This window comes from Sander vitreus, chromosome 15 (assembly GCF_031162955.1).
Source record: "Sander vitreus isolate 19-12246 chromosome 15, sanVit1, whole genome shotgun sequence".
In the NCBI taxonomy this organism is placed as follows: domain Eukaryota; kingdom Metazoa; phylum Chordata; class Actinopteri; order Perciformes; family Percidae; genus Sander; species Sander vitreus.
Window position 1 is genome coordinate 4,321,049 of NC_135869.1, and position 72,089 is coordinate 4,393,137.

At 43.1% G+C, this 72,089-nt stretch overlaps 2 protein-coding genes across 4 annotated transcripts; both read right to left on the minus strand.

Annotated features, from left to right (window-relative positions):
* Positions 1–3,488: 3,488 nt before the first annotated feature.
* On the minus strand, positions 3,489–23,962 carry LOC144529919 (beta-1,4 N-acetylgalactosaminyltransferase 2-like). Of its 3 annotated transcripts, none has more exons than XM_078269291.1 (12): positions 23,797–23,962; positions 22,945–23,072; positions 20,576–20,719; positions 13,435–13,541; positions 12,882–12,919; positions 10,941–11,007; positions 8,974–9,087; positions 8,615–8,701; positions 7,152–7,333; positions 6,795–6,938; positions 4,233–4,461; positions 3,489–4,135 (listed from the first exon to the last, which is right to left on the minus strand). In XM_078269291.1, the coding sequence occupies exons 1-12, from the start codon at positions 23,797–23,799 to the stop codon at positions 3,939–3,941; spliced, it is 1,440 nt and encodes a 479-aa protein (XP_078125417.1). In that variant the 5' UTR covers positions 23,800–23,962; the 3' UTR covers positions 3,489–3,938. The 3 variants fall into 3 exon arrangements, with proteins under 3 accessions (XP_078125417.1, XP_078125416.1, XP_078125418.1); XM_078269290.1 differs by having other exon boundaries at positions 22,945–23,075; XM_078269292.1 differs by lacking the exon at positions 20,576–20,719 and having other exon boundaries at positions 22,945–23,075.
* A 4,646-nt stretch (positions 23,963–28,608) lies between these two features.
* On the minus strand, positions 28,609–38,961 carry nags (N-acetylglutamate synthase). The gene is made up of 8 exons (XM_078269732.1): positions 38,465–38,961; positions 37,494–37,774; positions 32,190–32,403; positions 31,137–31,317; positions 30,278–30,317; positions 30,021–30,152; positions 29,167–29,349; positions 28,609–28,852 (listed from the first exon to the last, which is right to left on the minus strand). Exons 1-8 carry the CDS (start codon positions 38,831–38,833, stop codon positions 28,690–28,692), a joined length of 1,563 nt encoding a protein of 520 aa, XP_078125858.1. The 5' UTR covers positions 38,834–38,961; the 3' UTR covers positions 28,609–28,689.
* Positions 38,962–72,089: the final 33,128 nt, after the last annotated feature.

Below are 72,089 nucleotides of genomic sequence, written 5' to 3' on the forward strand. Positions count from 1 at the left end.
CCGTGCGACCGATCTGCACGAAACTTGGTACGTAGCATCTCCAGACCGACCTGACAAAAAGTTATCAAAATAATTTTTAATCGGAGAAAAATTGCGCAAAATTACGCACGACCAAATTTGTGTAGCTAGCTACGAAAACACAAACATTGCCACATCTCGGCCAAAATTAATGCTATCAACCTGAAACTTAAGATTCTTGTTTGCCATCACCCTCTGGGGCTTCCCACCAAATTGGCCACTAGGGGGCGCTACAGGTCCCAAAAGTTTATATCTCATTAAAGGCTCATCCGATTTTTACAAAATTTTGAGGCTATCATCTAGGGCCACTCCTGAGGCCACGCCTACAGTGGGGTACTGATTCGTCAAAGTGGGCATGGCCTATGGGACCCAGGTTTGGATTCACCACTTGCACTAATGTGAGCAATTTTAAATTTACAGTGTAGATGTAGAATGGTTCATGGAACTCACATACCAAATATTACACAGATGGACCACTGAGTGGCGCTATAATAACGTCAAATGTGGTTTTTGCCTATAACTCCCACAATACACATCGCACATTAGAAAACCTTACATCCAAGTGTTCCTTGAATCAAGCTGAATCACAGCATATAGACCACGGCCATTTCCGCTAAGAGGTTTTTTCGCAATGTGCAAAACCAACTTTTTCGAACTCCTCTTAGGCCGTGCAACCGATCTCCACGAAACCTGGTACATAACACCTCCAGATGGACCTGACAAAAAGTTATCAAAAGAATTTTGCTACGTTAAAGTATGCGCAATTTACAACCAAACAAATTTCCGTAGCTTTCGCGGGCTCCGCTTTCGCGGGCTCCGTCAGGGGCGACGTGCGTCAGGGGCGAATCGCGCCGGGGAGGCTTGGACCCCGTCATAACTGCTTGTAGTTCTAGTTTGTTTTGATATCTTTGTATGTGTGGATTACTTGGGTTGTTACTGACATCTGGTGAAAATGTCATGCCGATAGTCCCATCAGAAATATCTTTACTGAAAAAAAGGTTGACGCGTTCAATACTTATTTTCCCCACTGTATGTAGATACACTCCCCTACAAAATCACACCAGTAGTCAAGAATGATTTATTATTTCCAAATAGAGCTATTCATGTCATCGTGTAAACATTTGTCTTTTTTCATATCGCAATACATAAAAAAAATATATAATATATATATATATATATATATATATATATATATATATGTATATATATATGTATGTGTATATATATATATATATATATACACACACACATACATATACATATATATGTATATTTATTTATTTATTTTTTTAACCATGTTCTTACTTATACCTCTTTCACATCACCTACCAGGGTTAGGCCAGGGTTGTCTGATCAGGGTTCAACCCTCCTTTTGGAAAGTCAAACCAAGCCAGTCTACATGGGTATATCCCTGGTAGGCCTGCACCATATTGGAAAAAATTTACATTGCGATATTTCTTTTCCTGTGAGAGATAGATAGATAGATAGATAGATAGATAGATAGATAGATAGATAGATAGATAGATATGTATGTAACAATAGGCTAATCTGTTCAAAATGATCACGTTTTTATGATATGGTCTCTCAGTAATAATTGGGTCTACTCTACAATCCTTAATAAATAATAAATTAAATATTTAAATTATGACATCAATACATGCATTCATTTATAAATCCATCCATCCACTACCTGGCTTTGTGTTGTTGGAGCTCCTTAGCTCGGCGTTTGGCCATCTTCTCATACTGATCCTTGGGGATGTGATCTTTGAGCAGCACTGAGCCGCCAGGACAGGTGCATGGAGCAGGTGGGGGAAGATGACCCTGGAGTGACAAGCTGGAAGTGTGGGGGGTAAGGGGGTAATATGGAAGTTCTGAAGGATCACAATTCTATTCTCTTCTTTCTCATGTTATCACTTAACGTGCTCATATTATGCTTTTTGGCTTTTTTCCCTTTCCTTTCTTGTGTTATACATCTTTTTTGTACATGTTATAGGTTTAAAAAGTGAAGAAGCCCAAAGTCCACCCCAAAGGGACTTACCATCTCCAACAGAAAACACAGTTCACAAACTGCTCCAAACAGCTCTGTTGTAGTCCAGCCTTTACTTCAGAGACAAACGTGGTCACTTTGTAACACACGTTATAATGCTCGCCTAGCTGCTAGCATGGCACTCCCTCATACTCTGCTTCTGACTGGCTAGTAGTCCTTACCTAGCTACTGCGCATGTGCGACTCCCAACAAAGATAGAACAGAAGTGAGATGTCTCACTCTGTAGCTAAAACAGAGAGCTCAACACACAGGGTGAAAAGAGGAGCTGCAGCAATGTGCAGTACAACAAAAACATGGTGTTTTTTTAAAATTAAACCACATAAACCTATTCTGGTACAACCTCTACATACAATTATGAACCTGAAAATATGCAAAATGAAAACTGAAGATATGAAATTAAAGTGCCCATAATATAAGCACTTTAACAACCACAATGTCCAACATTTTTTAGGGCAATGCACAGAATTACTGTAACGTAGACATAGTCCACGGATATTGTTAAAAAAGGTTTTTTTAATGCCTTTTGGCCTTTCGTTGGCACACAAGCGTTTCAGGTCACTGTAAACGCAGCTTTTGGAAACCTCCGGCTAGGGTGAAGATTTTTTTAACACACTGTTTGTGTGTTGTCGTCTAAACAGGGATTGTAATGTCAGAGTGTGCACCATTATCTCCTTTGTTATGTGTGGGCAACATGTCTTGCAATGGCAGACATGGCCAAAATAGTGCTGGTAGTCTTACCATCTTGTGTAGATGGCTATAAGTAATTGTAAATCATGAGAAATATATGCCATGATCACTACATGTTATACATGTGTTACTATAATGATATTGTGAATAGTGATCAGCAACCAAATATTGATAATGTGGAAGTTACTGCCTTTTGCCTTGGTGTGACAGCTCACTTTTTGCAGGCAGTACAAAGGCAGAGTGCAGTAACTTCAAAATAGAGGTCAAAAGTCAAAAAGTCTAGATTTTTTATGTAGATAAGTTTCATTACTAAAACATATAATTATATATATATATATATAAAAATAGTCCTAGTGTCCCACCTATTATTCAATTGGCTGGACAACTAAAAAACTTTAAAGTCATTTTTCTCAGTTCCACACTCTAGCGAGTTATGGTCTTTTGCCTTTGTAGGGCAGCCTAGAGCTAAAATTCAGTATACCGGTTTGGTCTAGTGTTAGGCTTGATATCCTTTCATCTCATTCATCTAAAATACATGTTTGATGCTTTCATATATCAACACTTTCACTAATGTTAGGTTGGAGAGCTAATTTACCTGTTGGCCCACAGACTAAAGATAAGGACACCACCCAAACTAGCAGTCAGGCCTAGTCATTAGAAACCAGATGTGGGCCAAAAGAAACTGGTGAGTCTGGGGCCACAAATGGCATAGAAAGAGTTTTAGTAGAGTAAGGTATACAATCTAGAATCTTTTATTAACATGAACAATGGGTTGTGTTGGGTTCAAACAAGCTGGGATTCAGACAAACTATACAAATAGCAATCCATGCAAACCTTATTAATATATCTTTATATGAGAGAACATTTTATAAAGCACCCAATGATAATACACACAATAAAGAAAAAGCTTAAACAAAGATATAAAATGAAATACATTTTGGAAGATAAAGAGAGGAAAAAAAAGATTTCTAATTAAAAACTTAACTTAAAATTGCATTCATACAGGCCCTGCATTTAACTTTAAGCAGCAATTCTCTGGTTTATTGGTATTAAAAGAGTCTCTCCCTATCCCAGAGGGGGCGACATTGTAAGGAGATTCATAAATAGGGTCAAAATCAGAACGGATCAAACTATGTATTTGAATAACTGGAGGGAAATATGTAACCCAATGTCCTTTTGTAGTCATCTATCCATATCTGACACACTTTAGGTGGTTTTTGAAAAAGTGAAGCTGCAGTTTGAACTCCACGTCACTGTTTCCAGGGTTTCTAAAACGGGAGTAGTGAGCATTGTCCTTGTTGTTGCCTGTTTTGGGCTGATGGTCAATGGACACATGGTCACACGTGGCGACCAGCAACGAGCCCAGGCCATCCATAAAGAACTCTAGAGTCAGAAACAGACATTTGGCCTTTAACACCTGCTTGTATCATGCCAACTAAAACTGAAAGTGTGTGGACAAACTGTCTGGGACTAGACCTACCTGAGTGCGCTACCCTTTGGAGCTTAGGGTCAAATCCCACCCTCTGGACGGCATCTGTGCGAGCCAGAAAGAAGTTGACCACCCCACTGGCCAGAAAGCATCGTGGGTAACCACGAAGTGATTGGAACTTCCCTTGAGACTTCCTGTACAGGCACCCGCCTTCCATTTCCTCTCCTTCCTCATAGAGAAGAGAGAAATAAAACTGGTTCCCTTGTACTGTCCCACCTAGCTGATGAGAACAAAGAGACAAGAGAACTGGTCATAAACTGGCTACCAGTCCATTGTGTACCTGTCTCTTGCCAAATACATGCTGGGAAAGTCTTCTGTTGACAGATGTAGTGGTTGTAAAAAAAAAAAAATAATGTGCATAGGAAGAGAAATAGTACATTTTATTATTATTTTAATCAAAAACAAGTCTAGAACTTGTCTTCCAGCTACTGGACTCTCTGCCCACACATGGACGTCGGATAGAGAGTCCTTATTCAGAAATATCAAGCACAATTGATCAAATCAACAAAGAAATGCAGAGAGGATTCATAAGTAAATTTGGCGATGAGCAGAAACCTCAAGCATGCAAAGTGAGTAAACTTAAAGGACAGGAAGTGTGTAAGATTTAGGGGGCTCGATTGGCAGAAGTCGAATATAATATTAAGAAGTATGTTTTATTTAGTGTGTAACACCTGAAACTAAGATTTGTTGAGTTTTTGTTACCCTAGAATGAGCAGTTTATATCTACATACGGTGCAGAGTCCGCCGTGTTGCACTGCCATGTTTCTACAGTAGCCCAGAATGGACAAACCAAACACTGGCCCAGATAGGGCAATTTGTATTTTTGCATCGGCCACCATAGTTGTAATACACACTTGAAGTTCCAGTTGGTTGCAATCCGCAACCTCAACGCTAGATGTAGGACCACTGACAGGTGGTACACCTTGTCAGTTACCCCAGTCCCTGGGTGCCCAAAAGGACCCTGTGACCGTTTAAAAATAATCTACGGGGGTGGTGTTTGGAGATGATCTTGTCCTGGGCACGAGCAAGACACACATCGGCCCTGGCTAGATGTCACTAAATCCTACACACTGAACCTTTAAAGCTATAGGAACTCCATTGAGTACTAGTTATCTGTGGACACAGAGCCAACCCACATCAGACCCAGGAAAAGGCAGCAAAGGCCCTGAGAAGGACCATTCACAGTGTTAGCCAGGACCGAACTGTATAAAGATAAACTATTATGACAAACTGTGAAGAGAGAATGCATATCCATCTACGAGAATCCACGGGACCTAAAAGGTTATCGCTCACTAAATAAAAACACAACATAAAACTACATCTTCAAGAGCATTTTCCTGTGGACTGGGCACATCCACCTGTCCTGTATGACAATGCCAGACCCAAACCCTGACAATATTAATATTCAAGACCTGGATGTCAAGTCAGAATATGCTGCATATGCTGCATACACACGAGCAGCCTGTGCAAAGCGCCAAATAGAGAATGCAAATGTTGAGAAAGCACGCAGAGAGGCCACATTCAATGCACCAACAGAAGAGTGTGAAGCTAAGGCAGCTGCAGAGGCAGCTGCAGATTTATGGCGTTTTTCCATTACATGATACCTGCTCGATTTGCCTCGACTCGACACAATGTGCGTCCGTTTTCCATTGCAGATTTTAGTACCGCCTCAGCGTGGCTATAAACATCAGGCCACTTGAGCTTGTTTTACAGTTCTGTGGAGGCTCCACGCAGAGCTTTCGCCGTATACTATGTAAGTGGCCTGATGTTTATACTTGTGCGCTGGTGCGTGCGTCGAGCCGGCCGTGTGTGTGTGTGTGTGTGTGTGTGTGTGTGTGTAGGCTACGGCGAAAGCTCTGCCTGGAGCCTCCGCAGAACTGTAAAACAAGCGGCGCCTCCAGGAAACTGCCGTGACCTAACGCGACACACAGAACGTGGAAGGTGTGTTGTTGTTGCCACAGCCAGAAGACACATTTAGTTTCAAATGAAGCTGGAGGCAGCAATAAAAAACACAGCTGGCTGAACTATTTTATTAAAAATAGCGGGTTTGTTCAGGACACCCCCGTCCGTCGCTTTCACGTCACCTTTTCGGCTCGCCTGAGCTCGCTTGGAACCTTAACTGAGGTGGTACTAAAAAAAGTACCTGTTAGCAGGTACCAGGTACTTTTTTTCGTAATGGAAAACCAAAAAAGGCGAGTAGAGTCAAGGCGAGTCGAGCAGGTACCATGTAATGGAAAAGCGACTTTAGAGAATTGTGACCTTGTGACTAAAGCCAGTCACACGCTATCATCACACCTGATTACACAGCATATTTAAAGACTGTGTTGCTGCCAATAGGTCTCTCTTTGGTCTTTACAACCTTATTTATACTTCCGTGACTTCAGTGCCAGGTGAAGTGGCAACACGCCAAACCAAATCTTGCTCACGGCCCCTGAAAGTACGGGGCTGGCCCTGTGTGCACACCTGACTACAGAAATAACAATGCACTTAAAACATTTTTACATGAAAATCATCAACACAAGCTGACCACTCAGACATCACTCTCATTCTTACCACGTCCAGTTCTGGGACCGCCTCCATCACCTCCACCAGCTTCTCTACCTTTGTGTTCCCCGTGAACAAAAAGTCATCGTCCACCCACAGGAAGTACTTGGTGGTTACCTGGGAGACGGCCAGATTCCTGCCAGCAAACCAGCCCTGAGGAAGAAAAAAACAACGTTCATCTTTGGAATCTTTTAAAATCTTTAAATGTTCATTTCAGGTGACAAGTACAATACAATGCAGAGCATTACAATGCTCATATTATGCTCATTTTCAGGTTCATAATTGTAATTTGAGATTGTATCAGAATAGGTTTACATGGTTTAATTTTCAAAAAACATATTTTTATTTGTCCGTGTGTGTGTGTACCTGTGCTGGAGGCATTAAGTACTGCCGGATGTGTTCTCCAGTAATGTGCTCTGGTTCAAAGCTGTCATCTGCAATGATGACTTCTATGTTGCTATAGAAACGCCGGATGCTACTCAACAACACCTTGAGTTGTGGGTAGCGCAGAAATGTCTTTGTGGCGATGGTGACATGAGAGCTGATATCTGACAGACAGAAGTAGGCAAAGAGTTAGTTCAAGAAAAGACACAAAGACATTATGATTAGAGTACATGAACTTGCTAGCTGCCTTCTTTTTTAACAGCAGATTAGCATGTGTTGGTATAGATTCATCAGTGAATAACAGATATAATACAGATCAGTGTTGTTTGATGATTATTTTTTTTTTAAATCCTCGATTTACAAATCAAATATTCATGTGCAGATACACTATAAAAAAAAAAGTCCAAAGCTGTTTACCACAGACTGTAAAAATAGTGGAAGTAGCACCGTGGCGTTCATTTTGAAGCCTCAAGTTTGGCAATTTGGCCACTGTCGCCATCTTGGTTTTTTAAAACCAAACATGTTGATTTTTTGAAGAGAGGGTGGAGCTGGGGAGGATGATATTTTAGTGATTGCCAGTGTTGTTTATGGTTACAATAGTGCTGCGCTAAGCTAAATGCTAAAGAGGGTAAGTTGCCAATTTTCAACCCTTCTGAAGCGAGTCATCCAGTGGACCTCCGGGTATTGGAGCCATTCATCTGCATGTACGGCAGTACACAGAAAAACAGCAAACTTTCCCTTAGGTCACCAGCTAATGTTAGCACTAGCTAGCTAGCTTGGTTGGCAGAACGCTGAACAAGGCATTTTTAGGCGACCAAGATGTTAAAATTAATGTTGATGAAATGATACACACAGTGAGAGGGTCTAAGTTTAGGATAAAAACATTGGCAACACCCATAAACAAGTTGACGGCTGTTTTAATGTACACAGTGCCATGGTTAGCATAGCTAAGTCTCTATCCTGATTGACAGGTCAGCTGGTAGCCCCGCCCCTAAAGCATCCCCTGCTTTATCGTCAATTTTAAAACAAATGGGACCCTCATTTACAAAAATGAACATGCTGTGTTGAAGAAGACTTGAAACTAGTGACTGAATTATGTTCATTTTGCCGTAAACTTTTTTACAAGCTGACTTCTTTTTGCAACCAGTGGAGTCGCCCCCTGCTGGAAATTTGATAAAATGCAGGTTTAAGGCACTTAAGCTATGCTGTTTACCCCAAAGCACGTCAGTTTCATCATTCTTCTTGCTGTATCTTTTATACAAAAGGTAGATTTTAAATTTGACTAGTCGTTTATCTCATGAAAATAACCTGCTGTGACATCAAACTGATTAATGCTTCATTGGCTCAACCCACAGAGCATAGAAGCAGCACTTTCCTGCTATTGATAATAATTAAATGTTAACTTAATTTTTATCCACCAGACTCCATGTTGAGTGCACTCCTACCTGTCCCCATGTCGTGCAGCACTGGCAGCTGAGGCTGTTTGATGGTAATGGGAAACACAGCTTCGTGGTTTTCAAACTGGAAGCATGCTAGGTACAGAAAAGGACAGCTAAGCAGTGTCTTACTCCTAACGTACTAGTTGTTGATATTTAGAAAACAACGTGGGCTTAAATTAAGCTGCATTTCACTAATTCTAGTAAACACACACAGAACCACACATTCATACCTGTACAACAATTGTTTTTGATTACATTAACCATATTAGGACTTGCGTTATTTTGTGCATTTCATTTCTGCAACGACAGCCATTTCACATCAAGATTCGGTTTTCTAGCTCAGTTCCTATTTCTTAGATGCATACCGAGGTCTCCAGTGTGTATATGGTAGACAGTGCTGGTGTAGATCACTTTAGCCAGCGCGTCGTTGAGGATCACCAGGCTGCTAGACTCCATAATAAGTCTGGTCCCACCACCACCTGTCAATTTTTTTTGCCAAAACATAAAAAAACAGATTTTAACAAGAATTACTGTGATACTTTGATTAGTTAATAAGTGCAATATAAAATGTAGTTTGTTTAAATACTCAAGTAGCTATACTTTGCTAGGGATGCACCGATACCCAAATGTAAGTACAAGTATTACATACCGATATTATATCGTTACAGTTCTAACAACATCTGACGCTGCGGCCCCCGCCAGCAATTTCGGCCACTCAAGACAATGCTTGCGATTTCCACCAACACATTGTAAAAGTGTTCCAAAAGCTGCTCTCAACTCTGCTCCACTACAAATATGAACCAGGTCTATTTCTGATGGAAACGTGGGGCGTTCAACAGGCCAGGCAGGGATTGGAAGGGCTAGCATCCAGTCAATTTTTTAATTAAACACCCTTTGCCACAAATCTTTGATCCGTGTCGTCCATAACCGGACTAAATGGAAGACACCATTTAACTATGTAGACTACTTACTTTTATGGTAGAAGCATAAATATCCAGGAAATATTACCAAAACAATGGAATCTGCGAGTTGGGCAGGCAAAACAATCTGTTTCTGAGACGCTCCCATGTGTTATGGTGCATGGTGGCTGACCGAACAAAACTATGACGTAGCCAGTGCGCGGCGTACCTGTGCCTGGTGAAATTTCAGGGTTGGCCTTTTTTGGAACAGTGAGAAGCATGAACCTTCTGCAGGTCCAGCATCACCAACTCTTTGGTGTCTGTAGCACTGATGTTTGAGAAAAAAAATATCTTTATACACCCTTTACCTAGAGTACAGTTGCCATGCAGTAGAGATTTGTCACTTGATGGCTGCAGTTTATGTTCTGTAAGAGCCAATTTGAGCTCAGGGGATAAATAGGAAGCAATATTTGGTTGGTCAGGTGTTCTTAGTCTGGGTCGACGGAAGTTCATTTCCAGAATAAACGCGCCAGATGTTCCAGCGAGGTGTGTTGCTGTTGTCTAACTCTGTTCGCTTTGGGAAACCACAACAAACTTCGAGCTAGCAACCTACATGCTGAAAATGTCAAGTTTGAAAGAAAATTTGGATCGTGCAACAAGGCAGGGACCGATTGGCGGGGATTTGCTACGGACAAAATGCACACGGCGATACACTGTTAAGAGCAAATTATGTTTAACCGTGCATCCAGCTAATTTATATAACTCATGTTACTGTATTATAACAGTTAACTTCATTCCATATTGTATGTGGCGTTTTCCTTTGCGGGGTGCAAATGTTCCACCAAAACAAGTTCCTTCCTGAGACCATTTTGCAGAGCCACCTTATCTGCTAGTGGAGCTTAGCACCGCCCAAACTGATTGTGATTGGTTTAAATAAATGCAAACAACCCAGAGTGTTTTTTTTTTTCTCCTATCCTGGAATGTTTGTGTGGTAGAGCCCGACCTAACTCTGCAGCGCTGTGGCGATAGGTCTAGCGATGTCAGACTTGGTGTTCTACTCGGAAGCACAGACAGACAGTTTTTTGACAACACCACTACAGACTGCACGAACACACATACCCATACACGCCATGCACATGTACGCCATATACATGTATGCCATATATAACTTCTTCTTCATCTAATTGACCTACAAGGTAAAAGGTGTGTCAACTGTTCAACCCATGGTACCTCAGGGACTTAAAGCTTGGGCTTAGCCTCTACAGGTTCCCTCATCTGTCAAAAGTTTCGAAAGCACGGTCACAGCAGGAATCACATCTGATTCAAATGTCTTTCAGGCAGGAGTAGGCTAAAGCTCATTTGCTTAAACAAATCAGACTTAGTCAAATCCAACTACAACCTATATGAAGTTAGTTCTGATATCGAAATCTCACCTTGGACCTTCACCCCTTCAGCTAGATTCTCCGTAGTCAGGACCCCTTTGGACACATTCAAGGACACCTAGAGTAGACACACCAGAGTAAATCTTCTATTATCTACATTAATTTCAAATAATGATTTAAATCATGTCCAGGAAAATTGTGACTTTGTACAAGGATCCTATCCTTCTGTCCTATCTTCCTCGGTTTTTGAGTGTAGTTGTCTTTAGGCTGGCTTGCTCACCAGCTACGGAAAATTCCTCTGGTTGCTAGAAGTCGCGTACAGTGGTCAGTCCATAGATCTGACCAGGATTCTCCAGCTTAGGTTCTTATGTTAATTTAAGGACCTTTAGCTTGAAGCTTGGTTGGTCTATAGCTAACTGCTGGCAAATTGTTGGAGGCTCCAGTTGCTTGGATTTCCTGGCTTTGCTTGCTAAAAACAAGTGGAATTAGCCTAAAATCGTGAAATGGTGTATCAAAAAGAAAATCTTCATATTTTACCATTTTATGAAATTTGTAAAGATTAAAAGAAAGTTCATGAAATCTATACTAAAGATAATTCTTGGAATGTAATATTTTTGTTTGCAAAAAAAAAACTATGCAAGTAACCTGAAGCAAGAAGTTCAGTTTGGGCACATAGATTGTAAAAATAATGGACGTAGCATTGGTGATGTCACCCATTGGTTTGTGGACTTCCGTTTTCAAGCTTCGAGTTTGCATTTTGGTCATCGCCATCTTGGTATTTTAGAGCCAGAAGTAACCATATTTGGACAAAAGGGCGGAGCTGGGGAGAATGACGCGAAGCCAGTGTTGTGTATGGTTTCAATGGCGCTGCGCTATGCTAAATGCTAAAGAGGGAGAGTTGACAATTTTCAACCCTTCTGAAGCGAGTCATCCTGGTGCCGTTCATATGTAAACCACTAAGAGCTGGTTGAAAATCGGCAGACTTTCTCTTAAGTTACTAGCTAGCTAGCTTTGGTTGGGAGAAAGCTGAACAAGACAGTTTTAGCCGACCAAAATGTTCCAATCAGCTTTGATGAAGTGAAAACTTACAGAGAGAGCATGGGCAACACCCAAAAACAAGTTCACGGCTATTTTAAATGTACACAGGGCCATGGTTAGCATTGCTAAGCCTCTGTCCTGATTGACAGGTTGTTTTGTAGCCACGCCCCTACAGGGTTACAGACTTCTTTTTGCAACCAGTGGAGTCGCCCCCCTGCTGGAAAGTTGATAAAATGCAGGCTTCCGCATTGGGTTCACTTTTTAGGCACGGAAGTTACCGCTTTTTTGGGCACCAGGCTTTTAGTATCATTCTTTTGTAATATATCATTACATTTTTATTTATTTCCCAAGATGGAAGAAGGCCAGTCCCACACCACAATCAGAGAATCAGAGAAAGCAAGGAGAGCGCTGTGCTGTCTGCGCACATCTAGCACAAGCTGCAAGAACAAGGTGAGCAGCTACACCACAGACCTCAACGCCAGGGCACATTGGTCAAGACATTTTGAAAGCCAAATGGTAATTGCGTCTCATTCACAGTCAAACTCTACCATAATATTCATCACCGTTTCCTTCTGGCTTTTCAGGGAAAGTGTTTTCCTGACATTATGACAAGAATACAAATATGGACAAAATAATATTTAGACTTTTTGGCGAAAAAAAAAGAATCAAGAGTCAAAATTCAAAATAAAACTGAATAAAAATCAGCTTTCAAAATCAAATACAAAAGCAATAATTGCAGCGGTTTCAGGACCTGTACCCCGTAGTTGCAGTGAAATTTATGCCCCCATTTCTAAGGTTAACAGCAAGATGGCTGCTGTACAATGATGTTAACTGATGTCATGCCATAGTAATATCAGCACCAAGCCAAGAAATTATTTCTATAAAAACAGATTGTATTGCGTGAGATTGACCAACCGATTTGTTGCATCACATGTGGGATGGGATCACACCAACCTTGTAGCTGCTTCTTTGTCCCGCATGCAGTGCTAAACCTGAAATCAAAATCACCTCATGCTTTCATACTTTAACAGGACACATCTCTGGCTTTGGAACGTCCTCCTCTTAAACTGCTAAAAAATCCCCAAGCAGCTGTTTGAGCTGTACTATGGTAACTCTGCCCTGGAAATAAACACACAGTGTGTCAGGATCAGGAACACACCTTTCATATTGCTAAGTCAACTCATTTGCTGTGGTATTGTTTGTTGGTTATTACTACTCTCAGTTACCATATGTTTTGTATTGGCTTACACCCATACGTTTTAAGATACACTATGACAGTTCATTTCACCAGATATTCCAGCCATGTTTCATTTATGGCTTGACTAAATCCCCTAAATTCTGGTTGCTTAGACACATTTTGGTCCCAACAGATTTAGCTCCCTGAGTGCATTATTTTTCACTGTATTTTTCCATGACCTACCCAAACCAACCCAACTTGCTATTGCTATAATTAGCTATAAGTAATTAATTGACTTCAAACCTTTGTGTAATTCATTGTGTAACAAACCTGGTATGGGACTGGTGGTCAAAGGCCGTACTGTAAAACCTTGGATAGGATACTGCAGAGGAGAGTTTGGCAAAGCAATCAGCAGTCTAGATAATACAGATGTAGTCCTGTGGAGGTGAGGGTGAAGAGGAGGTAAGGTCATAAAACAGCAGTGACCCATCAGAAACTGTGACCGCAGAGGCCGCTGCTGCACATCGTCTGCCCGTGCGTGGTAGACAATGGAGGGCGAAGAAGAGTGTCTACGCAAACGGCGTAAACATGAATACATTACATCCACGGATGCAAGCTGTATGATTATACGCAGTTTGTTATTGCTTCCTAAAGAGAAGAGAGTAAACCACTGGTGACCATATTAACCACAGGGCTCCAGACCGGACCCCCACAATCTTAGCCTCAAGCATAGAGTATGCTGTGACATGTTAAAGGTGCTCTAAGCGATGTCACGTGTTTTTTAGGCTACAACATTTTTTGTCACATACAGCAAACATCTCCTCACTATCCGCGAGCTGCCTGTCCCCTGATCACACCGTAAAAAAAACAGCTGTAGACAGCCCAGGCTCCACAAACGGCAACAAAAACAAACTGGCCAACCTGCACCCACGAAACATAACAAACAGCGTTCCAGCCAATAACCGACAAGAAGGATTTTGGGGGTGGGGGGGGTTGGGGGGGTTAGTGCAAGGAAGCACGGAAGGGAGGGGACGGGATGAGGAGGAGGGAGGGGCGAGCTAGCCTCAGTTTTGTTTGAAAATACTTTGAACGTGAGCCTGAATGAGTCAGTGGCAGTAATACATTACACTGACAGTATACAATACATGGGGAAAATATGAAAAATTGTGTTTGGGGTCGATTTAAGGTGTGCGCCCCCTAAATTTTCTGCTTGTGCCCCTAAACTTTTCAGTTAGGGGCTACAGTGCTCCCAGTAAAAAAACCTGAACCACCTGAAAGTAAATCAAATATATTAAACCTACATTGTGTCAAAAACCCCTTTGTGTTATGGGCAGCTCTCTCTCTCCGCCCTGTTTTGGGTGTTTTTGTTCTCTGTTTGTCTGTGTGTATCTGTGTTTTTCCACCTGGAGTGCTGGAGGTGTGTTCAGAGGAAAGTAGGTCAAGGGACGTGGCCGAATCAATACCGCACAGCTGTTCCTCACAGCTGCAGCTCATCTACAAGATTCATTGCAGCAATACTTAAACCCGGGCTGATCACCTCTTCGGCGCCAGTTCGTTATCTACACCCATGTGGTAACTTGGCTCTGAGTTCTCAGTTTACTCAAGTTGTGTCCGTGTTGTCTTGTGCACCCTAGCTTTTGTCTTTGTTCTCCTGAGCTCATACTTACCCCGTGTTTCTGTCCAGTGACCGCTCAGACCTGCTGCCTCCTCCACTGTGCCTACAGGCTTCCAGCCTCACCGTCCAGCCTCATCCTCCACCTGTGGAAACTTCTGTGAACTCTTCCCTGCCTGTCCGCCTCGAGTCTCGTACGACCTGGATCCTTCCCCCCCTGGCTCGCCTCGGTACTCGGACCAGCCGGGAGATTCCCCGCTCAGACAGAACCCACACTGTATCTCTGAGTACCATTTTGTTCATTAAAACCTTTACAAACTGCTTTCATGGTCTGTGTGTGAAATCTCTGCGTTCTGGGTCAGAACAAGCCCCTAACACTTTGTTCTTTCAGAAATATGTACTCATTCATGTGTAATTACTTCCACCAACTAATCAAAGTATTCTCATAAGCGTAGAATCATTCGGAATACATAGGAGCTACTCGCTCTAATGACGGCAGCCCTGTAGCGCCTCCATCTTTTAAAATACATTAGCCAAAGAGGGACATACCTCCGCATTTGGCCCTCTTACACCTATCGGCACCGTGACGAATGCCAGGGGGAGATTACTCGCCAGGGAAGCGAGAAAGAGAATTAAAACGACAACACGACAGGCAAAGCAACGATATTGGAGTGGCTAGAACAGCTGCGTGTAAACGATGGAGATACTAAGAGATCATTTTGGGTTCGGCCACCGTAGGAGGAAGGGCTAGAAAGTAATATTCAGTTGGTTGTCATATACAATTTCACCGCTAGATGGGAGAAATTCTTACACAATGTAGCTTTAAGGTACATTTCTCTGAAATGTTTCTAAACGTACTTCTTTGTGACTGCATGCACGAGTTACATTTGTAATAACCTACCTAAAACCTCACACTAGACCTACATTAAAATAATCATATTCTACTGTAAAGAAAAGAAATAACTAAATATGTAATGGACCAGCACATTGGGTAAGTTATATGTGACCCCACTGGAACTGCTTAATAAAGGAGTTCAACTTCAAAATATTGTTTGGGGTAGTTATCTCATCCCGGGAGTAGCAGTTACAGTGGGGTCACACATTCTGATGGCTGCTACTTGTCAGATATGGTGGCCTCTGTTGTACTGGCTCTGTGATGACTATAAATAAGAAAACGTGTCCAGATTAGTGTGAAGGGATGAGATAACTACCCCAAACAATATTTTGAAGGTTAACGCCTTTATTAAGCAGCTACAGTGGGGGTCACATATTCTGACAATTTACCCAATGTGCTGGTCCATTAAATATTTAGTTATTTCTTTTCTTTACAGTAGAATATGATTATTTTAAGTTTTAAATGTAGGTCTAGTGTGAGGTTTTAGGTAGGCTATTACAAATGTAACCTATCGTGCATGCAGTCACAAAGAAATACATGTTTAGAAACATTTCAGAGAAAATGTACTTTAATATATTTTATTTACTTTCAGATAAATATATGTTACTATGCCTGAGGTGGTTAATATGGTCACCAGTGGTTTACTCTCTTCTCCTTAGGAAGCAATAACAAACCGCGAATAATCATACAGCTGTAACCCCTGGATGTAATGTATTCATGTTTACGCCGTTTGCGTAGACGCTCTTCTTCGCCCTCTATTGTCTACCACACACGGGCAGACGATGTGCAGCAGCGGCCTCTGCGGTCACAGTTTCTGGGTAAAGCATCCGGGCTCTCAATATTCTGTTTAAATGCCTCTTGGTAATAACGATTCCTTGCAATACCAGGTTTTTTTAGAATGTCTTTGTAACTCATTCCCAGCCTAAAATGCAATTCAATCACAGCATCTTTAGCTTGCTCTGGGTTATCGCTGTCGTGAAAAAGTAGCATTTCGTGACCACAAATTTGTTTTTCGTGGCCACAATATATTTTTTTTTCCCGGATGTCACGTCTGGGGCTCCGTATGTTTGTGCCAACCCGTAATTGTCATGCTTTCTGCTAAATGTCACTTTTGTGGAAGCAAACTAATAAGCATGAAGAAACGGTTTTACCATGCAGCTCAACGATAACAACCTACTAAGGGGACAATATCTTGGTTACAACAAAGGAATACTGGGGTAATATGTTTCACTTACAAAAAGGTAATAACCTTGTAAAAAATAAAAAATATACAATAAAAATACAATACAAAAATAACGGGTATCACTGGGTATTCATTTCTGTTCTAGGGTATTCATGGGCAAAACCTGAGGGTATTAATGGGGAAAAACATCTCAAGGTGACAGAACATCTAAATAAGAACATGGTAAAAAAAAAGAAAATAATAATACGGTAACAATAGGCTACTTCTCCGGGAACCATCACCTTATCGTGGTGGAGAGGTTTGTGTGTCCCTATGAACCTGAGGGCTGTGTTGTCTGGAGCTTTGTGCTCCTGGTAGGGTCTCCCAAGGCAAAGTGGTCTCAGGTGAGGGGCCAGACAAAGAATGGTTCAAAAAATCCTATGAAAAATCGAGGAAGGGATGAAGTGACCCTGCCCGGAGGAAGCCCGGGGCCCCCGTCTGGAGCCAGGCCCAGATGGAGGGCTCGTCAGCGAGCGTCTGGTGGCCGGGTTTGCCACGGAGCCCGGTCGGGCACAGCCCGAAAAAGCTACGTGGCGGACATCCCTCCATCCCATGGGCCCACCACCTGTGGGAGGAACCGCTGGGGTCGGGTGCGCTGCCACATGGGTGGCAGTGAAGGTCAGGGGCCTCGACGGACCAGACCCGGGCAGCAGAGGCTGGCTCTGGGGACGTGGAATGTCACCTCTCTGTGGGTGAAGGAGCCGGAACTTGTGCGGGAGGTGGAGCGCTACCGGTTAGATCTGGTGGGGCTTACCTCTACGCACAGTCTTGGTTCTGGAACCATACTCCTGGATAGGGGTTGGACTCTTTTCTTCTCCGGAGTTGCCCAGGGTGTGAGGCGCCGGGCGGGTGTGGGGATACTCACAAGCCCCCGGCTGAGCGCCACTACGTTGGAGTTTAACCCGGTGGACGAGAGGGTCGCCTCCCTACGCCTGCGGGTTGTGGGGGGGAAAACTCTGACTGTTGTTTGTGCATATGCACCAAACAAGAGTTCAGAGTATTCGGCCTTCTTGGAGACCTTGAGTGGAGTCCTGCATGGGGCTCCAGTCGGGGACTCCATAGTTCTGCTGGGGGGACTTCAACGCGCACGTGGGTAATGATGGAGACACATGGAGAGGCGTGATTGGGAGGAACGGCCTCCCTGATCTAAACCAGAGTGGTTGTTTGTTGTTGGACTTCTGTGCTAGTCATGGATTGTCTATAACGAACACCATGTTCGAACATAGGGATGCTCATAAGTGTACTTGGTACCAGAGCACCCTAGGCCAAAGGTCAATGATCGATTTTATAATCGTTTCATCTGATCTGAGGCCATATGTTTTGGACACTCGGGTGAAGAGAGGGGCGGAGCTGTCAACCGATCACCATCTGGTGGTGAGTTGGGTCAGGGGTGGGGGAAGACTCTGGACAGACCTGGTAAGCCCAAACGGGTAGTGTGGGTAAATTGGGAACGTCTGGAGGAGGCCCCTGTCCGACAGACTTTCAACTCACACCTCCGGCGGAGCTTTTCGTGCATCCCTGTGGAGGCTGGGGGCATTGAACCTGAGTGGACAATGTTCAAAGTTTCCATTGCTGAAGCTGCGGTGAGGAGCTGTGGTCTTAGGGTCTTAGGGTGCCTCAAGGGGCGGTAACCCACGAACACCGTGGTGGACACCGGTGGTCAGGGAAGCCGTCCGATTGAAGAAGGAGTCTTTCCGGGATATGTTATCCCAGACGACTCCGGAGGCAGTTGCAAGGTACCGAAGGGCTCGAAGGGCTGCAGCCTCTGCCGTGAAAGAGGCAAAGCAGCGTGTGTGGGAGAAGTTCGGAGAAGACATGGAGAAGGACTTTCGGTCGGCACCAAGGTACTTCTGGAAAACCGTTCGCCACCTCAGGAGGGGGGAAGCGGGGAACCATCCAAGCTGTGTACAGTAAGGATGGGACGCTGTTGACCTCAACTGAGGAGGTAATAGGGCGGTGGAAGGAGCACTTTGAGGAACTCCTAAATCCGACTAATACGCCCTCTATGGTAGAGGCAGAGCTGGAGGATGAGGGGGGGATTGGCATCAATTTCCCTGGTGGAGGTTGCTGAGGTAGTTAAACAACTCCACAGTGGCAAAGCCCCAGGAATTGATGAGATCCGTCCAGAAATGCTTAAAGCTCTGGGTGTGGATGGGGTTGTCTTGGTTGACACGCTCTTCAACATTGCGTGGAAGTCTGGGACGGTGCCTAAGGAGTGGCAGACCGGGGTGGTGGTTCCCCTTTTTAAAAAAGGGGGGACCAGAGGGTGTGTGCCAATTACAGGGGTATCACACTTCTCAGCCTCCCGGTAAAGTCTACTCCAAGGTGCTGGAAAGGAGGGTTCGGTCGATAGTCGAATCTCAGGTTGAAGAGGAACAATGCGGATTCCGTCCCTGGTCGTGGAACAACGGACCAGATCTTTACTCTCGCAAGGATCCTGGAGGGAGCCTGGGAGTATGCCCAACCAGTCTACATGTGTTTTGTGGATCTGGAGAAGGCGTATGACCGGGTGCCCCGGGAGATACTGTGGGAGGTGCTGCGGGAGTACAGGGCGAGGGGGTCCCTTCTCAGGGCCATCCAATCTCTGTACGACCAAAGCGAGAGCTGTGTCCGGGTTCTCGGCAGTAAGTCGGACTCGCTTTCAGGTGAGAGTTGGCCTCCGCCAGGGCTGCGCTTGTCACCAATCCTGTTTGTAGTATTTATGGACAGGATATCGAGGCGTAGTCGGGGTGGAGAGGGGTTGCAGTTCGGTGGGCTGGGGATCTCATCGCTGCTTTTTGCAGATGATGTGGTCCTGATGGCATCATCGGCCTGCAGACCTTCAGCACTCACTGGATCGGTTCGCAGCCGAGTGTGAAGCAGCTGGGATGAGGATCAGCACCTCTAAATCGGAGGCCATGGTTCTCAGCAGGAAACCGATGGAGTGCCTTCTCCAGGTAGGGAATGAGTCCTTACCCCAAGTGAAGGAGTTCAAGTACCTTGGGGTCTTGTTCGCGAGTGAGGGGACAATGGAGTGGGAGATTGGTCGGAGAATCGGCACAGCAGGTGCGGTATTACATTCAATTTATCGCACCGTTAGACGAAAAGAGAGCTGAGCCAGAAGGCAAAGCTCTCAATCTACCGGTCAGTTTTTGTTCCTACCCTCACCTATGGTCATGAAGGCTGGGTCATGACCGAAAGAACAAGATCCAGGGTACAAGCGGCCGAAATGGGTTTCCTCAGGAGGGTAGCTGGCGTCTCCCTTAGAGATAGGGTGAGAAGCTCAGTTATCCGTGAGGAGCTCGGAGTAGAGCCGCTGCTCCTTTGCGTCGAAAGGAGCCAGTTGAGGTGGTTCGGGCATCTGGTAAGGATGCCCCCTGGGCGCCTCCCTAGGGAGGTGTTCCAGGCACGTCCAGCTGGGAGGAGGCCTCGGGGGAGACCCAGGACTAGGTGGAGGGATTATATCTCTAACCTGGCCTGGGAACGCCTCGGGATCCCCCAGTCGGAGCTGGTTAATGTGGCCCGGGAAAGGGAAGTTTGGGGTCCCCTGCTGGAGCTGCTACCCCCGCGACCCGACCCCGGATAAGCGGATGAAGATGGATGGATGGACAATAGGCTAATCTGCTCACAATGATCACATTTTTTATCCGGATATGGTCTCTCAGTAATGATTGGGGGTACTGTACAATCCTTAATAAATAATGAAATATTTAAATAATGACACCAATACATGCATTCATTTATAAATCCATCCATCCACTACCTGGCTTTGTGTTGTTGGAGCTCCTTAGCTCGGCGTTTGGCCATCTTCTCATACTGATCCTTGGGGATGTGATCTTTGAGCAGCACTGAGCCGCCAGGACAGGTGCATGGAGCAGGTGGGGGAATATGACCCTGGAGTGACAAGCTGGAAGTGTGTGTGTGTGTGTGTGTGGGGGGGGGGGGAGAAGAGTTCAGAAGGATCGCAATTCTGTTCTCTTCTTTGTCATGTTATCACTTAAGAACAAGCACAATGTTCAACATTGCTTCAGGGCAACGCACAGAATGACTGTATCTTAGGCTTAGTCCACACGTACACAAGTGTTGTTGTTTTTTGAAGCGTAGCTTTTTCTATGCGTTTTGGCCTTTTGTCGTCACACAAGTTTTTAGGTCACTGTAAACGGAGCTTTTGGAAAAATCCGGCTAGGGTGAAGATTTGTAGAAATACTGTTTTTGTGTTGTTGTGTAAACAGGGAAGACTGAGTTTTTGGCTTAACGTCAAGAGTGTGCACCGTTAACTCCTTTTGTGAGGCGTTTCAAATGGGGCGACATGTCTTGCAATGGCAGACCTGGCCAAAATAGTACTGGTAACTAGGGGGAGCGCTAAGTGGAACAGCTTGATTTTCACAGCAGAGACGTGTCTGTAAACTCGTGGTAATAAAAAGGCAGAGCGCTCTCTCCCCGTGGGGTTGAAAATCCAGCTGTTCCACTAGCTGCTCCCTCTAGAGGTCTGGAGAACTTCCGTTGTGTAATCTGGATGCAGCGGTTTTTTTGTTGCATTTGTTTTCGGGAATTGTGTGCTTTTCTTTTTGCATCGTTTCTGTTTTCGGAGTTTGTGTGGTTTCTTTTTGCATCATTTCTATATTTGCAGCGTGTTTGTGTATTTGGTTGTGTTGGGTGTATTTGCAGCGTGTTTGCTAAATGCTGCGCATGTGTTGTCAAATTAATGAAGAGGTTTTATTAATTTGTTTGTGTTTTGTCTATTTGCGTGTGTTCCATTAAGTTGCAGTGCGTTTGCCCCTGTCAGCCACCGTAGTTTTAGTCATGCAACAGAAAACTCAGACAGACAGACAGAGTCTGGAGTTTAGAGAGAGAACACAAAGGAAGCCCAAGGCAATGGATATCAAGCCTAAATAAGTGTAATCCGGCAGAATTTCAATCTCTGAAGTGGAACGTCAAGTATATAGACTAGATGGCCGCCTACCAAGAGCCATGTTCTATCTGAGTTTTCTGCCTGTTAAAAAAAGTTTCCTCACCGCTGTCGCACCAAATGCTTGCTCTTCAGGAGAATTGTTGTGTCTCTGTAAGTCATAGAGTGTGGTCTAGACCTACCCTATCTGTAAAGTGACCTGTTATGATTTGACACTATAATAAAAAATGTAATCGATTGTAAGTGTTCTATTTTACGTTAACGGGTGCATACATAAGTAATAAAACATGGTGAAAGTAGTTAAGTTTAGGCAACAAAAATACAAAGGGTTAGTAGAACATCAGGGATTGTCTTAAAATTAGGGCTGCACGATATTAGGGAAAATATCTAATTGAGATTATTTTCGACTGATATTGCGATTGGGATATGATTCTCGATATTGGAGATATCGGGGTTCAACCCGATCGTTAGACCAAAAGGGGGACTGTTGGATCCAAACAAATGTGCATAAACTGATCTTGTACAAAAGAAAACATGTGGCCAACCGGCACTCAGAGACAAAAGACTCAGAGACCACGTGGTCTTTCAAACAGAGAGGTTTCGACCTACATGTAAATTCCACATCCCGTGCTCCAAACTCCTAAATGAAGAAAAGGAGATAAGAAAATGGCCTTCTTATCAAAAAGAATTATTGAAGTGTGATTTTTTGCGAGGATCTGTACCAAACTCTGTACCAGATTTTTTCTTTAGTCTGTAGGATACATTTTGTAGGCTGGGACATCTCTGCAGCACCGCAATACTTTATTTTAGAATGGTTTGACACATATGCGCCCCTGCAATTTGGATACTGCACTAGTTCATATTGCGATTTCGATAAAATTGTGATTAATTGTGCAGCCCTACTTAAAATGAGTCACGTAAAACTACTAAAATAAGAACATAATGTGACTTCACAGACTCGCAGACAGTCAATGCCTCACTGACGAAGGTCTGTAAAACTTTGATTACTTTAACAATGACGGTTTGACGTTTAGTTCCACAAGGGACACCTATGAAAGTGCTTAGTGGAAGTCCTGTGTTTGTTTGCCTTCTTACGCACATTTTTGCTTTGGATATTGCTGTCAACACAGTTGCCGTTTTCTACAAATTAGGGAAACTAAAGGACAAACTACAAAAGCAGCGCACACACACACACACACACACACACACAGAGTGGGCTTTACCTCTTTTGTATAGTGGAAACCTCTTGTCTTAGCTCTCCAGAACAGTAATGGAATATAATGAAATAGAATATCGGCAGGATGATCGCACACACAACAGCAACCCTCTGTAGTATTTTGGTAATCACAGCCTGCTGAAGCGAAAGACACACACTTTTAGGTTTGGGCTCATAATTCCTGAAATGTAAGTAACCAAGCTAATTTAATCAAGCCTTTAGACTTAGACTTAGAAGACTTAGACTTGCCCGAGAGGCAACTTGTTGTACAGTACAGGCATATTAACACATAACCACAACACAAACATTGAACAAGACAACTACAGCACTATTTATCTAACACATACAGTACATACACACATGAATAAATAAATACAATAAAAAGGAGTATGTTGCGCTTCCCTAAAAGGCCTAATTTCATAAACTGCACAGTACTTCACCTACAGTATGTTCCTCTTCCAGTCATACCTCTCGCCACGTCGTATTTAACTCCTAACATGTAATTGTGTCAAACATGTTTTTGTTTCATTTCTTTGCTTGCCTAATTAATTCGTTGCCTAATTATTTCTACTCTGAATACAGTACAACATATAACATTTTGTTTACATTTAAAATGGATTACATGTTAACCGAAAATAGAGAAAGAAGAAGCAAAAACAGTAGGCTAGCATTACAGGATCAAATCAATGAAGAGTTGATGATGCCAGTACTATGCACACATTCTAAATCACTCTGGATGAGTATTAGAAAACCAGGAGCAGCAGTTATTATTAAGACCACGCAGAAATACAGAGAAAATGTCACCATGAGAACCAAAAACATTATAGTTTATGTTACAGAAAGATGAATGAGTATTTACCATGTTCTCTTCTTCAGGCTCTACTCTTAGCTATTGATCCAGGGCAATGGTGATTATGATAGATAACACGGAAAGTTTGACAAACCTGTTTGACTCGCTCTTAAACACAAGAAACTGCAGGCACTAACCATATGCAAACAATGTCCGCTCAACCTCACAGTCCCATCGCTACTAAGCAGGAAGAGCCACCCCCAACAGGTGATAGGCTGTGTGTGTGTGTGTGTGTGTGTGTGTGTGTGTGTGTGTGTGTGTGTGTGTGTGTGTGTGTGAAATGACGTTAACAAAAAATACATAAATTGTTGTGGTTAACGTAAAGTGTCCATGTTTATTATATGCAAGTTTTCTCCAAAATTATACCGGAGCATACAAGTGAAATTAACTACCTTCTTCTCTACCGCCCATCCCACAAAGGAGTACAAGCCTCTGCACAGAGCTCAGTCTCCCCATATACAATGTTCCGGCATTTCATATTTCTTCAGTTGTCAGCTCAGCCTGCCTGTGTAAACGTCGATCTGAAGGCTCCACCAGCAGGCCAAAACCTAAACTGAACTGACCTTCGCCTTCTGACCAGCAGATTATTAAAACTGCTGAATGGAAACTGGTCGGTAAGAAAATGACTCAAATATATACAGAAGAGGACCAAATGTGAGTTTAACGTCAGAATTCTGAGAAGAAAAAAAAAAAAAAGGTCAAGAGCGCTGACTTTAAACTCAGAATTTTGACTTTGAAAAAGAAAAAAAAAGAAAAAAAACTCACAATTCTGACTTTAAACTCAGAACTCAAACACATTTTTCACATGTGGCCCTGATCCTCTTCTGTACAAATATTACAGAGAATAGCCTGAACTGATGAACATATCCAGTATTATCTGACTCAAATAAAAAAAAAAATAAAGAAAACGCTAATAACCTTTCACCTAAAAACACACGGGCGCCCATATATAGGAAGATTACTCCTCGACACAGTCACTCCCCTTCTCTCTCTCCCCTTTCATGTCCTCAGCTGTCCTGTCTAATAAAGGTTGAAAATGACCCAAAAAAAATAAAATAGGACTAATTCATGAATTAAGTTAAAATAGAATAACGGAAATAGACTATCGATTAATCATTAATATCTTTATATTAAAATTCATTATTTATTTTACTTTTTATAAATTAAAAATGCAATGAAAATACAAAAATACAGCGGGTTTTTCCTCTTTGAGATCTTTATTACAAGAAGAACAACTTGTGGCAGTTAAACTGGACGTTCGGTTAGGCTAAACTTGAAGATATATGCGCTGCGGTGCGTTAAAGCAGCTGCGAGCCGGCGTTCTTAAACAGAGACCCTTGTTTGTTCCAAAATAATAAATAATTAAATAAAAAAAGAATGTTAAATAATAATACTTAGATCGGACAGGTTTTGTGTCGGTGTAAGAAATGCGAATGACACAAGCTCACCAGACTGAACCTGTATAGATATATGATGGGGGAATCAATAATCAGAAAAAATGCTGTATCTCAATAGGTGCGCATGAAACGCAGATAACAGGCAAGTATGCATGTAATTAGTTATATCATGTAAACTAAGATGAACCATCTCCGGGAACCATCACCTTATCGTGTTGGAGAGGTTTGTGTGTCCCTATGAACCTGAGGGCTGTGTTGTCTGGAGCTTTGTGCTCCTGGTAGGGTCTCCCAAGGCAAAGTGGTCTCAGGTGAGGGGCCAGACAAAGAATGGTTCAAAAATCCTATGAAACATCGAGGAAGGGATGAAGTGACCCTGCCCGGAGGAAGCCCGGGGCCCCCGTCTGGAGCCAGGCCCAGATGGAGGGCTCGTCAGCGAGCGTCTGGTGGCCGGGTTTGCCACGGAGCCCGGCCGGGCACAGCCCGAAAAAGCTACGTGGCGGACATCTCTCCATCCCATGGGCCCACCACCTGTGGGAGGAACAGCTGGGGTCGGGTGCGCTGCCACATGGGTGGCAGTGAAGGTCAGGGGCCTCGACGGACCAGACCCGGGCAGCAGAGGCTGGCTCTGGGGACGTGGAATGTCACCTCTCTGTGGGTGAAGGAGCCGGAACTTGTGCGGGAGGTGGAGCGCTACCGGTTAGATCTGGTGGGGCTTACCTCTACGCACAGTCTTGGTTCTGGAACCATACTCCTGGATAGGGGTTGGACTCTTTTCTTCTCCGGAGTTGCCCAGGGTGTGAGGCGCCGGGTGGGTGTGGGGATACTCACAAGCCCCCGGCTGAGCGCAGCTACGTTGGAGTTTAACCCGGTGGACGAGAGGGTCGCCTCCCTACGCCTGCGGGTTGTGGGGGGGGAAACTCTGACTGTTGTTCGTGCATATGCTCCAAACAAGAGTTCAGAGTATTCGGCCTTCTTGGAGACCTTGAGTGGAGTCCTGCATGGGGCTCCAGTCGGGGACTCCATAGTTCTGCTGGGGGACTTCAACGCACACGTGGGTAATGATGGAGACACATGGAGAGGCGTGATTGGGAGGAATGGCCTCCCTGATCTAAACCAGAGTGGTTGTTTGTTGTTGGACTTCTGTGCTAGTCATGGATTGTCTATAACGAACACCATGTTTGAACATAGGGATGCTCATAAGTGTACTTGGTACCAGAGCACCCTAGGCCAAAGGTCAATGATCGGTTTTATAATCGTTTCATCTGATCTGAGGCCGTATGTTTTGGACACTCGGGTGAAGAGAGGGGCGGAGCTGTCAACCGATCACCATCTGGTGGTGAGTTGGGTCAGGGGGTGGGGGAAGACTCTGGACAGACCTGGTAAGCCCAAACGGGTAGTGTGGGTAAATTGGGAACGTCTGGAGGAGGCCCCTGTCCGACAGACTTTCAACTCACACCTCCGGCGGAGCTTTTCGTGCATCCCTGTGGAGGCTGGGGGCATTGAACCCGAGTGGACAATGTTCAAAGTTTCCATTGCTGAAGCTGCGGTGAGGAGCTGTGGTCTTAGGGTCTTAGGTGCCTCAAGGGGCGGTAACCCACGAAAACCGTGGTGGACACCGGTGGTCAGGGAAGCCGTCCGACTGAAGAAGGAGTCTTTCCGGGATATGTTATCCCAGACGACTCTGGAGGTAGTTACAAGGTACCGAAGGGCCTGAAGGGCTGCAGCCTCTGCCGTGAAAGAGGCAACGCAGCGCATGTGGGAGAAGTTCGGAGAAGACATGGAGTTTTGGTCGGCACCAAGGTACTTCTGGAAAACCGTTCGCCACCTCAGGAGGGGGAAGCGGAGAACCATCCAAGCTGTGTACAGTAAGGATGGGACGCCGTTGACCTCAACTGAGGAGGTAATAGGGCGGTGGAAGGAGCACTTTGAGGAACTCCTAAATCCGACTAATACGCCCTCTATGGTAGAGGCAGAGCTGGAGGATGAGGGGGGATTGGCATCAATTTCCCTGGTGGAGGTTGCTGAGGTAGTTAAACAACTCCACAGTGGCAAAGCCCCAGGAATTGATGAGATCCGTCCAGAAATGCTTAAAGCTCTGGGTGTGGAGGGGTTGTCTTGGTTGACATGCCTCTTCAACATTGCGTGGAAGTCTGGGACGGTGCCTAAGGAGTGGCAGACCGGGGTGGTGGTTCCCCTTTTTAAAAAGGGGGACCAGAGGGTGTGTGCCAATTACAGGGGTATCACACTTCTCAGCCTCCCCGGTAAAGTCTACTCCAAGGTGCTGGAAAGGAGGGTTCGGTCGATAGTCGAATCTCAGGTTGAAGAGGAACAATGCGGATTCCGTCCTGGTTGTGGAACAATGGACCAGATCTTTACTCTCGCAAGGATCCTGGAGGGAGCCTGGGAGTATGCCCAACCAGTCTACATGTGTTTTGTGGATCTGGAGAAGGCGTATGGCCGGGTGATGTGGTCCTGATGGCCTGTGACCTTCAGCACTCACTGGATCGGTTCGCAGCCGAGTGTGAAGCGGCTGGGATCAGGATCAGCACCTCTAAATCGGAGGCCATGGTTCTCAGCAGGAAACCGATGGAGTGCCTTCTCCAGGTAGGGAATGAGTCCTTACCCCAAGTGAAGGAGTTCAAGGACTTACTTCTCTGGTTTCTGGCTTTGAGAGACGGACGCTTATGTCCAATGAGCAGGTGGTGTTCCCCTTTAAAAAGCTCTCTGCCGGGGCGCCCGGGTAGCTCACCAGGTTGAGCAGGCTGGCTGTACAAAGGCTCAGTCCTTACCGCACTGGCCGCGGGTTCGATTCCGACCTGCGGCCATTTGCTGCATGTCATTCCCCCTCTTTTTCCCCCCTTTCCTGCCTTCAGCTATCATATCAAATAAAGACCTAAAATGCCCCAAAACTAATCTTTCAAAATAATAATAACAATAATAACTCTACAGAGCCACAGAAAATACCAAACAACTGGTTGTTTTATTGAGTGCCCCTTTAATAACACCTGTATTAAACACTTAATTGGCATTCAAAATAACTGATCTCAAAAACAGGACCGACCTGTTTGTGAGGGCATACAGTACTTCTTCGTAATTGTATTTAAGCTTGGTTTCCCTGGTCCATAAGATTTGTCCGTTTCGGGTTAAAAACACTAGTTTTGTCTGGATAAAAAAAATTGCAAAAAGAGAGAGCAAATGTTGCCTTTTAAAAGAAACAAACCGTAGCGTGTCCATGGTGTGTGTTTCTTAGCAGCGTGAGATTGCCTCTGAAACCCTCCGCTCTAATCGCACTTTGAGCTAAAGATAGAGGGTGATTTATAGCTTGTCAAAAATCCTAACCCTATCCCCAACCCTGCATGTATGACAGTGTCACTGTAGCTTTGGTTTTCAAGTTTCAAGGTAAAAGGAAAGTCCAGTCATTGCAAAAAAAAAAAAAGTGTAAACAATATCCGTAGTCGAGGTGAAGGGCTACACAGGCGGCAGCAGCAGCCGGGAGGAGGGAGGTTCAGGATCCGGCGGAGGAGGTGGGAGAAGCGGGGGCGTGGAAAGAGTCCGGGAGGTCCTTGGCATACTCTACCAGCTCGTAGGAATCTCTAATGTCTGTCAGACCGAACCAGAAGACAGTCCACGCCCCATTCACAAAGCTGCCATCACAATGTTTAAAGTACCTGGACAGACAGAGAGAGAGAGAAAGATCACACGTCAAATGTCACTTTGTTTTGACTATTGTAACTAAGGGCCCTATTGTAATAGCAAAACAACAAATGCAAAGTAGGTAGGTCACACACACAGGCCCCCCCAAACACACGCACGCACACACACACACACCTGCTATCTTGTATGTGCAGCAACACAAGGCGGGGTGGGATTAACCGTTAACCAACAATAGGATTTTTGACCGATTAGCCAAATATTATCAGTTAAACCAATATTAATTAAAAAAAAAAGTTTTAGTTTTATTAAGTTTGCGTGCGTTTTTTACCAGGGGTTGATCCTATTGGTGGCTCTGGACCTCCAGAACAGTTTGCCCAGGTCCTGTCTGACACACTCCCACAGGATGTGGCTGGTGCCCTGGCCCTGCTTGCTGCTGCTCACCACAAACTTGTCAAGGTAGGGAGTGCCGCTGTTCACCGGCTCCATGGTGACGATGGCTGCCGCACTGTAGCTGGAGGGGACAGACGGATACAACGTGTTCAGGAGAATAGTTTGCATACTCACATACACACACAGGCCTTTTTTTTTTACTAAGGACGATGGGATGCAGATTATATTACTTAACTACTATTTGAACATAAAACATTTTTTTCAAATACCATATATATATATATATATATATATATATATATATATATATATATATAGTCAGGTCCATAAATATTGGGACATCGACACAATTCTAAACTTTTTGGCTCTATACACCACCACAATGGAGTTGAAATGAAACGAACAAGATGTGCTTTAACTGCAGACTTTCAGCTTTAATTTGAGGGTATTTACATCCAAATCAGGTGAACGGTGTAGGAATTACAACAGTTTGTATATGTGCCTCCCACTGTCTAAGGTGAAAAAGTTTAAGTTTCTTAAAAGGTGCAATATGTAATACTAACAGCTAGTGTTTAAAATAGTTACTGCAGTCCAAATTCAAATACATTTTAAATAAAGACCAAATATAACTGATTACTTGAGTCTTTGTTGTTATTTGATAACCACTAAATAAAAAAAAGTGGGGCCAGTAAAAACTGACTTGGGACAAGCAGAATGTTTTTATTTCACTTGCCCGGTCGGGCACGGAACCCTGCTAACACTGATCTGGTGGCCATTTTTATTTGCACACACCCTTCAGAGAGGTAGATGGAGTGCAGTCGTCCTTTCAGGGAGTCGATGTAGTCTTGCCTCAGAGATTTGTCAAACGACTTATTGATGAGAGCCAGCAGACGGTCTACATCAATCCCATCCAGAGAGCTGTAACTACACACACACACACACACAGTCAAATGCAGTATGTGTCGTTATACTTTTACGACTTTAGGGAATTTCGGGTTACGGGTCAGATTACTCGTTTTTGCTTGTGTGTATGTGTGTCAAGTGTTTACCGATGTATCGGGTCTCCGTTTTTAAAGAGTGTCCCCGACCCTGAGAATACAGACAGAAAGAACAAGCAGGTAAAGAAATGGTAGTTTGATATAAAGTCATGTTAATCATTGTTGGGTAGTCAAAACTACACTCCCTCCCTCCCTCTTGGGTTACAGCTCAAAATAGACAGCTCTCCATGCATGCGTGTCTAAATTTGGGGGAAAGTCAGTGAGTACGTTTACATGCACAACAATATTCCACTTTTATTCCAAATATCACAATATTCCTAATTTGATACAGGTCATGTAAACAGCATATTCCGAATAAGGCCTTTTTTTATTTATTTATTTTTTAGCATTTTCCAATTAAGACTAGTGGGATATGCCGGTATTTGGGGGTTTTACAGGTATTCTTTAGACTATGTATATAGTGCATTTGGAATACGCTTCTCAATCTGGATTTTTACAGGAGTTTACGACGCCTTGCCCGTTTACGGTTTACGGTCAGCTCTGTGCGTCGCTATGGTTGCTGTACACAAACCAACCAGCCAACAGTTGGCGAGGCTGCGGTAGCGATGCATGCCCAAAAGAAAAGAAGGAGAAACACAGCTACTTCTAAACATGAAAGACTTGGATATCAACAGGTTTGTGGATATCGCAAACATCGCAACGCCGACCTTGTCAAGACAGCACGGAATGAAAGAGGGAGGCTGTGTTCGCACGGTTAGAACAAGTCCACAACCGGTGGAAAAAAATAAATAAAAAATGTAATGTATGTAAAACAGCTTAGTCAGAATGTCGTCTTTTTCACAACAAGGGCAAAAAAACGGAATATTCTGTTCATGTAAACGTAGTCAAGTGAGTGAGTCGGCGGTCTCGCCTCTGTGGCTGAACAGCTCGGTCAGCAGCGTGTCCGCCGAGGTGATCACGGCGGACGACTCCGTCAGCAGCTGGTTGAGGAGTCTGGCTATGGCCGTCACTCTGCGCCGCTCCGCGGCGCTCAGCCACGCCGCCGTGGACAGACTGGGCAGGTCGCTAGGCAACGACACTGTGTCCAGCACCTGTGACACAAATGCAAAGTGTTCAGGAGAAGTTGTACGACACCTTTTATACACGGTATACGCACAACGTCTGACGAACCTGATACACACACTGTATCGGCAGACCCAAACAGAATCTGCAGTCGGTTTTTTTTTTTGTTTTAAGCAGTGATCCAGAATGAAAATCTGCGGAATTTAGCGGACCGTTTTTCGGCTTGGGTTGAACATGCGTTAACATTTGGAGTTTTTTTTCATTTTCTTTATTTTATTTGTTTAAAATCTGTGGAAAATGGTGCGTCTGCAGATTCCGTGTGGCCCTGTATATCGGGGATTCAAACACATGTATGGTGAAAAAGAGAGAGCTGCCCAAAGCGGGGGAAAAAACTAAATGTAACAATGTAATATAACCATGTGACGAAGGCCTTTGTTATGTGCTTAGATAAACAGAAGATTCTATTTATTAAATATATGGAACAGTACAACTTTGGCAAAAAGCAATTTGGTCATATTTTTATGGAGTTTTTGTTAAATGTACCTATATAGTAATGTACATATGCAATTATTAAAAGTAAAAAAAAGAACAAAGAATAATGTAGTTCTAATGCAATGTAAGTTTGCTGGTAAATAATACGTTGTTTTGTTTTTTCAAATAGACTTTAAAACAATTGCCTATGTTGAAATAAATGTATATATATTGATATGAGTTTAGCATAGAATAATTAAAAAATGCTGTATATTAAAAATCACTACTCTTTGGATCTGGACGATTCACACAAGTCGCCCAAATTGGCGTGGGAAAAGCAACATTCGCCGAAAAGCTTTGCTGTTGTTTGCATCCCTGTATCTTCTATGTCTATGGAAACAGAGTCAGAGCCAAACGCCTGCTGTCGTGCCTTGTTTTCTTGGCTGCGGAGACCTCCCGAGTTGTTCAGGAACATGACTTTGCGGGGTTTCAGAGCTCGGGCAATAGCTGCCGTCACTTCCGTTGGGTCCAACATTACCGAGCAACCTCGCCCGTCCCGCCCCACGGGACAGACCAATGGGATTGTCCCGCAGTTCAGACTCCACTGGAGGAGGCTGGTGTCCACTGCAATGGAGGGTGGAGCACTGCAGGGATATGAAAAGGGAAGAGGATGAAAACAGATGAAGTTAAAAATGATGGGAAAGGTGGTCAGGATGAAGAGAAACCATAAAAGGATGGGAACAAAGCCGTGAAGGGAATAGGGATGTAACCATGCATCGTGAACCGTCGATGTGTCAACATTACACCTGGTTGAGAAACACAGCAGGTAACGTTAGCCTACCGTTACCTAGTAGCTAGTCTCGCTTTGCCAGACCTTCCTCCACAGCGCTGCGGAGGAAGGTCTGGCTAGTCCACACAGTATCCTGGGATGGGAGAAAAACGTGCTCTGGTTTATTGGCATTTCTTTAAACCAATCACAATCGTCTTGGGCGGCGCTAAGTGCCGGACGGAGGAACGGTGCCTCTGCAAAATAGCCTCAGAAAGGAACTTGTTTTGGTGGAACGTGTACGTTCAAAGGTTGTTTTAGCCGTGCAACAGAAAACTCAGATTGGACAGATACTAGCTAGCTGTCTGGATTTACCCTGCAGAGATCTGAGGAGCAGTTAACCATAGTCCTCAGAAATCCACCGGAGGTTAGAACTTACAACACAAAGAATGCAGAAGGTGACGGACATACGGGCGAAAAGAGCGTAATCCGGCGGAATTTCCAGGTGGCACCGGAGCAATCCCGGATGTGGAACGTCGTGGATATAGACTACCTAGTAGCTGGCTTAAACATGGTTAAAATGTTGACAGCTAAACGGTCTAACATGTGACTGTATTTCACTGGAAAGGATTCCAACACCGGAACGTACAGCAGTCTAAAGACACACAGGAGACTAGCTGCACTTTGACACCGCTGGCCGTTGTCGGACGCAACAACGGAGACGGGACTTTATGGTACGTTCGAGTCCTGCTCTGTAAGCTTGTGTTGCATTCGTGAATCGTATCGTGAGTTGAGTGTATCGTCAACTCCCTGGAAGGAAAACAAGTGTCATGTTAAGGAAAGAACAGATGTGTCCGTCGAAACGGCAGTCTGTCCACTGTGATATAACTTTTGCCGACCTTTTAGGTTTTCCAATAACTTTCTAATAATACCAATAACAACAAGATAATAATGATGGGTTGTAAAACAGCTTTAATGGTGGTTTTTTTAGGCACATACACCACAACAAAAATGAGCTATGTCTTTATACAGCCAAACCATTAGGGCTTATTCACTCCCATTCAATTTGACAGAGCCAGGTACTAAATGACATCTCTAACAGACAAGTTTTGTTTTGTTCTCTCAAGCCATCAAAGTGTCAAGGGTTAAGGGAGAGGGTTAACCATAACCCCTACCCTAATGCTCATAATGTGACAGCTGATAAGTCTTCCATATAAATTGGTGGGGGGTGATGGTGATGATGTTTTAACCATCGATGATTAGCTGGATACATTCTAGGTTTTATGCTTATATACACACACTGTATTCTATGTGGGCTTATGTGATCATTTTAGCATATGTTTTGCAAATCTTCAACATATGTATCTTATTATTAAGCATGAAAGTCCATAAAGCCAACTCAAGGTCCACTTATTCCCCCCCCCCAGAGTTGTCAAGGGTGGATCTGTTGTATTGTTTGGTCATAGGTGAAGAACATTCATGGCAACAAAAACATTTAGTTCTTATACTACTGTTGGATTCTACTGCTAACTCTACAATGTTTGTGTCAGTTCCAATTTGGTATCTTTTAGCATATGTTTTGCAAATTTTCAACATATGTATCTTATTATTAAGCATAAAAGTCCATAAAGCCGACAACAAGGTCCACTTACAACCTTTACCAGAGTTGTCAAGGGTGGATCTGTTGACATGCATGACGGATTCACCAAACAGTGGTGATGAAGACCATGTGATAGGGCTCAAAGCTTTGTAAGAAGCTAGTAAGTGGACCTTGAGTTTGTATTGTACTGTATGTGCATTCTATGTTTCGCTTACCTGCAAGACAAATTTACCTTTGGGGACAATTAAGTTGAAGCTGAGGCAGATCAGGTTATGGTTTGGTCATAGGTGAAGAACATTAATGGCAACAAAAAGGAACATTTAGTTCTTATACTACTGCTGGATTCTACTGGCAACTCTACAATGTTTGCATCAGTTCCAATCACTGTTTTTTTTATATCTGTTAAAATTGATACAAATCTTGCAGTTGTTACCATATTATCAGCTCCTGTGCCGAGGAGCTCCTTACCAAAAAAACGATAAGAAAACAAACACATAAAGACACATAACACAGTGTGGCTGCACACCTACAGCAATCTCTTCTTCCCTGTGTAATGTTACCAAAGATTAAGGGAAAATAGCAAACCTCCAATCCTAATAAGAAACCTTGCGCACGTTCAGTCCCTACAAAACGTAACGAAATGTTTCATTTAATTGGAAACGATGCGTTGGACACCCTGTTGTGTTACGCAAGCGTTGCAACTGTGGCAGCTGAGAAGGTCATTCTTTGCATTCGGGTACCATCATTTTCCGAGCCTGAAGAAATTGGTTTACAGTAGGGGTGTCACGATTCTCCAAATCCTCGATTCAATTACATTTTTGATTCTACGGTCACAGGTTGCTATGCCATTTTTAGACTAGACTTTTATGCAATATAATATCTGACCTTTGTTCGCAATGTACCACGCTACATTGTCAAATTTAAAACACTTATTAACAACGTCATCTAACAATAACTTATATCTTCAGTCAATTGGAAACTTGACAAAAACGGCAGACGTTTGGTGTTTTAAGCCCCCAATGTCGTCTTCCAGGCAGCGTTGCCTGGAAGGCAATGGTTGTGGTTAGGTGCCTTGAAGACGACCGGTTGCAGCGCTGCCTTGAAGGCTTGGTTGGGAGCTTAAAACACCATTGAGCCAGCACAGCGGTCTCAGCAGCTGAGCAGACGGAGAAGGCGACTCGGCAGGGCGCTAACTTGTTGCTCTCTCTAATATAACCAATATAAGCTGCTCTGTTTAGGCTACAAGACGTTCACGGAGGCTGAAATTCAACCGTGCGGTTTTGTTGGGCTTAAGCTATAAGCAGAAGGAAACTCCGCTAGCTGCTAGGCTAATGTGCAATGGTAAAACACAGAATATGGTACATAGATACATAGCAGAGCTTGCAAACTGTGGCTTTTTTGTCGACAACGCGAACATTGTCAACATAACTCACTGGAAATCCAAAAGACTTCCACACCGGCGACTTCAGTGAAAGAGGAGGGGGCTCAAGTTCTGTCGATGGGTCTCCTGTATTTCTTCGCAGCACATATTTTAATCACATGATTAAAATTCTATTATTTTGCATTTCAGAACTGTTTTTAAGTACATATTAACAATGGAAAGCCATTCTTACCAGTGTATCCTGATTGGGAATCAAATGAATGCAAAGAAAGTTACTTTATGAACTTGATTTTAAGATTTGTAATTATTTATTTACTGTAAACAAAAGAAAAATGTCATGTCATTATTGCACAATTCCTCCAAGTACCTAACTAAAAAAGTAAAAATCCCTATCCTTACCAGAGTCAATATAGTGTTTAGTAACTCCTAAATAATGTTGATTCCTCACTGACGTCCAGTGATCACCGGTTAATGAGACAGCGTTTGCAGCACCTTGCAGCAGTTCCAGTTGGGCTGCTTTCTCCGTGTCGTACAGGCTGTGTGGGGCTGCTGTCCCCCTCGACGGCAATGAGACGGGTCAGAACATGCCAACCGTAGTACGTCTTTAAGACCCGAGTCCTCTACGATGCTGACAGGTCTGCAGTTAGTTGCCACCCGTTTCGCAAGAGCTGTAGTCATTTTTTGGGACTTGGTTTCATCAACAGGTCGGCGAGTAGCACTCTCCAAAATACTGCTGAGTGGGTAGCATGCTAGCGGCGAGCATCACGTTAACTGAACTATATGCTTATTTCGTAGGTGGTAGCTCAAGCTTGACGTGCTTCGGTGATATTTTAATTCGGCTTTACACAACGTGCATATGGCTTTCGACTTGTCTACGACCCGTCCGGGAGTTTTGGAAAATAAAAAGCTCCATTCAGAGTTGTGTTGCTGCTGTGTTTCTCCATCATGCCTGCAGCCTGCAGCAGCAGGAGGTGTTACGAGGAAGTGGCAGCTTGATGATAAGTAACGGTGCTGCAAAGGGTCAAAATAGTAGCCTGTTAGGCACGACGCGAAGCCGAGTGAAGTGTAAAATAAATTAATAAACACGTTATGCTCGGCCCTTAATCGCATTGCGATGAACGCGTTAATGGTGACAGCCCATGTTCAAAATTAAAGTCGGAAAGTTCTGGGAAACAGGAACACCCCTTGAATGCGTCTCATTAAAATCAGTCGTACACACTGTACTGACCAACTTCTATCTGTGGACACGTTGCTAAAGTGTTTGTATGTGCAAAATACCGCATAACATGTTATCAACTGGTATTGCTAACAGTGGCTAACCTGGCTGAAGCAAACCCCAATGTGAAATAACGGTTTTCCGACTTGTTGTACTGGAATGCGGTACAAGGCTGGTGTGACGTCTTTCCCAGCTCCAGCTTCCGTGGTAAATGGAACGCAGTAGGGCTGGGCGATATGGAGAAAATCAACATCGCACATCAAACATCGATGTCGATATTGCGGCGATAATGTAGGGTTGACCATTGGTGCTTTCGCAAAAAATAGTAACACAATGAGTTTTGATAAATAATCACCAATGATGTGGATGCAATGACTACGTGGGTAAAGGCAAATAATAAAACAGCTAGAACAGTCAGGTAAGTTCCGAAAATGACATCACTTTACTGTAATGCAGCCTTTAAAACCAGGACAACCAGTGTCATATCACGATATTACGATATCCAAAATGTAAGATGATATCTAGCCTCATATATTTAAGTCGATATAATATCGATATATTGCCCAGCCCTAGTACGCAGCATACGAACATGCTGCTGAATTGGTAACACTTCTGACACACCCAGCAAACAAGAGAAAACAAACCTCAAAACAAAACCTCAAATCCCATTGCGAACCGTCATGAGGAAACATATCGTAACCGGAAAACCATAGAAAAATTGCGCACACCGTTTTCAGATTGAACGTGCCCCTGGTACGTCTCAACACTCACCTGCTCCCACGTGGGGCTTCATGTAGTAGGAGGAAGGACTCAGCGGAGAAGAGTGGCAGGACGGTGGCAGAGTGCTGCTGCAGAGCCTCGGTCAGCTGCTGGCTTCGCTCCACCAGCCCTCGGGTGCAGTGAGACCCGGCCACCGGCTCGGTGGGCCCCGTCTGCTCGTACTCAGACCGACCCATCACCACCACAGGCTTCATATCCATCCGCTGCAGGAAGGAGAGCCCGAAGGCCAGACTCTGAACCATTTCCCTGCTGGCGAAAACTGAACTGTCCACCTTGGGAGAGAAGGAGACAGACAGGCGCACACAGACGGACAGACAAAGATGTTTAGTGTTAGCACCGTCTCAAACTAAGTAGTTCTCTAAAAGTTTTTTTAGTGTCACTCGGAACAACAGAACAGGTCGATCTGGCCAACACACAAGTCCTATTCTCCTATAGTTAACTCTCTTGTGTCACAGCATCTGTCACAGATTTGTGTGTGAAACCTGATTCATCTTTGGAGTTGTCAGCTTTCTTGTGTTTAATAAAGTTACCGTTACAGTTAGAGGTCCAATGTGGTGTTATTTACTTTGTTTCACCCTTTACAAAAGATAGGTTTTTGGGGGTTTAGGCTACTCTAATGCGATTCAGATACAAATACAGTACAATATTTTACCTCTGATACTTTTCATCACTGAATAAGTCCATTTTTATCACTTTCAAAAACATTGAAACAGAAGCACATGATTTATTTTTCCTCAAAATTAACATGAATTCGTAATATTTAGACTAGAAGGGCCCACTTTATCACTTTTAAGTAGCAAAAATGGGCTTCCATATCATACAACGGTTAGCCTACCAAACGTCAATGAGTAACTAGCTAGCATATTCATCCCAATAAACCCAAGTTCCCGGGATTTTATTTAAGACAGAAGTTTTGATAAGATCTTAATTAAGTTCACTTAGGCTAATACAAGCGTACTTACCTCCAGTACAGCGAAGGCAGTAGACTGAGCCGAAGTCGCCCTCTGGAACTGAGTCAGCCAATACCGAGCCTCCCGAGGGTTTCCACCAACTTCATTGAGGAAAGCCTTCACGTCCCGGTAAATCAGATTCCGGTTGGCCTGCAAACGTCTGTCTGTAGTGGAGAAATACCCCAGCTGCTCCTGCTGGGCCAAAGCCGCGGTTTTTCCTCCCGTGCCGGGCGCGTCAGCGCTCATCATTCGGCGCTGTGGATTGAACATCTCCCGCTGACGTTGGCCGGAATTCCGGCTCGTGGAAGACGAGCTCGACAGGTACTTTCCTGCCTTCACCATGGCACGACAACCGGAGGCACCGCTGTTCACTTTGGCCATGTTGTTTCCTGAAGGAGTTCTGAGTCCCTCGGGCTGACCGCGGGAGTTAAGGAGAACCGCATGAAGTCCCCGGCGGACGCTAGCAGCTCGTGGGCGAAGAGTGTTTCATTCAAAGCGCTGCTGCGTCGGCACATCTCAGATTTCAGCAGACCAGCGCGTTGGGTGGGGATGGGTGGAGGACGGTCCAGGTACCCGCTTTGGGGTATGGAACTTGTTCATACCTCATTTACTTATTTAAATACAATTTTAAAAAATGCCCGCATGTAACGTTATATGTTATGCTTTATGTTGTTTAACGTACAAATAAAAATAAAAAAAAAACAACAACAAAGAAGGACTGACACACCCTTCTTTAGTGGTTGTATAGGCCGTGTTTTTTTTTCTGCTCCCCTTTTATTTACTTCTGACAAAAAGAAGACATTTTATAATAATATATTTTTTTCTCTCTCAGTTTACACGCTTTATTTAGAAATTATACTACCATAACAAATCACATGATTACGTCAAACTCTCTATAGCCTAATAAATAGGCCTAATACACAATTATTGTAGGATACCAACTAAAATGATAATCGGGAAGTCCGAGGCAATTGTAAGAAGGGGCAGGGTATGGAATTAGATTTGTGCCAGTATAACAAAGAACAAAACGTCAGTAAAACGAAAATAAGAATTTGAGAGAGAAAAAATGTCTCAAAAGTAAAACTTCACTGGTTACCAGTCCAGTGTAGAATTCAATTTAAAATCCTGGTCCTTACTTTTAGAGCCCTGCACGGTCAAGTTCCTCCCTACATCTTTGATTTGATACAGCTTCATACTCCCACCCGTAGTCTGAGGTCATTAGGTCAGAGGCTATTAATGGTTCCAAACACTTAAAACTAGAGGGGATATCATTCCAAGCAGCGGCTCCTAGGCTGTGGAATGTCTTGCCTGCCTTTCTACGTTGTGTGCATTCTGTCGAATCGTTTAAAAAGCAATTGAAGACTCTGCAGGCTTTTAGTTAGTCAAGGGGTTTTTATGGTTGTTTGTTATGTTTTCTATTTGTATTTACATTTTCTTGTATTTTAATTTGTTGTATTGTATTACATTTTGTTGTGAAGCACTTTGTGATTTTTATCTGTGAAAGGTGCTATACAAATAGACTTTACTTACTTACTTACTTACAACCTTTGGGCTACATCCTCGGTACTTAAATTGCATCATCAGTTCTTGCACCTGCTTCTCTTCCTCATGTCTTAGTCCTTCCCACCAAGGAAGCATGGGAGAGACGTGAGGAAATCCTGCGAGGAAAGAGTAAAAGGAGGAAATGCTTTTTTAGAGGGATGAGACTAGGGCTGCGCGATATATAGTTTTTTTTATCGTTATCGCGATATCAACTGGCGCAATATACACTTTGCGAATAGCGGCGACATATCGCAAAAAACACTGAGGTTTTTCAATGAACCAAAACAAAAGCACCCACCAACAAATTCAAATAAATAAACAAAATCTCTAAACTAAAAATTAAATTAAAAATCTAATTCTCCCCACGATGTGGTATGCACTTGGTCCGTTCTGATTGGGCAATTCCTTTATTTAAGAGCTCAAGGGGCTGAATCTTTGGTCTGCCAAGATGTTGGCTCAGTGGGTAGAGCAGGCGCACATATCCTGAGAGGTTTATGCCTTGATGCAGTGGTCTAGGGTTCAAATCCGACCTCTGACGATTTCCTGCGTGTCTTCCCCTTTCTTACCCAGCTGTCCTGTCAAAAATTAAAGGCGGAAAAGCCCCAAAAAATAATCTAAGACAATTTGAACGACTTAAGGCAAACTTATCTAAAGACAAACTAAAATGTGACTGTACAGAAGGTCCCTAAATGTGCAAATAGAGCTCAACAGTGTGAAAATCCCATTCATTTTCTCCATAAGGATTTTGATTATCAGCCTGACTGACCATGAGCTCTGAGGTTGTAAAACAAAAGTTTCTGCTCCTGTAAAAGCCACAAGTCTGTATGAAATCTACCTTTTTTTGAGATTATTATTATTATTTGCGATCTTATGGAGAAATAATACACTGCCCACAATCCTTACCGTAACAGCGACGTCTCTGATTGGTGGAACTCATTGTTACAAATGGAAATGTTTACCGCACCCGCAAACCCACGAAAGAGCTGCTACCATTGAAGTCTATGATAGTTTCTGTACACAGTCTTGTACCTTTGCCTTGTTTCACATTTTTTAAATGTTATTTTGCACCAAATCAAATGTTTTATGGTCACCATTCATCTCGTAGTTGGTTGGCTTGGTTCCAGGCTTGAAACTCTTTATATAAGCATTTAATGAAACATCAATGGAGATATTGAATGGGAAAAAACACTTCCGGAACCAGAGTGGGTGGTCACTGTTGAGCTCTATAGAAACTAATGTACTGCCAACAATACTAAATAAATTGAGCATGATACATGAAACAAAAGTTTTATCTGTTTGCTGATGTATGTACAATGTGCATGAGGTCAAAAGGTCTACAAACTCAATGAGGAAATGTGAACTATGAAGACAGGTGTGTGCAGGAGGGTTTCTGACATTGAAAGAAGCTGTGGCAGCAGGTTCAGCCATCACAATGATGAACCTTACCGTAGTAATTTTAACCCAAACCATAATCTTTCTCGAAACTTAAAGGATAATTCCGGCGCAAAATGAACCTAGGGGTTAATAACTTATGTGTACCGAGTCAAACGTTCTCTGGGATCTGTTTTCATGCTAATCGAATGTGTCTGTAGCTTGAAACTAGCTACCGCAAACCAGTGTTTAGCTGCTAACGCTAGCTTTCGGGGGCAGAGGGTAAATTACTATTTCTACACCACTAACAAGGCTCAAAATAACACCACACTTAAACGGTAGCATCTTGGATAATAGTCATGAGCAGTCGAATCACAAACGCTGTGTTTGAGCTATGTTACTGGTTACTGGTTGCATGGCGTTCGTCGTTCGACTGGTCATGACTGTTATCCAAGATGGCGGCCGCATATAAACATTAACGCTACTGTCTTTATAATCTATCTTTGTAATAAACTGTCTGTACACTTACAAAGTTCTCAATGCTTCAGTTTACATGTAGGGACCCTCATTATGCTACCGTTTAAGTGTGGTGCTATTTTGAGCCTTGTTAGTGGTGTAGAAATAATGATTTACCCTGTGCCCCGAAAGCTAGCGTTAGCAGCTAATCCCCAGTTTGCGGTAGCTAGTTTCAAGCTACAGACACATTCGATTAGCATGAAAACAGATCCCAGAGAGCGTTCGACTCGGTACACATATGTTATTAACCCCTAGGTTCATTTTGCACTGGAATTGTCCTTTAACCAAACCTTAAGCGTTTTAACATAATGAAAACAGATTATTTTTCAACAGTGATTTAACGGTTTTGGCTCAGACAAATGATGACGTCTTGCTCTGGGACACTTCTATTATTCTGCATGTGTCGATGTGGATGTTGGCCACAGCTGTAACTTCAATTTCTACACAATACCACAGTAGCTCATATGAAAAAGCTCATATGATACACAGGGCCGTAGCCAGGGTTTTGAAATTAGTGACGTCCAGAATTGTTTCTTTTAATGGTGCTTATTTACTGCATTTCTGGATTAGCAAAATACATACCAAAATGATGTCTGTGTCTATGGAAAAAATGACACCTACAAACAATTTAAGCTATACACGGCACACAATATCATTATCTAATTATGAAACAAGGAACCGCATGTGCAGTACAACAGCGGGGGTTTGGCGAGGAGTTGCTACATCCATAGATGGCTCACTGATTGCGGTTCGCTGGCTCTGCTACAAACCCCGGTCTCCTGGGTTGAAGTCCTGTGTTGTTTGACCCATCCATTGGTCTTGATTCTGTCTCGGCCTGCTTTGGTCTTGGTCTTGACTCGGTTTCGATACACTCCGGTCTTGGTGATGACGTGGTCTCGACTAAAACACTGCTGTCTACCCTACATGCAAATGATGTAATAATCGTACACAAAACACAGCCCAGGCTCTTGGGCTCTCCAGCACATTATGTTGGCGCCGGTTGCGCACATTTCTCCGGCCGTTCTGCGGGCTGTAGCGGCTTCAAGTTTTTAATTAAATATATACAGAGGGACCTGTTGGCAAAAGTACTTTTATTAAAGCTGCACTAGTCTATATCCACGACATTCCACTTCCGGGATTGCTCCATTGCCACCGGAAATGAGAACTATGGTTAACTGCTCCTCAGATCTCTGCAGGGTAAATCCAGACAGCTAGCTAGACTATCTGTCCAATCTGAGTTTTCTGTCGCACGACTAGAACAACTTTTGAACGTACACACGTTCCACCAAAACAAGTTCCTTCCTGAGACTATTTTGCAGAGACGCCGTGGCTCTGCCTGGTGCTTAGCACCGTCCAAGACGATTGTGATTGGTTTAAAGAAATGCCAATAAACCACAGCACGTTTTTCTACCATCCCTGAATGCTGTGTGGACTAGCCAGACCCTCCTCCGCAGCGCTGTGGAGGAAGGTCTGGCAAAGTGAGACTAGAGCTGCACAATTTGTCACAATCAGTGATAGAAAGTAACTAAGTACATTTACTTGAGTAGCTACTGTATCAAAGCAGTGTTTATCCGCCAAGCCAAATGCTGCTGCTTGCATCTCCAGTTGCTATTCCTGATATGCATTTACTGCCTCGAAAAAAAAGTCCCCAATAACACCAAGACCATATAACACACAGACCAGAGCCCAATGACTTTACCAGCACGTCCATCTGTTTATTTCCCTAGTGTAAAAATGTGCTGACTCTTTTGGTCAGTTTATACGCTTTATGCACTTCAGCATGACTGCCAAACTTATTAATAACTCTTCTTGGTTGTCACTGTTTGATGACATCACGCTTCTGTCTCTGTTTCTTCCCTATCTCTGTCTGTGATCAGGCAGGACACAGAGGACTACATCTGCCCTGGCTGCCCTCAGGCAAGCGCGCACGCACGCACGCACGCACACACACACACACACACACACAAACACACTCAGTGAGGGCAGTGCGGAGGTGCACGTACTGTATAATCTTCAGGAAGTGATTAGGGTGTGTGAGATCAAAGGTTTTGTGCAACGGGAAAACATTCCTCCCTTCGTCCCCCCCCCCCCCCCGGGGCTAGAAGGACCAACAGCTTCCTCATGTTTAACTCATACAGCTTTTATGCCACCAAAAGCCCCTGATCAAAAAGTGGTACAATTATTTTAAGGGGCAATAAAGGCAAAAACAAAACTTTTGAATTTTTAGTTTTTGGGCTTTTTTGTTTCCATAACATGTCAGACTATTATATGTTTCAGACTATTTGGGGGGTGGGGGGGAAACATCCAAAATACACATTAAGGTGTTTATTTTACCACACTTTCAGAAAACTTGTAATACAAAAGATGATTTTTTTTTTTTTAATGTAACTAATCAACTGGGCAAGTGCAAGTTGTGATATCTGTTAGTTAAAATGTGTTACCCTTTTCACCTTTTTCTCACACTCTGAGCCAGAAATCTCCACTTAGGTAGCACTTACAAACACCAAACTTTTATTTCTTTCTATATTCTGAAGGTTTCTACAGAGGGGTTTGTTCATTTACCCTTCATAGCCTGATTTATATAACATTTTATACCTAAAAACATGGCGGAAATGGATTTTTTTTTTTATGGCTGTTGATAGAGTAGAGTGGTACAAACAGAGTTATCCAAAATCCTCTCTGTAAAGAACCTTTGACTCTAACATGTCAGCAACATGAAACAAGCATTATTGAACCTGGCTTTATCCAATGTTCACATTTGTGTTCTGGAAATGTATGCAAATGTGTGCATATTTAACAAGGTAATGCCTAATTTGCATATTTAAACATGACATTTCAGAAAACAAAGAAGCCTATATAAGGAGGTACAAGATGGGCCTGTTCAGGCTAAACAACAAGTTTGGAAATGAAAAAACACCTTAATGCTGGCAAACATTTCAAATATATAGAATCCATCGTCGATCATTTTAGGAATTATGCATACAAATTTTCCTATTGCTAGGGGTACTAGTGTCCTCATTTCAGAAACACTGTGTTAATGCATTTCATTGGTAAATATAATCCTACATTGTAAACTGTAATATTATACCCTTACAGGGGCTGCTCTTTTATCAGATAATTCTTTTGGCATTTTAGGCCTTTATTGGAACTGCTTAGAGATGAAAGGGGAGCGAGAGGGGGAATGACATGGTCGGAACCAAACCCGTGGCCACTGCGTTGAGGACTGAACCTCTGTACATAGTCAGGTGAGCTACCCAGGCGCCCACACTACTCTCTTACTTTTAATACTTCCAGTTTGTTTTGCTAACAACACTTAGAGAAGTATTACTACATATGTGAAAAGGTTGTGTAAATCCTTTTGTGACTCCAGAGGGAGCTGTGTGAAGTCTGATAAATGTCCTCAAGTGATGTCACTCGAGTCAGCGTCGGCTGGGTCTGAAAAGCACAACTTTGAAAATAACAAAATATCTGGAGCTGTGGAGATAGAATGAAAGTGAGCTCGGCGCCCCTTGTAGCTCACCTGGTAGAGCGTGCGCCCAATGTATCGAGGCTGAGTCCTTATACCGATACCGATCCTTATAGCGATACTCATGCCGCCTTCACACTGGCACTTGAGACGGACGGCGGAAGAGCTATGCTGTAGACGGACGGCAAGCTAAACGCGTACGTTTTCTTTCGTGTTTGTGTTCTCCCATTCACAATCTGCAGAGTAATCCTCACCAATACAAGCATGCAGAGTAATCCTCACCAACGCAATCATGTGTATGTATTGCCTATCTGTTTTAAATGAGTGATAAATAAAATTATCCTCAACCAGCTAGCTGCCGTGCTAACCAGCTCTTCCTGCTAACAGGACGAACCCGATGATGACCCAGGTAACTAGCTAACATCGGTTATTCATTGACCTAGCTACATATCCAAAAAAGAAAGCCGTTCCCTTGATCATTTAACTTAACACACATACAAAAAATATTGGTTAAATTAAAGATGACATTGCACGGAAACTAGCTTCAAAAAGGCAAAAAAAACGAGTTAATTGCGGGTCTGTGGAGCTCCTACCCCGGCTAGCTGACGAGCTAGCTGCAGCTAGCTTTGGACTGCTCGCTAGCTGCTGCCCATCGCGTCGTAATATCCACCGGTCAAATCTAAACATAGGTTACAGCAAATATAATCACAGATAAGAAGATGGCTAGATGTTACAATTATGTGTGGTTACTACTGATCATATACACTCCGTGATTTACTGCATGGATTAACGTGTGATAGATAATTAATGACTGCACTTCCCAGAGCTGGGATGCGTTCAGGCATCGATTAGGAAGTTGCATTGATAAACCCTAGATTGATGTCTTATTTTTGCCATTATGAGGTACCTCCCCCCGCCGTTAGCGTAGCATCGCGTACCTGTAACCCAGCCAGCTACAAAGAACTGGTAAGCATCCAGACTTTTAAAAGCTTTGAGATCAGCACCAGTATATGGGGATACCCCGTTTACCACATAGTGGTACAGATCGTGTGGACTGAAGTTGGGCAGACTCTGTGATTTAATGAGGTCCGTGAAAACGGAGGGAGGAAGAATCCAATCCTGCTATCTCCAACTTCTCCAAATACCGCTCTTTGTGAGCACCTACCAGATGCCCTACCTCGACCGATAATGGCACGACAACTTGTTGTTCAATAGAAAAAGCCATAAATACAGTTTATTTAGTGTTATGTATTTCAAACTGATTGAAACTATGAAACTTTCCGCTCGTCTACTACTGTTTAGCCTGTGCTTCCGCCGTCCGTCATGGCGTCGTCACGTGGTCGTTGTCACGTGTTTGCAAAGGGTCTATACCTGCCCATTGTACATACTGTATTTTTTTGCATTCTGCACTCAACCCATTTAGCCTCCTGTTTCTAATGCTAAACAGCTATTTTGTATATATTTGTTTCTGTATTTATTGAGTATGTCTTAGTTCTGTGTAATATGTTTGTTTGTGTATGTATGCACCATTCACCAAGGCAAATTCCACGTAGGTGTAACTTACTGTGGCAATAAACCAATAAATCATTTTCTGATTCGGTTTCACTTAAAAACAGTAGAGGGCAGTAGACACCAAGGACTGAAAGTGTGTGTGTGTGTGTGTGTGTGTGTGTGTGTGTGTGTGTGTGTGTGTGTGTGTGTGTGTGTGTGTGTGTGTGTGTGTGTTCTTGTTTAACTATATTCGTGGGGTAATACAGTATACTTGTGGGGTCCGGACAGCTTTGTGGGGCCAGAATGATGGACCCCACAACTTTAAAGGGCTGTTTGAGGGTTAAGACTTGGTTTTAGGATTAGGGTTAGAATTAGGTTATGGTGAGGGTGAGGGTAAGGGTTAAGGTTAGGCATTTAGTTGTGATGGTTAAGGTTAGGTTAGGGTAAGGGGCTAGGGGATGCATTATGTCAATGACGGGTCCCCACAAAGATAGTGAAATGCACTGTGTGTGTGTGTGTGTGTGTGTGTGTGTGTGTGTGTGTGTGTGTGTGTGTGTGTGTGTGTGTGTGTGTGAGAGAGAGAGAGAGAGAGAGACTCCCCTGGAATCTGTCCCAGCAGCCACTTGAACTGACAACAGCTTGCAGTTAACAAACTGAAAATATGATGACATGGTTCAGTGAATATTCAAGTCAAAAACAGCTTTCGGCACGACATGAACTTCAGATGTGGTTTCAACTCTCATTATGAGATGTGACATTTATTGTACAGTAACTCATGTCACATGCGATCTTGAAATCATTTCAAAGTCATTTTGATAAACACGCAGGACTACAGCTCATTTTTCCTGTGCAAAAATGTTAATTGTTCAGATTTTGAACAGTACACAAATGAACAACTTGCGGCTCGGGCAGCAGTTTAGCCCTCTCAGGGTAGTAGATAGAACAACACACATTTTGCGCAAATAAATATGTTTCCGATTCTTGTCAGAGCATGTATTGATATTTACATGTTTAAGGCAGGAGTCCTCTGTAAATATGACCCATTCCCTAAAACTACACCTCCAACGAGCGATCATGTCGTCACGTACAGTAATGTTAACCCCCGGGGTCTTCTTTCTTCAGGTTGTCATTTTTATGATAGCAATGCGAACTACAAATGTACTACAACTACACAGTTAAACCAACCGAAGTTAACTAACGCTGAAACCACTCAATTAGATGAAGTAATTGCTGCAATCTAGTGAGTTCAGAGATCTTTATTTTTACAGAATTCACATCAATTGTGTAACTGTATCTGATAAAATATCGAGCCCCGCGAATAGCCGTGGAGCGTAGATTTGTGCCTGATGGCGCGCCTGGCTGTTCATACTAGGGCTGCACGATATTAGGAAAATATCGAATTGTGATTATTTTGACTGATAATGCGATTGCGATATGATTCACGATATTGGAGGGAATGATCATTTTTGTATCATTTTTTTTTTTTTAAATGATGGATCTGTACCAAACAAAGATTTTTTTCTGTATTCAATTTGTAGGCCGGGACATCTCTGCAGCAACACAATACTTTATTTTAGAATGGTTTAACACATATTTTGCTTTTAACAAATATTGCGCCGCCACTGCGATTTGGATATTGCACTAGTTCATACTGCGATAAAATTGTGATTAATTGTGCAGCCCTAGTTCATACCAGACACGCAGTTCTCCACGCCGGTCACAAAGTGATTCTTCTCCTCTCCACTCTACAAAATGGCACTCTCTCTCTCCCAGTGTGTGTGTGTGTGTGTGTGTGTGTGTGTGTGTGTGTGTGTGTGTGTGTGTGAGAGAGAGTGTGTGAGTCCATCTGTCTGTCCGTCCCTCTCTCTGTGTGCCTAATCGTGTGTCTCGCTGTAGACACAGCTTATTGTAAGTTAAGAACCTGGGTGTTTTATTTTGAAATTGGTTTATTTTTTTATTTTAAGTATCCAGCTGCACTGTGGCCTTCCTGTATGTGATTATCTGCCTGGCTTGACACATTAAAATAGAGGAGACGCTGAAACGACCCGTTGCTGCAGCAGGCGGGCCGGCGTGGCCACTCTGCGCCTGGCGGCAACCGGTGTGGCCGGACAGATTGAATAACACGGGCACCGAAATGAAAATAGCTCGGCTTCAGGGCGCTTCTTGTCTATTCGCAGCGCTTCAGCATGCGGTGTGTTTCTGGCCTTAAGCCCCTGACACACCAACCAGACGGCTGGACCGTCGGCAGAAAAGGCAGTCGGACTGATCAGTCTGCTCCCCGAGGTCCAAAAAGTGCCTCGGAACACACCAAAGCGACGACGTCTTGAGCGTACGTTCTGCTCGTGCGCGAGACGTAATACAAAAAATGAAAACCGGTAATGACAACACGTCACGTGGGTCTGGCTTCTCCAGCCGATAGTAATGGCGGCTTGTTCGAAATACGATCTCGTATTTTACAAAAATAGTTCACTGAAACGTGTTTCTGAAAACATTTTAAGCGAGAAACGGGCCATGCTGTTGCTGAATCTGTCTTCATTTCAGATCAAAAAAGATTTTTTGAGTCCGACTGCCCGCCCTCCGACCCAGCAAGTCAGGTCGGCCAAAATGAAGGTCGACAGCTCAGACGACGGGACGGAACACACCGAACAGACTCGAGTCACCGACCTCGCCAGACTGTCCGACGGCCGATTATCGGGTTGGTGTGTCAGGGCCTTTAGACTCACACTGAGGACTCGGAAGTTGGATGAAGTTTCTGACTACTTTTATGTGTAATAGGTCATTCAAATGTGATATAAGATATTCAGTGTTTCCCACACATAGACTAATTTGTGGCGGTGCGTCACAGAATCAACACCGGCCGCCACATATCGCATTTCGTTATTATTATATTTTTTTTAACGCTATTTAAAACAGTATTAAATAGTATTCCTTTCCCTGCTCTCCCTCCGTCTCGCTGTCACTCACGCGTCTCTCACATAGGCTACACACACACAGCCCCTCCCCTCCGTGCCCACCGCGTCTGAGACGACAAGACGCCAAGACGGCTGGCGAAATTCACAAGTTCACGAAAGGTTGGTATCTCATGAACACCTTTACACAATCACACATTAAACAGTTCTATATATTCTGAATACATTCATGTTGTCAGTGTGTTAATGCTGGTGTCCCGACCCGACCCTTAGCAATCAAGCGATTGCGCCTTCTTGAGATTTTGCGGTAAAATGCAGTTGGGTTGTCGAGGTCAAAACATGTGCCAGCTGTGAATCAAATAAACGTATTATAAATAATGTAATGTCATTTTTTTTACTCTTACACTGAATGTTTGCTGCTTCAATCCAGATGAGTATTGAAAAGTATTTTCCGCGACTTAAAAAGGCACGTGTTGAGGATGAGGACCAGCCTGAACCGGAGGTATCAGTCTGAAACAGAGCTGAACAGTCCGACCAGTGGAATCAGTTATGTTATTAATTTGTCTACAATATTTTCAGGCTTCAACCAGTGAAAGACAGGGTCAGGGAGAGAAAGAGATAGATCTGTTAGGCATTGAAGAAAGAGTAGGAGAGGAGGACAGCATCCAACAGCGTGTGGAGGACGGTCTGACTAGTCCGGGAATGGTTGAAAAACGTGGTCTGGTTTATTGGCATTTCTTTAAACCAATCACAATCGTCTTGGGCGGTGCTCAGCACCGGGTAGAGCCATGGTGCCTCTGCTAAATAGCCTCGGGAAGGAACTTGTTTTGGTGGAACATGTGTACGTTCACACATCTAGCTAGCTGTCTGGATCTACCCTGCAGTTCTGAGGAGCAGTTGACCATAGTCCTCATAAATCAAACAGAGTTTAAAATTACAACACAAAGAGAGCGGAAGGTGTGACGGACATCCGGCCCAAAAAGAATGACATCCCGGAAGTGGAACGTCGTGGCTATAGACTACTTATTTAGTGACTCAGACTTGGACTGGGACTCAAACACTGGCGCTCGAGACTCAGGTAATGGTGACTCGACTCTTCTTTGGTGACTCGGACACTGGGGACTCGAGAACTGAATCGGACTGGACAGTTGTTGACTCGACTACAACATTGGCTGTAACAGCCCCGTATGCTAAACATTGTGTTCCCATACAACGGAACTGCAAGGCATGAAACAAATGCTGAAACGTTGTGATCAATTTCAGCATTTTTATTTTGGCAAGTGAACTTAATGGCAAATATAATCACGGTGCAACTGACAACATCATCACATTTGGTCTATGATGTTGTTCTAACCCTAAATTAAGTATTTTTTCTTGCCTAAACTTAACTAGTTCCCTTTCACAAGGTTAACTACGTGTTTAAAACAGAACAGAACAGCCATGTGATTTAAGCTGCCACCCGGTCACGTGTTTAAAGCGACCACCGTGCAGCCGTATCACGGCGTTGAATAGCACGCTCCTATATGTTGTTACTGGAGTCATCCGCAATTACACCTATTGTGTCGCAACGAAACAAAAAAGAGCCGCTGTAGCACGGGGAGAGCAGCAGCCAACCGGATCGCATGTATACAAAGTAAAGAAAATATGGTCCGGACCTTGGTTTCGGACTTTCAGGTGTGAAAAATTGATTTCAATATACTGTACGTATTATGGTGATTGAAGGTTAAACTTAGCCAGAAAGTTTGTTTGTTTCTATTCCATGTTGCAAACTGTCTGTTCTCCTCTCTGCCCACCTGCCTGCTCACTTTGTTTTCTACCTGTCAGCCTGTCTGTGTGTGTGTGTGTGTGTGTGTGTGTGTGTGTGTGTGTGTGTGTGTCTGTCTGTCTGTCTGTCTGTCTGTGTGGGTGGTCATTTAATCACAGACCGTATGTGGTCCTTCCTCCTTCTGAGGGCGAGAGGGCACATTGAATTAGAGCTTTGTAGCATCTCTGATTACACAGGCAGCAGCTTGTCTGTGTACACATCCATCAACAAGGGGTGTTAAAGTGATATTCCCCTCTGGTACAACAGCTTCATCTTTTTTTTCAAACACATGATATGACTCTGCTGGGCAGTAAACATGTGAGATTTGTTGGTGTATGTGGACATATGGTTTCAATGCTGATGTGTTGTTTTATCTAGTTCTAGTTTGAAACAGGGCAGAATATGTTTGTGAAAGCCTGCCTGTAGTACACTCACAACACACACACACAACACAAACACACACACACACACACACACACACACACACACAATAAATATTGTATTATTTTTAATATTTCAACTCAGCTTATTGGTAGAAATCTAAAGTGTATTTTATTGATAATATTGTTGTGGTATGGCAATATTGATGTGAGAAAACTGCTGGGGGAACAATAAGAGTCAAAATTAAGAAAAGTACCAAAATAAACCATAACAAGTTCTAGGAATAGTAATAAGGCACATGGCAGAAGTTTTTTTATTGTGAGAAGAGGAAGACATAAGTCAATATATGTCAGCTAAGAACAGACTTCATTTTTAGTGTAAGATTACTATAATACAGTTTTCAAACTACGAGTTTTTCGAACTATGAGTTATGAGGCTTTATAATTGTATTTTAAAGGGTAAATTTGCCTAAATTACATGTCAAAACCATATCTTCTCTCTTCCCTCTAGTGGCATCGCCATAAAGGTGGTTTTGGTTTTATTTGCCCAGGTAATAAAATATCTGAGATTTCCACCTACATACAAATATTTATATTAACGTGTGGCTCTCATAGCACTGAAAAATGACTTGCATTTGCAAATTGCATTGCTTCTGATATTGTATACTTTTCTGTGAAGAAATCCCACGAAAAGACCCAAACCAACAATGAATGTATTCTACTAGAATGTATTGTGTGTAGAAAATTAGAGAGCCATTGTTGTCCAAAAACTATTATAAACACATCACTGAACCACACTGTTGCGCTGGTTGACATGTTCTTTCATTTCCATAAACACTCACACTGTAGTTTATTTTGACCCAATCCCACATGTACACCATCCTGCAATTGTAAATACTCACTTGAGCACCAAATGTGTATTAATCTGCGGCTGAAAATAGCCCCCAACAAATGCACTATTTACAGTGGCCAGCTGTTTTAGGAAATAACCAAGCATTTAAAGAAAATCCCCAAAAACTACATATTTGTGACAGGCTTCAGTGGTGGGCTTGGGGCTGAGTGCCACAGACAGGGTGGGGGAAGTCAGAAAGTACTAGTAGTGCATGCTGGAAAGCATGATTCAAATATATGAATCACGATTATTTAAAAACTTCATTTAATGAGTTGAGTGAACTCTCAGCAGCTGGTACATTCAACTCATATTCTTAGGTCAAAAGACTTCACTTTAGAAGAATGTGTTAAGAAGTGGTCTGAAAACAAGACAAAGTTGAATTGACTTAGTACCTCGGAGCTCTGTGTTTTTTTTGTTTTTGGTTCCCTCCAAATCGTCCTCCTCTTTTGTCAAAGCACATAAGCACGTTCTTTCTTCTTAATACTGCTAAACAGAGAGGTAGTTATCGACATGTACACCGGCACACATGCACACCTCTTATTCACGCCGGCACAGTCACAAACTGAAGAGTGAAAGGGTTAAAAAACAACAGTAATCCCCAAAGTGCTCAGTCAGTAGAGGTGACAGTGTGTAAAATGCAGCATTTTTCTACCAAACAAAATGAGAGGCTGCTTTGAAGCCTGGCAGACAGCTTGTGGGCACATGCCCCCCCCCCCCTGGCAGCGTAGACACCCACAAATCCCCAGCGGTGCCACCCTGCCACCCTGGTGCCACACAGAGACTTGAAACGCTAAATTAGAGTCAGTTGCGATGATGGATTTGGATGCAGAGTCAGGGTGGGCTCATTGGTGTGGTTGGATATGTTGGCGAAATGCGGTTATGTGTGGGTATAAAGTATTTATTTTGGTGATAGCGAGCTGTGTGTGTGTGTGTGTGTGTGTGGTCAGTGTCTGTGTGTCCAACCATGTGATCTCCTGATTAAAATGTCTATATGCAGCAGATTGTGAACTAAACAGGCTGTCAGATCACGGTATATTTTACGAAAAGCCTAAACAAACTCCCATATCTACCCTCCCCCTTCCCCCCTGCTCTTTTTTTTTTTTTTACTTGTTGCATTTGAGTGAAATGTAGGGAAAATATGCATCGTAGATTTCACCTTTATATGTGTTCTGGTCTTCTTTTTAACATTTCTTTTGAGAATTAGTTTTTTGTGGCACAAATCATAAATCATCAACAACAAATAGTGGGGAAAAAACCTTTCCTCGTTTTCTGTCTTCAGTGTACAGGTACACCTGGTGTTCTTGTTATTTTGTCCATTGAAATATAAAGCACAATAGAAAGGCGATGTCCCTCACCTTCAGGGGGACCACCATGGGACCGTATTTTGGAAAACGAGTAGTGAACGGGGAGATACAAATCATTCTTTTTGATGCAGTTGGAATTAAGCCATGGATTACACACATTATGTCCAGATATGTAAAAGATCATTTTGCCAAGAAAGTGAAGCCAAAACATCTGGGTCTCCCCCTGGTGGCTGGCGGCAGTATTCAGTAAGTCATAAATCCCACCCCCTATATGTTAGCAGATGGGACATGGGTCAAACTGAAAAATCAAAGTACAATTTTAGGTAGTTATCACACCGATGTTAGTGTTCATTCATCTGGTAAGTTTTTTTTTATTATTATTTATTCGATGCTATGAAAATGGGGTGAAACGTCATGATTGACAGCTGTGATTGACTCGCGATAGGTCAGGTGGGTGAATGGGCGGGACTTCAAAACCGCGGCTCCACCGCCCAATCACTACTGCGCAGGCTCTGACTCTAAAATTCAGAGGCGGGGCTAGAAGGGGGGCACGCGTTGGAACCCCCCCCCCCCAAAATATGATTGGCCCTGTCAATCTGACAATTGTGATTTACATTGGTTCAGAGTACTGTCACTTGGCTGCCTGTTATGGCAATTTTCCCAGCCATTGTCACATGACCAAAATTGTAATACCATGGAACCAACACTGGATTTTTTTTTTTTTTTTTTTTTAAGTAGCAGACTGAGCCTATAGAAAATGCGTATTGTATTCGGATATACAATTTGTTGAAAATGAACACAAGTGAAGCTAAAAATGAATGTGATGTTTTATTTAGCAGAATTACAATATGCTGGGCGCCTCCCTAGGGAGGTGTTCCAGGCACGTCCAGCTGGGAGGAGGCCTCGGGGAAGACCCAGGACTAGGTGGAGGGATTATATCTCCAACCTGGCCTGGGAACGCCTCGGGATCCCCCAGTCGGCGCTGGTTAATGTGGCTCGGGAAAAGGAAGTTTGGGGTCCCCTGCTGGAGCTGCTGGAGTTGCTGGAGCCGCTGCCCCTGCGACCCGACCCCAGATAGGCGGACGGAGATGGATGGATGGACAATATGTTGTTCTATCCTAAGATGGCAGCTCCCGTATCCGGGATATTTTGCCTCCACTTTTGTACAGTGGGAGGAAGTGGAGACGCGTCGTCCATCTTTATATACAGTCTATGACACTCCCCCATAAACACTAGGGGAGCTTCTCGTGCTTGAGATGCTAGCCGTGCTACAACACAGTTACCCACGGACTTTCCTGTGAGTGTCTAATGGCGTTTTTCCACTACATGGTACCTGCTCGACTCGCCTCGACTCTACTCGCCTTTTTTTGGTTTTCCATTATGAAAAAAAGTCCCCGGTACCTGCCAACAGGTACGTTTTTTAGTATCACCTCCGTCGAGGTTCCAAGCGAGCTGAGGCGATACCAAAAGGTGACGTGAAAACCTGCAGACTACTGATTGGTCGGAGAGAATCGTCACTAATCACTGCGCCATCATTGCTAGCGACAGACGGGGGGGTGTCCTGAACAAACCCGCCATTTTAAAATAGTTTAGCCAGCGGTGGTTTTTTGTGCTGCCTCCAGCTTCTTTTGAAACTAAATGTCTCTTCTGGCTGTGGCGACAGCCACATGCCGAGAATCAAAAAACAACACACCTACCAAGTTCTGTGTGCGTTTCGCATTAGGTCACGGCAGTTTCCTGCGGCGTCACTATGACGCATACCTGCCAACACTCCCATTTTTCCCAGGTTTCTCCCGTTTGTTTTTAGCCCTATCTCCCAGACCCCTCCCGGTTTGTTATTTCTCTCGGGAAACTCCCGTAATTTGCATGGCCCAAACTCCTTTATAAATAATCTGACCAATATGTTTGTCAAATGTTGACCAGTTGCCAGATCTTGTATGAAAGGCATCCTATAGTCACACAATCCACACAGCATATACACTTTTCAACCCGTCTGTCACCTCAACCTGCCAACCTATAACCCAGGTGCCCAGATGATGATCTCTGCGCAAGCTTGGCGGAAAGTTCAGACCCGAAAGTGAACCGATTAAAAATGGCAGGTGAAGTCGGTGTTCCCGCAAAGAAATCGAAATATAGCTGTACATTTCAACAGTGTTGGGGCGCAACAATTTACATGCGTCTTACCTATAGTCATATCGACAACCTCCACGCTTCTTGTAAGGCGTGTCGCGTTGATTTTAATGTAGCGCACGGCGGGGAAAAATGACATTGCCCAGCACATTAAAACACAGCGGCACCATCGCACAGAAGAGGCACATAAGGACACACAGGCGATTTCATCCTTCGTCACGAAAGGACAGACAGAGGCAGAAAACGTGATGCAAGCTGAACTCGAGATGGCAATGTTGGTAGCACAGAAAAATGTCCCTTTTGCGTTTTGTGACGACTTCACTGCGAGCGTGGCAGGCACGTTCCCTGATATTAATAAATTAAGTTATGTTTTCATTTATATTGCAATGTAAATAATACACTTGACACTTACAGTACACTTAACAGTAACCCCCTCCCCCATTCTGCTGAAATCACATGGCTAAAATGTACCCTGGTCAATGCCAATGTCAATGTCCTTTGCTCAACATTGTCATATCTGAGGTAATATTTTGTGCACAGAATTTTGATCAGCCATCAGGCTATTTTATTTGTCACAAATGTAAAAATTAAAAAACTGTCAGACCACTGTTTGAATAGGTGATCTCTGGGATTTGAAGTGCCGAAACCCCACAGGACTGTCCGCTTATCACCAAAATGGTTGCCAAAATAGGAAAAGACGCGGAGCTTGAGGAACACCACTTTGAGCTGGATGCAATTATTCTTGAAAAATCATTTGTTTTCAGTTAGCGCTATATGTCTTTTGGTAGGAGCAGTGATTGCTCCAAAATAAATTGGTACCCATTTAATTCCCCTCACGACTTAACTTTGGATCCCAGGCAGCATAGCTATTAGAAAACACCTTTTTAGAGACACACACACGCACGCAAGCACAGACACACACACACACACACACACACACACACACAGACACACCATAAACAGTCACTGAAAACGCCCTCCTTGTATTTCATCCAAGTGTTTCTTTCTCTTTTTTTTTCTTACACTCAGAACACCCGTCTCTTTTGTTTTTGCCTAAACTCTGGTGAAATTCCAACACGAGGCGAACAGGGCAGGAGAAGGACGAAGGAAAAACATGTTGGAATTTTTTCTTCTCCTCTCAGATCTTCAGGGTTTCTCAGCAGCAATTACACAGAAGTGTTACCAGATGCTTCTCGCCATTGTCGGACCAAAAACCACGTATATCTGCACAGAGTCAGTCTGTCTTTCGGGATTGGGGGAAAAATACGGAAATGCTGTCTTTTTGTTATTATTTTTATTTCTTTTTCACAATGGACTTGATGACAAAATACCTCGGGGTTGATGAGGCTCACTTTGCGCACAACAGCAAATGATTCTGAGGGAAGAACAACACAGGAACTGCAGTTACGCGGTTATTTCTCGACAGCAGCGTTTGGTTTCTGCAATCTTATCTTATCCTTGAGCCTTGACTCCAAGCTCTCTCCAATTAGTTTAAGAAAAACACACTTACATGCATGCGCGCACGCACACACACACACACACACACACACACACACACACACACCACAGATGCTCTTCACACAGTTCTGCATGTGCATGAACACACATACACACATTTACGCATTGGACAAGTAGTACATTTTGCCGTTTTTATCTCGAGTGTACACACACATGCTTTAATATACAGTAAGTATGCAGAAGTATCTGCACTCCCACACATATACACTCTTACATAAAACCACATTTTTCACTAACACAACATCAATTAATCACTCGCAGTTTACTGTGTCATCAATTACACAGCTAAAGCAATACTGAGAGTAAACATTATTTTTCTCCCGGAATCTTATCTCTGTCAACACCATGTAGAGAATAAAATGTCTCAGGCATGTGACATGTGACCAGTGGTGAAAGAAGTATTCAGAACCATTTGCTTGATTGCAAATGATGCATGATTTAAAAAGACTCCACTTTAAGTAAAAGTTCTACATTCACAATCTTACTTAAGGTACAGTAAGTATTATTATGCCAGAAAAAGGCCCTTTTGGAGTGTAATACATATCATAGGATTGTGATCAGCGATGCATGCTGGATGTGATTCAAGTACTTTTATAAATTTTCATCTGCAAAAACCTCAGTCTTGTAAAGACATTTCTGTTACTTGAGTCATGAAAGCCTTACTGTGCAGTGCAATTAGGATAATTCAACCTGCTTAGACTTTACATTAACTAAGCAGGTCGTGGTTCATTTAACTAAAGACTAAATTGATATGCAATGAAAACAGGGTTGAAAATGTTTATCTTTTATTTTTTTTTACCTAAAAATTCAATTACCGATGAAAATGACTAGATAAGGATCATTTTTGCACTGAACAATGCATCATGTTTTATCAATCAATCAAATCATTTGTTATTTGTCACATGAAATCGTACAAGGTAAATGAATGTCGTGTGTGAATGAAATGTTATCCCTTCAGCTCCTTCCACTTGATTGATTGATGATTTCATCACAAAGCCGAATGGGGGACATTTGATCAGAATACAGCCTAGAAAATCAGCTTAGAAGTGTAGGGAATACTATTAGTAATAGTAATTAGTAATATTGAATAGAATAGAACAACACAATGTAATTCTGCTAAATAAAACATCACGTTCATTATTAATTTCAGTTGTTTTCATAAAAAGTAATTGTATATACAAAGTACTATAGGCTCAGTCTGGCACTTAAAAAAAAATAAAAAAAAATAAAAATATATATATATATATATATATTAGGGCTGTCAGCATTAACGCGTTAATCGCGATGCGATACATTTTTTTTAATCGTATCATGCTGCCATTTATTAATTTATTTTCACTTCACTCGGCTTTGCGTCGTGCCTAACAGGCTACTATTTTGCCGTACTTCCTCGTAACACATCCTGCTGCTGCAGGAATAACAACGCGGATTTCGGTGCCTCATTCCGGTGCCACTGATATGCCTGCACTGCTCTCTGATGCTCTGAAACAGACGTTACAGGAAACACAAACACTGCTGCATGTGATGCTAGTTAACACAATACTCGATAGCAGCTAACGTTAGCCTACCGCTAGCTAGTAGCTGGATTAAACACGGTTAAAATGCTGACAGCTAACGCTAAACGGTGTAAAGTTTGTCTGTATTTCACTGTGAAGGATTCCGACACCAGGATGTAACAATCTGCAGCTGCTGTTGTCGGAAAAAAAACAGACGGTGCATTCAATGAAACTGGTAAACTACAGCCTCGTGGTGCATTCAAAGTTGTTGTTAAATGCCCTTTTCCCATCTGGTGGTTGTTTTTGTCATTCAACAGCTATTTACTAGTGAAAAAAGTTATTGTTATAGTGATTACATTATTATTAAACATTTAATTTTGACCATATGGCCTTAGCAATAAACAAGCCGTTCTTTAATGTCACCAACTGTTTAGTACCCTTCTTTTCAGGCACCGTTAAGGCACCGGTACCGTTTTAAAAGTACCGCTTTAGCACCGGTATCCAAACCAAACAATACCCAACCCTAATATTGACTCTAGATTCAAATGTGTGATTAGATTAAATATATAATAAACAAATACAAATCTTAAAATCAAGTTCATGAAGCCATTTCCTTTGCATTCATTTGATTCCCAATCAAGATCTACTGGTAAGAATGGCTTTCCATTGTTAATATGTACTTAAAAACAGTTCTAAAATGCAAAATAATAGAATTTTAATCATGTGATAAAATATGCGATTAATCGCGATTAACTATAGAAATTCAGTGATTAATTGCGATTAAGAAAATGTAATCGTTTGACAGCCCTAACATAGGGCATATACAGTCATGTGAACAAATTAGGACACCCATGCTAAAGTTGACTAAAAAGAGGAATAAAAAAATCATCTTTAGGAAAGTGATCTTAATGCCTTAATTAAAAAAAAGGCATGGTTTTATTTCAGTTAGCCTAATAGCTGATTTGATTTGCATTGAGAGATGATTTTATGGAAAGTACCCCATGCCAGTCTCTAGGTATGGTGAAGGGGATGTGATGATGTGGGGGGGCTATTTTAATTCCAAAGACCAAGGGAACTTTATCAGGATCATAGTATCCTGGATCCATGAAATAACTGGCCTTTAAAAATAAACATCTGCCTGCCTCTATGGGGATTTAACATAGGGGTGTACTTACTTATGCCCCCTGTATTTTAAGGAAGAACATTTATTTATTTACGATACATTATTCATTCACAAAGAAAATTGGTGTCCTTAAAGATTGGATTTTTCCTAATTTTTTTAAATTAAGGCATTAAGATCAATTTCCAAAAGATGATTTTTTTATTCCTCTTTTTAGTCTACTTTAGCATGGGTGTCCTAATTTTTCACATGACTGTATATATATATATATATTCCAGTGCTGGTTCCATGGTATCAGAATTTTGGATAATGATCATAATCATCATCATGGAAACATTAATTGGTCATGTGACAATGGCTGGGAAAATTGGCAGAACAGGCAGCCAAGTGACAGTACTCTGGTCCAATGAAAATCACAATTGTCAGACTGACAGCACTCTAGCCCAATGGATTTTGGGGGGGCTCCTTCTAGCCCCACCCCTGCGTAGCCATAGGTCGTAGCTGATCTTGAGTCGTAGCTATCTTCACTGTTTCCTCTGTGTCTACTCTGATGTTTACATTACGTTACATTCACATACTTCACCGGAAGTATTTCAGAAGTTGAACATCTTTAGCTCTCTGTTCTTCCACAGCCACATTTTCAATATTGTTTACTTATAGATTTATCTTTAAAAGAATTGGTCTACAATTTGGGGAACACACTTATTAGCTTTAGTTAGATGGGAAGATTGATACCATTCAGTACGCAAAATATGAAGCTACCAACAGCAGCCGGCTAGCTTAGTCATAGACGGTTAAGAACCGAGACGCCCCAACTCGGAGTAGTTTCTTGTATCTGTGTCACGTGAGCGACGCAACTCTGCCACGCCTCTTTAGGAGACTGGCAGCAGGTCTGTGTGTATTGATTCCAATGGGAGAAGTGAACGTGAACACAGATTATGAGCGATTCTTTCGTCCCATAGTCACCAAAGTCAATATTGGACCCATTCTTCACAAGCCACATATCTCCAGAACGTTATGACACTAAAAATGTTCAGACGGACACATCAGGAGAAAATGAACTTTGTTTAAGACCTGTTTCTGTCTCTGGACCGAACTCTCGCGAGATCTGGCAACAAAGAGAAGCTAACGTCAGCTAACGTTCGTGAACGCCCTAACAAAACTAATCTCGGTGATGCTAAATGTGTCTTTTAGCTGTGTAAATATCTAACATTAGCAAAAGAACATATTAATAAATTATTCAAATATAACTTTTCACACGACATTCAATACACGTTCAAACAAGGCCACGCCCCTTTAGGAGACAGGAAGTGTGTACCGTTTCATACCACTGGCGTTGCTTGAAATGCCCTGTCTTTAGTATAAAGGATCTTTGGCTTAGTTTACCAGTAACTTCCTGGAGTCGCTGGTTGCTGGGGCAACTGGTCCGTACCAAGAAATAGTCTGCTGCATGAAAAAATAAAATTCACAAATAGTGAGCTTTAGAGGTGCTGGGAGGTGGTTTTTATTACCTTTGGTCAGCCGGAGGCTAGCGGTTTCCCCTTTCTAGTCTTTATGCTAAGCTAAGTTAACCTGCAGCTTCACATTTGACATACAGACTTGAGAGCGGTATCAATCAATATACAATTCACCTATACAAAACATGACTCTTGTTTTGTTTTTTGAAAGAGTAAAAGGAGCCAGAGTTCGGACAACAGCAGAACCAATCACTGATCACCTCGACGGGCAATTTAGCCAGAATCCACCAATCATGGGGCTTGCTTAGCCAAACAGGTCGGCCCAACCTACTGCACAAGGCTAAAGGAGGAAAGTGCAATGATGACAAATCAAATATTTTTGACACCAGTCGCTGTTTCACTGGCTTAACCTCCGAGTGCATTAGCTTTCAGTCTTCAAATAGCGTGGAGGTGGGGGCCGTTTGTTAAGGGGAAACTAAATACCTTATGTGGGCACACAGAGGGATTATGGGTATTTTTGGTTATGTGGGTGAACTCAATTTTCTGACATGGTCGCTTTGGGGTTTCGATTCAGAGCAGGAACACGTCTGATATGCACACACACATACGCACACACACACATACACACACACACACACACACACACACACACACACACACACACACACACATTTCATCCACACATCGCACCCCTCTCCACTCACTCTTACTCACTCATTCATACACATACAGAGAAGCTGCCTATGCTCTCAGTTTCTCCCAGTGTCTCATGGGAAAAGGTAATTGCTGCGGAAGCCGAGCTACTGAGCGCCAGCCGTCTGGTTGATAGGGATCAGTGGGCAAAGAAGTGTGGAGTCTACAGAGTCCAAAGAAGAACTCTTCACAACCTTAGAACACAACATACAACAGTTTTCCACCATTATTTTCTTGTACTTGTATTAGCCTGTGTAAGCAAGCTATCCCCTGACTTACTAGTTACAAGTATTGACTGCTTGCTAAAGGTGTGATAAGAAAGCAAAGCAAATTTTCGCCTTGAATCATTTGCACAAAATTGACCGCTGGCCTGCTTGTGCTTATTCACCCGAAACAGCCAATATAACAACTGTGTGTGTGTGTGTGTGTGTGTGTGTGTGTGTGTGTGTCTCATGCCATAAGCTAGCTAGCAACATACACACTGAGCGAGTCTGTGGAAGTGTCCCTCTGTGTTTCAGTTTAGCTCAGCCTCTGACTAATCTCAGAACTCACCCAAAACTGTGGTTCTCTTTTATTTCCCTCTTGACTCTCTTCCTTTTTCTCTAATCGCATGCACGCCACTGCACTGCAAAGTTAATGAGCTTCACAGGGTCAGCCCTATGTTACCACAGCCCAATGGTCCCACAGCCCTATTTTCCCACACCCAATGGCCCCACCACCCTATGTTCCCACATTTCTTAGAATTTATTTTCACTGAAAATTAGGCCCTGTGTTCCCACAGCCCTATGTTCCCACATTTCTAAGATTTTTCTTAAAATTAGGCCTTATGTTCCCTTATTTATAGGACATTTTCCCTACATTTCCCTTCAAGGGTTAAGGTTAGGGTTATGGTAGGTTTCCACGCAGCGAAACACCTCGCGAATTTCGGCCAGCGAAATTTTGCCTTGGGGGGGTGGTCGCGAAAAACAACACGCAAGACCGCAACAGCACACCGGCTGCTAGGCAGCTAGCAGAGAGGGTTGAAGCTAGGTAGCATAGGTAGCTAGCAGGTAGTTTGCTAGCAAGCTATCGTAGCTAGGGCGGTAAAAATGCACAGCAGCAAACCATCGGTAAAATGTTAGCTCATAAATGCTCTGGTAACCTGGCAATGTAGCCTAGCTGCCTTGCTATGCTTACAATGAAATGCAATGTCTGAACACGTCAGCTAGCTGAAAAGTTTGAGTGTTTAAACTAACATATACAGTGGTCTATTTAGTGATGTATGTGCCCTGAATAAGTTACATATAAATCACAATTTGTGTTGATACAAGTACCAATGTTCATGTAGAAACATTTTAATCACATAAAAATGTTCATGATACAGCTCTGATAACCTCCGCCATCTTGGTCAGACTTTTTTTGTAATTCCCACCTCCAAACACAAACACGCGGACCTGATTGGTTCTCGAGTGGTCCTCATTTGAATAAAGTTAAACTTTCGCCAACTTTGTTTTGCTTGCCTCGGCGATTCACTCTCATTTCGTCCAATCAGGGCGAATTTCATCTCCATTCAACCTCAATGAGAGCGAAGCGAAATTTCGCTGTGTGGAAACCTACCGTTAGGGTGGGTTAGGGGTTGAGCAAACATAGGGCTTAATTTTGAAAAAATCTTAGAAATGTGGGAACATAGGGCTGTGGGAACATAGGCACGCTCCCACATTCTCAGCCTCAGCTTTACCTTTTGTTTAGCGCTAATTAGCAAACGTTAGCATGCTAACAGGCTAGGCTAAGATGGTGAACACAGTAACATTGAGTATCATTTACCTCGGAACTCGAAAGCCGGAGCTGGGTATGATGTCACACCTGAGTCAAATGCGTTCCATTTACAAGTCCAATTTTTCATTGTGGGGGTAGCTCTAGCCAGGTTAGCCATTGTTAGCAATAGGCTACCAGTTGATAACAACACATTATGCTGTTTTTTTGTGCATACAAAACATGTCCAGAGACAGAAGTTGGACAGCACTGCGTGTACGACTGATTTAGTGAGACACAAATAAGACAGAAGTGCTAATAACTGTATGTTACTGCAGCTTTCACAACTGTTGATGCACGGAGCAGCCATGTTGGATTTTGAGCTCGGGGTACTGTGAGGTTGTCCAACTTCCGAGGTCAGGGGGCGTGTTTCCGACTTTGACTTAGGAAAATCTGACTCCAAGTACAAATGGAACACACTATAAAGCTGCCAAACATTAGCAAATTACCATTGTTACTGTGATACTGCATGCTAGCATGTTGATGTAAGCATGTTGTTCACAGCATCACTGTGCCACAAAACGGCCTCTCAGAGCTGCTAGCATGGCTGGTGAACATGGTCAACCTGCCAAACATCAGCATATTAACATTGTTACTGTGAGCATGTTAGCATTTTGTTGTTATCATGTTGTTTACAGCACCACTGTGCCAATAAACAGCCTCTCAGAGCTGCTAGCAAAGTTTCACTGCCTCCATCCAGCAGCCATCTGCTCAGCTCATCTTCAGCGTCCTGCACGGGTGAATTTAGATTACGTGTTCCCTGTTTGACACAGTCAGGGTGTAAGTGCATCGATGTGCTTCAAAGATTCAAGTTGGGACCCCATAACCTTTAGATCCTTCAAATACCAACTGTAAATTTGCCACTGAATTAGTCATTTCACCGTCCCCAGAGAGGAGCCAGGGGGAATTTGTTTAACAGGATTTCTCAAGATGCAAATATTGATTTACTACAATTGAAATCTGCCTTGAACCGTGGTAGAATTTGTACATCTCTGATTGTTAGGAGTAATTAATGAAATGCTAAAAAAACAAAGACTGAGATCAAGGAAAGAGATGTAAAACGACTGTTTAAAAAAAGTGAGTCCCCCACTGTATTTGAAACCACTGAACTATACAACTTCAGTCTAGCACCATGTTGGTGGAACACAAACACAAGTGATGATGATACAACTGGCTGTTGATTCACATCTACAACCAAGCGTGATTGTTTTAGCTTAGTCATGACTAACTAAGCTGAAGAAAGTCCAAGAGAGAAAAAAGAAGAGAGAGTGCTAAATCATGAACAAACTTGTCCACTGATACTAAAGTGAAACTAGTGACTCAGCTCCAGAGCCTCGTGGGAATTTATTCATGCTACTGATTCTGGTATTCTAGGGAGTTTTGTGTGAGTGTGTTTGTTTAGGTATTTTCCGTTGTTTGTTTTGTTTTTGTTTTGTTTATGTAATATTTTTTTCCATTCATTTAAATTTTGGCAAGGGATAGTTTTAGGTGAAGATGAACTACGATGAACAACCACCATGGCTAAGGTTGGGAATTATCGTTCTGCAAAGATGCCTGTACATGTCTCTGTGCATTTCTATTATTTTTTTGTACGTTGTACAATACGTGTTAACTCACACTACATCTTTGAATCAGGCTTTTATTATTAATATATTAATTTAAACTGTTGTCCATTACTAAATCCAATAAAGTTTATGAGGCAATTACATAATGCAACTAAAACTCGATACATCTTTGCTTTTTGACATTTTAACCAGTAACTGACGAACTGAAGTGCTTCTTCTTCATGTTGTCATGCTCCTCGGTCAAACTGGAGGACATTTGTCTTTTCATCCACACACACTGCCTTACTGTAACTTACTGTACAGCATCTGGGTGGTTTTTGAGAGGGCGCGGCATAAACAACGCTTCAGAGGGATTCGGTCTTGATTTGATTCCCCTCCGCATTTGGGAGGACGGCTTGCTGCACAAAGGGGTGGAGAGCGTGTTTTGAGTTTTGAGGCCAAATTGAAGAGAGGTTTAGCAGAAGCCGCACTAACAACAGAGCAACTGAGAGACACTAACATTTATGCAGAGAAACCACACACACACATGGATGCACATGTTCTTCGTTACACTGCATAAGAGAAATGGTTACAATTACACGCACGAGCCAGATACACACATCCACAAGAAGATATGGAGTGGTGTACATTTTCAACACAGGAAAGGAAAGATGCCAACATTTACGCAGGGAAAAAAAATGAATGCAGACACACACACACACACACACACACGCACACACACACACGCACAGGCAGCAGGGCAGACCCCCTAGTCTGTCCACATATGGCTGCAATTGACCGGTAGGGTGGGTGGATAAATGGCAGCCGACCAACCGGTGGTATAATTATCTGACCAGCCTCTTTATGTAGCCTTAAATAGCAGTCTTGTTTGCACTAAAAATAAACTGTCATTTCAGCCTGCTAACATTTGACCCCCGACACCCCGGGCCTAGAAAGGACAAAGGTCGGCCATCTTTGGACTTGGCGCTAAAAATAGCAGGCGGACCCCTCTTCACCCTTGAACCTGAATTTTAAAAAAAAAAAGAAGCTGTTTTGCATTTCTTTTTTTTATCATAAAAAAAGCAATCTACCATTACTGGTATTTTTGTTTACACCGTCTTATTCTCTTCTGACTATGGGTCATGCTAACTTTGCACCCGCTACTCCCGCGCTAACTCTGGCAAAACAACGTATCGGAGCAAGCAGCGCAATTCAACCTAAAGCTTTTCAACTTAACTTCAGTTTTACATAAATTATTTCATACATTTGTCACTGAATCCAACCAAAAGTAAATACACAAATGCGCCCCCCTACTAGCTATTGTAGCTAATAGGGCTATTGTGGCTTAATGCGTAGTTCTACTTCCTGTTTGTTTAGAAGAGATTAGACAGATAATGAGCTAAATCAAAGAACAAAGAATGGAGGCAGAGGAAAGCATGAGGGCGTCCTACTTTGATGAAATACAATCATGCTACATGGTGTAGATAATATGTAATAAATGTTATTACTGAAGATGAATAGGCTGCTAACTTGTTTAGCTGGTAGTTGTCTTGGAAGTAGATCCCTATACAGTTAGCTACAAAAGCTAATCCAGAACTTTGGTATTTACAGTACTTTCGGGCAAACTCACTCGTTTGAAACAATTTATGTAAAATTTGGAATACACTCCTAACTATTTATTTACTATTTGAAAAGGGGAATTGTCAGTGGCGAGATCAAGTGTACCTCACCATTCTCCATCTTAGTAGAGCCCTTTTTTAGGCAGAGCAAGTTGTACTCTGTTTTTATTTCTCTCAGACTCTTTTCTACTCTCTCCTTCTGTCTTTGAACACCAGATCACCACCTGTTCACCCTCAACCCCCTTCTCTGAGTCTCTCTCTCACACACACACACACACACACACACACACACACACACACACACACACACACACAGAAAAGAGTTAATGACCCTGACCTGTGATTATGATGCCTATGGCGTTCACCTGCAGCTCTGCTCCAGACACACACACACACACACCCACACACCCACACACACGCACACACACACACACACACACACACACACACACACACACACTGGCAGCAGAGACCCAGCAGACCCCTGACCTCTGCAATAACACACCGGGCCAGATGTGGTGGTTAAACTCTCTCTCATGCGCACACACGCATCCTGTACACACACACACACACACACACACACACAATACAAACACAATGCGTTTGGATGGAGAACGTGAGTATCATTCAGACCTTAATCTAAAAAAGAAGGTCATGTGAAACTGGAACACTGATTTTATTGTTCTCTCAGCAGGTAGGAAAACTGGCTGACAGGTAGATGTTATCGTCATGTTTAGTTGTTTGACAATGCAAACCAAAAATATGGAGAAAAAAAAACTAAACAAAAGGTAAAGTAGGTAAAGCCACATCAAAAGTTTCACCAGCTGAGATTAAGCAGAGTAATAGGACTGGATTTGTCTCAGTCCTGACCAGAGTGGTGTACCACGGCAACGCTTCGTATGACATTGTACGAAAACACAATAATTCTTCTAATATTTCCTTCGAAATTATGATGTGATGATGTGATGACCGGTCACATGACGACCACATGAGAGTTAAGTTTAGCGGTCTTTACAGTAAAATTTAGCCAAGAAAATTTTACTGTGAGAGAACTGTGGGGTTGCAGTTTAACTGGTCTATATCCACGACGTTCCACTTCCGGGATTGGTGCCGCTGGATGTCTTTTATTTCAGCCGGATGTCCGTCCCCTTCCTCTTTCTTTGTGTTGGCGTTCTAAACTCCGGTGGATTTCTGAGGACTATGGTTAACTGCTCCTCAGATCTCTGCAGGGTAAATCCAGACAGCTAGCTAGACTATCTGTCCAAACTGAGTTTTCTGTTGCACGAGTAAAACTACTTTTGCACGTACACATTCCACCAAAACAAGTTCCTTCCCGAGGCTATTTTGCAGCGGCACCGTGGCTCCGTGCAGCACTTAGCACCGCCCAAGACGATTGTGATTGGTTTAAAGAAATGCCAATAAACCATCAACCGTCGCATAGGGGCAGCGCCTCTACTCCAAGCTGCTCCCCTCTGGATGTCTGAGCTCCATACTCTATCTCTAATGGTACGTGTCCACTGGCAAGGCGTCATTTCAATGATGAATACTTTATTAATTCCACAAGGGGAAATTACAAGATTAAATGTGTAATTGTCTAGGTGAGCCGCAGGGCAATGCATTCTGGTAGCGTCGCCGCAACTTTCGGGTGATGGGGCGTTGCCCGCTCCTCATTTGCACAAAGTTGAGGTCCAGGATATTTGAATGTAAATCAGGGACGTCCAGCTAGATTCGCCGCGTTTTGAAAACTCGCGAAAATCTTTTAAACTGACCATTGGCGATCTAAAAAGGAAGACGGATTCAGCAACTGCAAAGCCTATTTCTTGCATGAAATGTTTTCAGAATCATTATTCGGTGGACTATTCTCGTAAAATAAGAGAACGTTCTCAAACGACCGGCGCCTGGGTAGCTCACCTGGTAGAGCGCACGCCCATATACAGAGGTTTAGTCCTTGACGCAGCAGCCGTGGGTTCGGTTCCGACCTGCGGCCCTTTGCCGATGTCATTCCCCCTGTATCTCCCCTTTCATGTCTATGCTGTCCTGTCAAAAATAGTTTCCAAATGAGCCACCATGTTGGCCTGTTTTAAAAGTCTGGGAGCAGACAACTAGTGAAGAGTTCATCCAATCAGGTGCAGCCATCGCGGTTGTAGGAGGGCGGAGCCTGTTTTCTTTGCTTGTCAGCGTTCATTGAACAGAAACTGATAACTGCTAGTGGCAAGCCCATCAAGCGTCCAATGCTGGGAAGCAGGGCGATCCCTGCCGTCAAAAAAAAAAAAAAAAGTACCATATTGGGGAGCTCTTCCACCCTCATTTCGGCCAATAGTATCTGTGATCTCATTCTTTCGGTCACTGCCAAAAGCCCGTGATCTTAGATGAGGGTTGGAACGTAGACCGACTGGTAAATCGAAAACTTTGCCTTATGGTTCAGCTTCTTCTTCACCACCATGGTTTGGAATGCCTGCAGTTATGCTGGGAATCACTATCATTATATACATATATAGATGTATTATTCATACTGTATACACTTACAGTATTTCATATAGGCCTATTGAAACTTCATACAAATCAAAATGGACATGAAATGTAAGCCTCACATGGTATGTATAACCATTCTGTGTGCATTTTTTCAGTTAATGGATAAGTACTGGATTTGAGGGGTTTTTGCCAATTTTTACTAGCATATCCCCTGGGTGGTGTGGGGTAAAGCTCTCTTTCAACAACGTCACATTTGATGAGATATGACATGGAAATTGCTCTTTACAAAATTGCCGCCCGGGCAAAAGGGATTCACGACAATACCACAACTCTGTTCTAAGGTCAAATATTTCTCTTCTCCCTCCTTTGCTCCTCATCGAAAACCCATCTTCTGTTTCACTGTACCACATACATATACACACACCTACGCAATTTCCATACATTCTATACCATAACTTCTCCTGAGAATATGAAACTATCATTGTAGTAACATATTGCAGCACAAAACCTTTTAATTAACTTGTAATTAAAAAAAAAAAAATGTCAGTACTGTTACACTTCTTTTCATTTACATAAACAAGAAGGTTCAACTCAGTCACGCCTCAGATAGCCGTTAGCGTGGCTGTAGACTCTTACGGCTCATTTATGCTCAACGTTGGATGGGGACGGAGCCTTCTGTCTGTACTCTGCGTTCATTTCGTTCTTATTTGCGTACGTTTTCTAATAGCCTATGGAACTTACTGACGAAAATGAACAAAACCACCGGGTCAGTGTAGCCAGTAGTTGGAGCAAGACGCGACCATACAGCGCGCAGAATGGGGGGACTTTTTAAGGAATGGCTAGGCGAGTTGGTCAGAAATTGTAAACATTTTGATGATAATACTTTGCCCTGGTACGGAGCAGCTGGGAAGAGATGGGATGAGAATGAAATGTGAGCTGGACGTTGGCGAAGGAAAAGTGGATCTGTTCGAGCTCCCTAACATGCATGTATTGCTTAACATCCATGCCAACATAAAGATGACGCATGGACGTATGTGGGCAGTGATGGTTCAATTCAAGTCAATTCAATTTTATTTATAGTAACATCATAACAACATTTATCTCAAGACACTTTACAGATAGAGTAGGTCTATACTACACTATAATTTACAAAGACCAAACAATTCCAGTAATTCCCCCAAGATGAAAAACTTCCTTTTAGGGAGAAACCTCAGACAGACCCAGGCTCTTGGTGGGCGGTTGTCTGACGGTGCCAGTTGGGGGTGTGATGTGGCAATATAATAATAATTATAATAATAGTCACAATAAAGATAATCGAACTATGACTAGAAATAGTAGTTGTAGCAGTTCATTGCGTAGTAGGGCACTGCAGGGCGTTACAGGGCGTAGCAGGGCGCCTGCCGCTGGCAGGTCAAGTGATAACACGTGACATGGCAGTTAAGTATAGAGGTCTTTACATGTTAATTTAGGGTTAGGGGTTAGGTTGGGGTTAAAATGCAGCGCCCGGGATAGGCGCAACGAGGGGGCACGGTCACAAGGGGGAACACTGATGTGGGAACACACTTTACAACCTCCTTAAAAAAATCAGGTTTGACTATCTAAAAAGCCATATAAAAGGGGACACAGATATTACATCTATGATATTACACACTTTAGGGTTAAGTTTAGCCGACAAAAAGTCACCATCATGCGGCAACTACAGTTAAGTTCAGACACCAAAACAATTAGTTAAGATTAGAAGAAGAAAAAAATCGTGGTTAGTAGTACTCCCGGGACACAAACGCGTGTTTCCCTGAGTTTTTCAATAAGGTACATACAGCAATAAATACATGTGTGGAACACAATTGCAGTGCATTAGGGCTCCTGCACGCTGGCTGCGTGGCGTGAGCGTGGCGTGAGCGTGGCGTGAGCGTGGCGTTTCTGTTGCGTGTCAGTTGCGTGGCGGCTGCGTGGCGTTTTCTATGTCTTTGCACACCAGAAACGCTGCTGCTGCTAGCCTTGTCTGTACACATGTATGTTTCCCATTGATGAAATGAAATACCATGTTAAACATAAATATATACTGATCTGATTACAGCAAAGACAACGTCGGCAGTATTGACGGCGAAATAGGCTACAGGAT

Coding starts and splice junctions, on each gene's coding strand:
- LOC144529919 (XM_078269290.1), bottom strand. Junction 6,939..7,151: donor ACTTAATGCCTCCAGCACAG/GTACACACACAC, acceptor TTTCTTCCTCAG/GGCTGGTTTGCTGGCAGGAA. Junction 4,136..4,232: donor CCAAAGGGTAGCGCACTCAG/GTAGGTCTAGTC, acceptor TTCTGACTCTAG/AGTTCTTTATGGATGGCCTG.
- nags (XM_078269732.1), bottom strand. CDS start 38,833: ATGGCCAAAGTGAACAGCGGTGCCTCCGGTTGTCGTGCCATGGTGAAG. Junction 37,775..38,464: donor CTGCCTTCGCTGTACTGGAG/GTAAGTACGCTT, acceptor TTCTCTCCCAAG/GTGGACAGTTCAGTTTTCGC. Junction 29,350..30,020: donor TCCATCTACCTCTCTGAAGG/GTGTGTGCAAAT, acceptor TGTCCCCTCCAG/CTACAGTGCGGCAGCCATCG.